General features: G+C 41.7%; 1 protein-coding gene and 2 long non-coding RNA genes across 7 annotated transcripts in view; 1 reads left to right on the top strand and 2 right to left on the bottom strand.

Annotated features, from left to right (window-relative positions):
• Window positions 1-31,157: 31,157 nt before the first annotated feature.
• Window positions 31,158-35,943, top strand: pax1a (paired box 1a). Of its 4 annotated transcripts, none has more exons than XM_062523311.1 (6): window positions 31,158-31,532; window positions 31,729-31,752; window positions 31,920-32,531; window positions 33,570-33,700; window positions 34,084-34,294; window positions 35,275-35,943. In XM_062523311.1, exons 1-6 carry the CDS (start codon window positions 31,421-31,423, stop codon window positions 35,358-35,360), a joined length of 1,176 nt encoding a protein of 391 aa, XP_062379295.1. In that variant the 5' UTR covers window positions 31,158-31,420; the 3' UTR covers window positions 35,361-35,943. The 4 variants fall into 4 exon arrangements, with proteins under 4 accessions (XP_062379295.1, XP_062379296.1, XP_062379297.1 ...); XM_062523313.1 differs by having other exon boundaries at window positions 31,161-31,424; XM_062523312.1 differs by lacking the exon at window positions 31,729-31,752.
• An 8,237-nt stretch (window positions 35,944-44,180) lies between these two features.
• On the bottom strand, window positions 44,181-50,054 carry LOC134068167 (uncharacterized). The gene is made up of 3 exons (XR_009936605.1): window positions 49,558-50,054; window positions 49,370-49,430; window positions 44,181-44,366 (listed from the first exon to the last, which is right to left on the bottom strand). It is a non-coding gene; the product is annotated as an uncharacterized LOC134068167 (long non-coding RNA).
• A 19,396-nt stretch (window positions 50,055-69,450) lies between these two features.
• LOC134068073 (uncharacterized) overlaps window positions 69,451-72,089 on the bottom strand; it is a 59,197-nt gene continuing 56,558 nt past the window's right edge. For both annotated transcript variants that reach the window (XR_009936588.1, XR_009936589.1), the window contains exon 5: window positions 69,451-70,211. This is a non-coding gene — a long non-coding RNA (uncharacterized LOC134068073). The remainder of the gene's footprint in view (window positions 70,212-72,089) is intronic.

Here is a 72,089-nt window from a genome sequence, read left to right as displayed (position 1 = left end):
TCAAGCAGTTTTTAACAGAGATCTTTGTTTCTCAAGGTCACAGAGTAACTATAGGTACAAAAAAATACATGAATAAATGAATACATAAAATGGTGCTATATAGCTCGAGTTGCTGTAGCCAACTACTAGAAGGCAGGCAGCTTTTCTCAGTCCTATCAGAATATGCAGTAGCTCAGCCACTTTCAAGCAACGCCACTAAGTCTTCCATTCAACCACTATTTGTTAGCCCTTCTGTGTTGAGATGTGTTGTATCATCCCCTCAACCAAGGAGGTAATGTTTCCAGGACCGCTTGTTTGTGTGTCTGTCCTTCTGTCTGTCAATAAACTAACACAAACGCAACAAGGTCTAATTCTGAATGAAACGTGCAGGAAGGGTGTGTAGCAGGGGGCTTCGAATGAACGTGTTGGCACTGATCTGAATCGAGTGGTGGCTCCAGGCTTTTTTTTCCCTTTAACACTTACACTACAACACTTAATGTTGCGAGAACGTGCATTTGGCCTTGGTGAAGGCCTGAGATCTCTGAGTGCCCTTCTAGCTGTGTTTGGACGCATGTGCATTGTGTGTGTGTTTGTGTGTGTTTGTGTGCATGTGTATGTGTGTCGGCTGTGCAGCAGGCGCTGTGTTTGTTTTTTTTATTATTTCTGGAGTGGGGAGAAAGCCCTGATATGCTTCAGGTAGAATGGGCGCCCACAATGGGAGTTGACAAGGTTGAAAGAAGTCTTACCTTGAACTCAACTGCACCCTGTGGAGACAAGTATAACCCATCTGTGCATCTATGGGGCCTTTTAATTAAAATTACATTGAAAATAAAAGCAGAAGAGATGGCGAACACAATTTAAAAAAAAAATTCAATGTGGGTTCTGCAGATGAGGATAATTAAACTCTTTAAGCCAGGCCCATAAGGCCAATTAGCATGTTCCGTGGGAAGGTGAAAACTTTTCTCAAAGGCTGTCAAGATGACAATCTGAAATAAAAGATTGAAATCCAATTTTAGGAGATAATCAAATTTGCGTCCTATTCTTTGGAAACTGAAAGACATGCTTTTTGCTCAAGGAACTCAAGGAACTTCACGAAAGCTTTATCGAGCATCTGTTTGGCTTCATATAATCCCATACAAAACAGTGACATCAGAACACACCCCCCTCATATTCCTCATTCACTCACTGTATTGCAAGGGTGTCTTTGGCTTGCATTAGGGAGAGAAAGCGACAATGATGAGTACCTTACATAAAGAGCACCTTTATCCTCTTCACATGTACAATATCAGAGTGCAACAACACTCGTGTTGGGCAGCGCTTGCTTATGCACGATCTTTGTGGGTGTCAGATAATCAAATTTACGTGACATTGTGACTACATCGTTTTATTTTTGTATCCTTAATAGACCTTATGAGCTGGTGATGGCCTAAATCAAAGATCAATTTTCAACTTAGTTATACATAGTTATGTAGGCTATACCAGTACTTTTGTACTGCGTTTCATTGTCATTTCATCAAATATATGATGTATTTCAGCGTGTATCAATATTAGTGAAGATGTTGAAGGTGTACTCATAGAATGATATCCTGTCAGACAGGTGATCAGGTGAACACAATCCCTTTTCAGCATTGCATCCTCCTAGACTAAAAAAAAAACAACAAAAAACTTGTTGATGAACATGAAGTGAGAACAAAAGAATCGCCTGTGCACATTTGAGACATAGCATCAGTTTGGATTTCCTTTCCATGCCATATATGGCTCTTCCTCTTGTCTCAATATCAGTATGTGCGATCCAAATGTCCACCAGCACAGGCTGGTGAAAGTTGTTGACCTGGAGATTAACTTACTAATTGCTTCAGCCACAACAATAGTAAACTTTCTCCTTTTTTATGAATGATTTCTTATCTTTTTGGCGACCATCCTGCCAGGATGAGAGCTGTGCCTGTGCTGTGCCAGGAGAGGACTGAGCTTGCAGCTGCCATCCCCTCTGTCGCCCCCTAGTGGCCCCAGGCCGCTGCTCCAGCTGACTTTGGAGTTGAGCAAAAACTCCAGTATGCACCACCATCTCTCTCTTCTCAGGTAATTATTTCTTTTATCCCGTGACCAAAAACAGCGAGCGGCATTTCCCACTGGGTATCCCCTCCACAGTGCTAATGGGGGGCTATTATTTAAATAAATGGAGGCTAACAGCGGTGGGTTGGTGACCCCCTCAGAGCGATGGGCCTCTCCATTTTGGCACACCTGCCGAGACAAGGTAACGTTTATAACTGACACCTTCCTGGGCAGGAAGAGGGGGGGACAAAAAAAAAAAAATCCCAAATCACCGGCAGGGTCAGAGTTGGAGGAGCAGATCGGGTTTATTACATCCCAAATATATCCATTTACTAAAGCGTTGCTCTTGTGGTTGCCAGGCTACCGACTAATAAAGGTAGCAAAGCGCAGCAGCAGGGAAACAGGAGTAAGATGTTGACTTTGAGATAAGTACCTCTTGAAATTAAACAGAGCCATCACAACACGTTCAAAATAACATTTCCAAAGGTGAACTCTAAATACCCCTCCGCTCGGCGTCGGGTGAGAGGATCTTTGTGTTCTTTAACGCTCCAAAAACACAGAATTTGCATAGCAGTTAGCTTAGCTGGGACCAATTAATTACTAATGTTTTAATTGCATCATATGAAGAGGGTAATATCGTACTTTGGAAGGCCCCCCCCCCCCCCCCCCCCCCTCCCTGTTTTGCCGTGTGTGTATGTGTCTAGCTGGATGCGTAACGTCGGCCGAGTACTCGGATGTGTCCTTATTAAAGTAAACAAAAAGATAATTACACTGTTCTGCAGTCCAAACATTGTTGTTGGAACAGCCTGGAGAATCATTGTACTGTAGAACTGGGCACAGCAGTGGGTGGTGTAGTGGAGGCCCTTCAATGTGATTGGCCCTCATCATCACAACTGCACGCAGCCTGACCGCTCAGCCCTCGCTCCTCGCACTCCCGCAGGCGAGCGGAGGGCCAGGTCAGAGTGGACAAAACAGTTTGGATCGAGCCGATTGCTCCGCCCGAACATGTGAGAGACTTACATCAGTCGACCTTGAAGTGCACACCACACTACACACACACACACTCTCTCTCTCTCTCTCTCTTAACAAAAACACGAGGGCTGCTGAGCACATGTTCAAACTATGGTCCTATTCTATGCGGGTATACTAGCAGTAGTACGTGTTGCTGCCCTAAAATGCCCTTGCCGCAGTGTACCTTGATTGTTGAAGTTGCTTTGAATAAAACTGTCAGCTAAATAACTAAATGTATATGCAAGATGTTCCGGTCACGGTCATGTCAACAATTATAGCTCTAACAGCACATGCTAAAATCACAAGACATACGAGGATGCTTTACTCTACTTTCTCTGCCTGTCTATTCATCCATCTCTCCATCTCTGTCCTTCACAGGCAACACTGGTTAGCCGCAATATAAACAGAAGGGGTCTTGAAGAAATACTCCCTTTTCTGCTACATTAGAATGCCTCATATTTTCAAACATCACATTCATGCACAAAATACTATTATACAATGAAGCATAGCAGGCTCTACGTATGCCACCTGTCTAATTAATAACACAAAAGACACTTTCCACAGCTGAGTTTTTGGGTTTAATGGTATGGACTATTTTAAGTTGTCTGCAAAGTAATAACTTATTATCCAACTTTAAGTAAGGATCAAGTTTGGGGTTTGTGTTTAGTGTACCGTGGGTACTCTACAGGTCTTCCAAGATTCCCATACCAGCATCTCTGCACTGAATGGTAGCACTGCTTTTTAATTCCTTATTCTGTGCCTCAGTTTGGCATATAGTTTGTATGCATGCTTCTCTGTCACTCTCTGCTTTTGTGTTTGTGTGTGTGTGTGTGTGTGTCTTTGTGCATTTGTGTGCATGTTTGTCCATGTGAGCATAAGCACGTCCACTCAAGAGGTGTGTGATAATAGGAGGGTGTGTGTGTGTGTGTGGGGGGGGGGGGGGGTGTTGCAAAGTGTTCTCTTGGGGATCATCAGTCGTTATGTTGCACACTAAAGTCTTTCCCACCATCACGTCCTCTCTCCTCTTGGTGACCCCTCCCATCACCTGGGCCTCGACCCTTCAGAACAGGACCCAGGAGTGATGTCATCGCCGGGATCTATATGGATTGACTGGAAGGCCTTTGAGGGCTGATGCAATTAAGGGCAAGAAAACACACAGAGTAAAAGCTGTGTACATAAAGAGCCGCTGCCATGGGGCTCGAACAAAAGCCGGGGCAGGGCCTCATTTAGCGTGGCGGTGGCTCTTAAAGACTGGCCTCCCAGCTCCTTATCAGAGGGCCAAAGACCCGACGCCAGCGGTGGGGGTGGATGACCACCAAGACAGGCAGGCCACTGAGTGTTGCTAGGATGTTTCTAAGAGGCTTCGAGAGAGCTGAACTGTCATTGTGAGGCACAATCAATGTGTCAGGTAATTACGGGCGATGACATCTTGAGGACTGCTTGAGTGGTGGTGATCGGAGGCAGATTCACACATTTGAAGGCGTTCAACACACATGCTCTGCTTTACTCCTTGGTCTGGTTTGAGGCAGATTCAAACATTTGAAGGCGTACACACATGCTCTGTTTTGATCCTTGGTCCGGTTTGAAGCAGATTCATGTGTACATGTGAACAGGCACAGGATCTGTATAGGATCTTTTTAGTTCAGTGGTCACCAATTCCACTTACACTCACATTCACAACACTTTATGCGCATTTGTACATTTAAGTTTAAAATCAATGCTTTTTGAACACAGTTCCAAGGTCCAAAATATTACCTTGTGGCAATTATGTTTTCATCCGAGTTTGTTTTCTTACATTCTACATGATTGTTCTATGTATAATTATACCATTTATACATAAATATATATATGTCCTAGCCAAAGGTGTAGTCATAAAATAAGAGGTGGGTAAACTATGAATTCTGTGATCACCATAAGGTTAACTGCGCTGTACAGTATCGGATTTTTAGAAAAGGCTTTAATGATGGGGTAAGTTATTGTCCAATATTTATAACAAGTGGTATTAAATGGTTCCTAGAGTGTTGATGACTGTACATGCTGTGAATGTGTATAATACAGTGTGGGTTTTAAATGTTGAAAGTGGCAGAGAATAAACTCTTTTGAGAGGTGGATGAACTCTATTTCTGAAATCTCAGAGGTGGATAAACTGAGTTTACTCGTGTTTTCGCCTCCACTACAGCTCTGGTCATAGCATGTTCAGGAATGTATAGGTGATGTCAGCTTTTCACACACATACGCACACATGCGTGTTCCTTTTTTAACAACCCTGTTTCAACGGTCATGAAGAGTGTACCGGACAGCGTTTCCTGTTTCACCCAAAGCCTGTTCTCTGTCCCTTTTCTGTATTTGGATATCAAAAGTCAGCTCTTGTTCGGCGTGTTTTTTCCCCCTTTTTTTGTAGCACAGCCCAGTCTTCCCCCCTTACATATTCAAGCCTCTGTCCCCAGCACTGATTGAACGCAGCCCTGATGTCAGGGTAATCACAGCCAGGTACGCAGAGAGAAGAGCACAGCCAGTCCAGGCTGTTTAGCCGCGCTTTTTGCCCACGGCATTTGGCTGCAGAGGTGAACCCAAACAGTTCCTTGTGATTGCAGAGAAACTGTAGCTAGTCAACCTCTGGCCAAATGATTTGATCCTGGTCTTGTGCACGGGCCACCAAATGTTTATGTTGATCGGGGGAGATGGTGGTTGGGTTGAGGAGGCGGAGGTCACGGTCACTTGCCCTCACGGAGTCTCCTCCAATCACCCCTCAGGATGTGCGGCACGGGATCTGCACACAATGGCCACCCCTGCTCATCTGAGGGCCCAGGTGTCACGCTCAAACATGGGCCCCCTTAGCCTGCACCCTCACCCCACCTCAACCCACCTCACCCCAGCACCCACCCCGTCCGCCCTGGCTTCTTCTTCATGAAAGAGAATCTTATTAGCATTTTCTCATTAGCAGGGCACTTTTATCATTCAAATCGGGGGGAAGGGAAGAGAGGGAGTGGTGCTATCACTCGTCCTCTTGTGCGCTCGCTCGGGTTGCCCCCGACAACAAAGTGGAGAGAGCGGGCATGGTGAAGATGGGCCGCGCCGCGCACCCATCTCTCCGAGATCGTGGGCTGATGAGTTTGGATCGCCGCAACTCACCGCACCCACTACAAAACCCTTGTGCGTCCTTCCCTTGTAGCCATGCCTTTCGACGACTTTCGCCAGATCAGGAATGCAGAACGGTCTGTAGTGCCTAATCAATGAAGATTGCTGGGGAGAAACGGACCATTGTGATTGTGATTGTGACTGTGATGTCACCTAAGATGAGAGGTGGTATGAGTCGGCTCGCCATCCAGCGGAGAAAAAGCAAAAAAAGGAGGATGGAGAATGGCTTGGTCCGCTTCATTTTTCCCATGTTGGAGAACTCCCAGGTGAAGAATTTTGCGTCTTGAGAGCATTTGATTCATTCAGAAGCACTCCTCTGAGGGACACCACCGCACATTGACTCTCTTACACGACACAGCACCTTTCAGAGAGGGAGAACAACATGGCATGCCTCATGGCCAAAAGAATTCCCTTCCCTCAGTTCAGGTGACGATGATATTCAATTACATTGATCCTTAGCTACAAAATAGCAAACACACACACACACACACACACACCGCACATTCAATGCTTAAAACATGAACAGTACGACACATGCCAGCAGTAAAACATGAGGAGACATCAAAAGACTCTTGAGAAAACACACACATGTGCTCAAATGTGTTCCAAACACAGACAAGAACACCCATCCAGAGGATGCATCAACAACACCCAACACCCCACCCACAACGCATCTCTCACCGTTCTGATCCTTAATATCCCCAATGTCAATCTCCCAGAATTTATATATATATATTTTAATTTGTGCTCTTATATTAACCAGAAATAATCACTTCAGAATGAATAGCACATTATTAAGCCTTCTAGTGGCTCTCAGTGTGTTTTATCTGTGGTTTGTATCGGTGTGAAATTCATCTCCAGCCATTCTTCAGGCTGAATACGTTTTATATGAGGTCCCATTTATCATCGGCTGTCAGCTCTTAAATGTAGCATTATTCATTGTAGAGTTATAAATTGGAATCATTAAACAGTTTTTCATTTAATCTGATGCAATAACGGCTCTCCCTTTATTGGCTTGTGAAAAGAAAATAGTAAATACAATTGTCTGTCAAGATGGGCAGAGATAGAGGTCTCTCTTTCCCTCTCTCTATCTATCTATCTATCTCTATCTCTCTCCCTCTCTCTCACTCTCTCTTTCTCTCGCTCCACCTCCATCTCCCGCTTTCTTTCTCTCCCCCGCTTGCGTGCGGTTGAAATGAAACGAGTCGTGCGGAGGCGGCGGGATCAATGTCAGGAGATTTGTTCCGACTTTCAAAGTGAAGGGGAGCGGGTTGAGCGGAGATGGCGTCGCCGTGAAAAGTACTGTGAAGCCTCTCATGAATGAGCTCACCTCTGGGCGCCTGTTTGCTTTTTTTTTCAAGTCTCCCTCTCCATCCTCTGAGTCACATCAATCAGAGGATTCCTTTTCAACTCCCAGACACAGATTTCCAAGCGCACGTTTACAACTGAGACACACAACCTGACACTGGCGAACTCAATTCGATTTTCAACTAAATGTTTTTTTTTTGTAGCATTTCCTGATTCGGGGACCTCCATTCACTTGACAGCTGACATATGGCAGATAGCCAGTGTTTAGATTGCTAGCGCCTTCCAGAAAGGGAAAATATGAGTTCAGATGTGGAAGGCCTCTGTATTTTTCTATGGACCTTATATACCTTATATGAGACTCACACTAAAGTACTGACACTGAATTTTAACTTTCGGTTTATGCATCTGTTAGGAAATGCATCAGTCTGTTAAAGTGGTTTAGATTTATATTCACAGTAAAGTTGCTATATAACATATGTTCATATCAGTTTTCAACATTTTGTTTTTACTTTGAGTCTTTGACATTATTGTATTATAGGCCAAACCAGTTGATTTGATGGGTACACCAGTGGCAGTGTGAGCTTGTTAGATTGGGCATTTATTATTAAAGTAAATAAGGTCTTAAATGCAGGTACTCAGTGTTGTTTAACAAATTACACACTGCAGTCTAAATGTGCAATTAATTACACATGCAGTGATGTTTTAAGGGCAATCCAATGTTGTGTCATCCAAATAGTAATTTGGAAAAAGAGACATTTACATTTGAAGAGTTCAGATGCAAAAGCATCTAAACTCCACCTCTGTCAAAAATTAGATAACGTTGGTGAGTGAATGCTCTCCACATAGTAATCAAATAATTCCTGAAATATTCTGTTCTGAAATATCGGTTCGTAGGCAAAAACCTAAAGGAGCCTGAGAAAAGCAAAGTGGTCAGACGGATTTAGAGGGATTGGCACCTGAACTTCATCTATCTGTTTAGCAGATGCTTTTATCCAAAGCGACTTACAGAAGAATAGAACACTCAGCTCAAGCTACAGCGCAAAGGAGACCTTAGCTAGGAATTACTACTGCCTCTGTCAATTCTACTAAAAACGGCCTGACAGAAAACATAGAAAGAGGACCAGTTGTAGGTGGTCATATAGAGTGACCATAGCCTACTGTAGTGAGGAGGGGAGCAACATTTCACATCAGTGAGAGCTCCTCTGAGGACTCTGGACAAAGACTGCCCCCCTGTGGCTCATCCTTTAACCCAGAGTTCTCCTCAGCACAGTCGGATCTGCATTACATTTACATGTACATGTATTCATATAGCAGACAGACGCTTTCATCCCAATAAACTTGCAGATGTCAATTATATTACAAGGGCCAATGTAGTCAATGTAACTTGGTTTAAGTGCCTTGCTCAAGGGCACGACAGTGGAAGGTGAGAATTGAACCCACGACTTTCCAGCTCCTTAACCACTATGCTACCACAGCCCCATTAGTTTCCTATAGAGCACACTCTGAAATAGGGAAAGCCCTTTCAGTAGCAAGTACCTTTAGAATATACAGAACGCCAGGAGCTGTATTCACACCGTAATTCTTAACATGCTTCTCTATATTGAGTTGACATTGTGCTGGTGCTTATGGCATCCACCACCATATACTGTAGCATTCGATAAAAGGGCCCTATGACCTTGAAGTGCGACCTTGCTAACCTGAATACTTCCTCTCATCTATGCTGTATTGTTCCCTCACTCTGCCTCGGGTACAGAGTACTGTACATGCGTTTAGGTTTAAGTACTATATACCTACAGAGAGAGCAAGGCTACCGTCTCACTGTTTGAGACAGCACATTGAACAGCTCGCCCTGTGTATTACAGGTTCCAGAACAGCGGCTGAATAGAGTTCTGTGTTTTCCCATGAGAAATGAAGTAAAATGGCTATTTATCGGATTGAGGAAACATTAAAGTGAAATAAGTATTGTTTTAGCATTGCACTACAATGTAGAGTAATTCGCAATCATATATGTTTTCATGCATACTTCAAAAGATGCCACATTGTTTACGGCATTACACATAAATACACCAATTATATTCTTACGCAGTTGAAAATGAATGTCCTGTATTAACTAAAGCTAATCTGATTTTGTCAAGAAATTATGTGTGTGTGTGTGTGTGTGTGTGTCGTGCACAGTGTTTGCCCCGAAAGGAGGAGGGGGTGTTGGGCTGGATGCACCACCTCTAGAATGGCATGAGTCTCTTTAACCAATGCTGCCATCTACTGGCTCATTCACCTACATTGCCATCGTGAGAAAGACCTCAGAGAGGGTGTGGAGTCACTGTTGTTCCTCGGGATCTGCTCGACATCAATCAAGAACAGATGGTAATTAGAACTAGAAAGCGTTGACAAATCAGAAAAGTGTTCAAAAGTAGGGGTTTTTTTGCCATGACCAAACCATAACTCGGTGAAAGTGTTGAAAAGTAACGATTTGCATAGCCATAAGTCACTAAAGACACTGTTTTACACAGAATGAGTCCCTTCTAAATGGAATCAGAGAATATCTGTTTCAGTTTGTTACTGAGAGCTGCTCATCTGTTACTAATAACATCCGGGATATATGGAGCCCAAGAGACTGGTGTGGTGCTGTTGTGATGAACACTGGTCTATTGTGCTTGCACTGTCACAGGGAACACCAACAAAGGGCAAATGAAAGCACCCCACAAACACACACCGCCACCCCAACCAAACACACAGTATAACCCCCCCCCCCCACACACACACACACACACACACACACACACACCAAAACACCCCCCTACGTTTCATCCCCCCCCCCCCCCTTAACCCATGAAAATAAAAACCCATGAAAATAAAACACTCTTAAAACGAATGTGTTAGAAACAACACAAACTATTTTGTCCCTATTTGGACATAGAGATGTGTAACAAAACAACACAAGTCACGCTATTTTCAACACGTTCATTTTAGGAGTGTATGCATTAGTATCGGTATAAGAAGCAATGAGTGGAGAAAAGCATGAGTGAACAGGTAGCTTTGTTTGCGTCTGAGCCAGTAATTGCATTGTATTAACCTTTATTGATCTTTTGGAGACACCGTTATACTCTTTTCTAGCACTATCAAACAGCAACTCATGCAGGTAATATAGCCATTAAGCGGCGAGCCTTGATTTATTTATTTTTTTTCAACAAAAGAAGTTCCACTTTTGTCCAGAGGGTGGCACACTGGGTACAGATTATGTGGCAATACCATTGCTGTAGGGCAGTGGCACTCAAACTTTTTCTGTCATTCCCCACTTTGAAAAGGGAGGAATTTGAGACCCTACCTGACCTCATCAAAAAGATGAAATGGTAACGTTAAAATATTTTTTCTGCGTTTTGGTTCCAGATTACATTTTCCATCTAGATCAGATTTTATTTTAATTCATATGTCAGTCTATTTATGATTCCTCTATCTGCGTGTGGCTCTTTTGTTTTGAATCAGTGATATTCCTAATCGAAAAAGGAAGGGCCCCACCTGTTTGCCCCACCTGTCATTCCTCTATTGCCCACTAGTGGGGCCCGCCCCACACTTTGAGAGCCACTGCTGTAGAGTGAACATCTGCATTTCAATCTGAACAGTTTGAGTTTGGAACATTCGCGCATCAATTAATTACACAGGTCACTGACGGAGAAAGAAAGGCTCTGATATGAAGCCCATTAGGAAGTAGGAGAAGATGGAGATCATTATGTTGACTCAGAACAAAGAAAATAAAGTTTATTCCAACAGATGAGTCTGTCCACTCATCTTGCGCCTTTCAGTAGGCTTTATGTTTATTTGCACCAGTAACTTTTTGCACCTTGAAAAAAAAAACTCTCTAAATGGTTTCAAATCATCCGTGCCTGCTAATGATGTTTACAAATACGGGACCTGTTACACACAGTGATGAGTTAGGACTGAATCATGAAACATTTCGACAGATGTCTCCACACACTGATCGGGGCCGCATGTGTGTGTGTGTGTGATGCAGACAGCGAGAGACAGGCCTGGAGGCTCTGGTCAAGTCCAAATGTGTCCTGAAAATTCCACTGTTATTGAATTGACAAACGTTTATTTATTTTCCTCTACGGGCCTGTATTTCCACCTGCATGTTTAAAGTGTTTACAGGTAAACATCAAGGTGTGTATCTGTCTCCCTCTGTGTGTATATATTCTGTGTTTGTGTGTGTGTGTATGTTCTTGTGTGTGTGTGTGTGTGAGTGGTAAGGAGAGAAGGTGAGTGTTGGTAGATTGATCAGAGAACATGGTGCCGTCACGCTCTCTCTCCCATCTCCTGGTGTGAAGCAATAGATGGAATGCTCCGGCAAATAACTACAGAACTTCAGAGCACAATTCTCAGTGGAGTGGAGCTTCAATTTAGCCATTTGGTTCCGTGTTTAAGTCTGATCTGGTGGAACGCTTCCAACACATGCCAATTCAACCAGCCGATTGCAAACAGTCCTCATTGTTGATTAAAAGATACTTGATCACAAAGCACAGCTTTATCTCTATGTGAATGTGTGGGGTCCAGGAAAACACATTCTGTCAAACTGATAACACAATTGCTGGTAAGTCAACAATGATCATTCACAGCAAAAGGTTTTGATGATGGCACCAAGGTGATGCTGAATAAAAAGATCACGGCGTTCTTTGCATGGGAAGTTGAAGTCAATGAATAGGTCTGTAGATTTCAATCTACAGTAAAAAGTATTTTGTAATAAATCACACAAACCGTAGTTTTAAAATTGGAAAGTCAAATTTATTTAGCTACTTAGTTTTAACTTCACGCCCTTCAACTTGCATTTGAACTTGAATTTCCCCTTGGGGATCAATAAAGTATTTATCTATCGATCTAACAAAAAACATTGTACTGTACACTGTAGCTTGTTTTAAACTGTCAGTAAATGCCAGTGCAGCAGAAACGAGTTCACCATTGGCTGGTAGCTAACAGCAAACTACTGGGTTTAAGCACTCGCAGAAACAAAGAAAGCGTCTTGTGCAGCAATTAGTCAATGCCTCGCTGGCAGAATGAAGAGAACAATCTGCTTTATCATGATTTGGTGGGTGTTGCCTCATCAACTTGGACAGTCACTGTAGGTTGCTTAAATGAATAGCGTGCTTGTACCTGACATCATTTATCTTGCTGGGCTGGTCTTTATCAATTATGAGGGCAGTGCCAAAAAAAACAACAACCGAAAAAAAAAAAACAAGAGAAAAGAAAACATGGCAGGACGCCACAGGCCTTGCACTGACTAAGATGTCATTGGCAGGTCAAGAGGGACGAGCGCTGAAATATTTAAAAAATCATCAACACAACTCTGCCTCCATCAGGTATGAACAAGCCGGCCCACAGCTCAGGTGGAGGCTGTGCCTGGCGCGCGGAGCGGGGGGTGGGGGGGACGCCAGGTGACCTTTGGTGAAAGACGTGTGCTCACTCACCCGTGCCCCCGCGGAACGCTGCTGGGAGCTGATTCTGCAATCGTGTCATCACTTCGCACGCCCTTATCAACGGCATCTCGGCAATCTAGATTCCCCTCCCGAGAACTCGATATGACCTAGAGAGCGAGGGAGGGAGGGAGGGAGGGAGGAAGGGAGGCGCTGAGAGGAGAGAGTGAGAGGGAGGAGGAGGAGAAGGAGAAAGAGGAGGAGGAGGAGGAGGTGCGCAAAAGGGAGAGGGGAGTCCGAGGGAGGCCGTGCGTTCTTTGCTCTGCGCCACCTGAGAGCGGGAGGCCCAGTTCAAAGGGCCCGGCAGGTCCACGCAGCGCACCTAACCTTAGCTGTGCCCAGCCCCATAAAGAGAGAGGAACTGCTGGGATTTTAATGGTGTCTCCACTCCTTAAACCTGTAGCACATACTGCTTGTTAAAAGCCCGTCCTTGAAGTATTAAAAAAAAAAAAAAAAAAAAAAAAGGCAAATGAAGCCTCACTACTTGGAATTCCAAGCTTTAGCATTGTGTTTCCACAAAATACTTGGGATATGATGCTCACTTATTACCTCCACCAAGGAGGTTGCTTTTAGAGGGTAGTTTGTTTCGCTGTTTGTTTGTTTGTTTGTCTGTGTGTCTGTCTGCCAACCGGATTATGCAAAAATTACCAGGATTTATTTATTTAATTTACACTGGGGCATATTAAAAAATTTAACTTTTTTTGCATTCATCCGGAGTGAAAACTCTAAAAAATAGGAGGGGGGGGGGGGGGTAAAACGATTAAATTGAACCAATCTGATGCTCACCTCCAGGGCCTGTCAGTGCTTGCACTGGCTTGGTTTCAACACAAAAGATGAGGGGCAAAAAAATACCCACTGATTGAATGAATCATCCCCCAGCCAGGGAGACAGTGACAAATCCGTTTCTAGCTTCACCTCGAACATCTTAGCGTTAGAATGCTAATAATGTCACGGTTGATTTAGTCATAGGGGCCTCCAGAGACAGTGTGTATCACTTACAACCGGCTCTGCCTGTTTGCATAAGCATCCAGACGTTTGCTCTGATTCTCAAAGACAAACTAGACAAACACTGGTGAACCAACGTACACAGTAAATGATGCCATAATACTTCACTAAGCTCAATACAATACTTGAGGAGGCTTAATACTGAAAGATGTGAGCCATTGTTGTCTGCGCAAGTTTAATGAAGTTAAAATAAAATAAATTGAGGGGAATAACACAGGTAATTATTCATAAAGGAATATAATTCATAAAGGAATATAATGAATTTGTAACATGGACAAAAGGAAAAATATACTGTATATTTGGAAACGCAGCCTCTATCTATGTGCAGAAAGCTGCCACTGACTACTGGTTAGACCAGCTTCTGTTCTCTAATGTCTCAAAGTTAAAACACGACGGGCGTAAGCCAAAAATCACAGTCGTTACAAGTTGTCAAATAAGAGCGTCGAACTAAAGCAAGCAGAAAGACAAATTTCCATGCTATTATGATGGCAAGCATCGGTCCAACACCACATGACATTCCCCTAATGGAAGATTACAAACTCTCTTTCAAAAGGTAAACATGCCTGAGAGAGGGGAGATGACCTCCACACACTGACACTGTTCACGATTTCAGAGCGTCTGTTTGAGAACCACTGACAGAAGCACTTTTGCATCAACTTTGCTTTTGCTCTTTGGCAGCGCCTGTGTTTTTATAGCAGTAACATGCCAAAGAGAGATATAAATAGTTGAATAGAAAGTCCCTGCTGAAGTGGAAGAAACCTGGCCTCATTTGATTGCACGTCTTCGTCTTCACTTGTGATGTGTCCTCCTAGAAAAGGTACAATTATCGCTGCGGCCCTCTACAATGTGATGGTAATGCTCCAGTGTATGGAAAAATAGAATGTGCTAAAGCTGTTATGAATGTTCCCTGCATGGGTATTACTGATTCGTTGTATCATTTTAGCACTGAGGGTTCAAAACATCAGCTCTCTGCTGTGTTCCATTCACCCACACCCACGTGTGTTGAGTTCACACAATAGTTGTAATTCTGATTTGTTGATTATGCTCTGTGGCGTCACTGTGAAGTTTTTCCAATCGATTTGCTTGATTTTGTTAAGCTACAAAGTTTAAAGTGAGGGGAAAGTCGTTTTCATGTACCATTTTCAGAACCACAAACCCAACACGAGGCCAAAACAAGAAAAGACTCTTGCAGTCATAAAAATCATGAAAAATCACAATAAATGAAACATATGATACATCGATTAAATTGTGTTAAAAAGTAACTACATGGTTATTAGCCAGTTTAAATTAGAATAAGAAGATGCTTGGACTTGCCAGGCTACATACATTAGATGATCAGCTCAATTGCATGAATTGACCATCTTCATCTCTGTCGTCAAATGACTCAATGAATCATAACCTAGAGACTACAGACTAGGACTGCAGCTGTCAAGCCATAATTTGTTTTATTTTTCAGTTGCATTTCAGGAAGACAGTATTTCTCACGATACTGTGATAACAGAACTGGCCTCTCTTGCTTTTTGTAGTTTAGCGAGATAGGTCAGCTTTGACTTACTGGCTCATTTCTGGGTCATGTGATGGTATACATAGCACGAAGCCTTGGCACTAGTTGCACTGTGATTCTCATGTGCCATCTCCTATCCATCATCGAAACATGATGACCGTCAAATGGCAATCGAGCATTAAAATGGAGCATTAATGGCAATCGAGCATTAAAATGGAGATTTCAGAGCCAGTGCCAGCTCAGAGAGAGAAGTGCTAAATTATATAAGCATGAACAAAAGTAAAAATAGAACACAGTGATGAACATTCCAGAGTAGAACACGACCAGCTACTGCAAAGAATAATAATGATGTCAATCACAGCCATCTTTTAACCAAATCAGCCATACGTTGGCTCAACACATCATATCAATATATCAGAAATGTAAAAAGTCTAAGATTTGGGATCTAGACCAACACAGGAACCTTACAGAATGAGTTGAACTTGGATTATAAAACAAATATATCTGATTTGCTACTCTCCTTTCTCCCACCCTCTGTGTGTGTGTGCGCGCATGTGTGAGTGTGTGTGTGTGTGTGTGTGCATCAGATGTGTGCGTGAGTGAAGAAAGAGAAACAGAAAAGAAAGAAGAAAGAGAGAGAGAGAGAGAGGAGAGAAAAAGAGAGAGCGAGAAGAGAGGAGAGAAAAAGAAAGAGAGAAAACAGAGAGGAAAGAAAAAGAAAGAGAGAGAAGAGAGAGAGAAGAGAAAGAGAGAGAGTGAGGATAAAGGCCTGGCAGGCTGTGTTCTGAGGTCAGAAGCTTGCCTCCGTTGGGAGTCTGTGGTGACTCAGGTCTGGCACAGCAATTCTACTTCACCTTTTAGAAAGACATGGCATATCCTTGTACCCTTTCCAAAGTCAGCTTCAAACTATAGTGTCTTCTTTTTCACTATGTCCTGATAAATCTTTGAAAAGACATTTTAGTGTCTTGTGAAGAAGACATGTTACGTTTCAGACATTTTGCTTCCCAAGCATTTCAATGCAGAATAGACTTCCTAAAGGCTGTCTCCGTGATTTATCTTACACTCTGTGTCTGTCTGATGAGCCAACACTTGCTAGCTAAATCAAAAATGTCCAAAGCAATTGCTGGTTGCATGGCCTAACATCTTCAGAACAGGGCACACAACTTTTCCAAGTGGACTTTATAAACAGCTGCATATGTCTGACTAACATAACTTTCATTATCCTTCTACAAAAAATTTAATCCATTGCCATTCATATTTTTCACTGAATTCCCTCAACCACACAATTTCTTCCACTGTGTCATGATTAAAACTATTTTACCCCCCTCCCCCTTCTCCACACACACACACACACACTGAGATTTGTAGACATGAGGTTTTATCTTATTATTAAAAAAATATCTATAATAATTATTAATAATAACAACGATAATAATACGCTTTATTTGTATAGCCTATTTCATACACAGAATGCAGATCAAAGTGCCTTACATTTGGAGCATTTAACACAATAATAATAACAACAACAACAACAACAACAATAATACATTTTGAAGCTAATGCAGCAAATTGCTGCGGTAGTATACAGACGTTTAAGCACCACAACGACTGGAAAACTGACAGCCTTGAATGGCTTGTATGCCTAGTCTTCTCAGTGAAACAGTGACCAAAATGTCCAATTGATCTGTTATAACTAAACATAACATAAAAGAGATATGCTGCATGTCTCATACGTTAATACTTCACAGAGGTGTGAACCTGCCCTCATTATTTTGGATTAAGATAATTTCTCTCAGGTAATCCTTTCAGAACAACAGTGCTTGAGTAACTCTTCTCTGTGGGGAGCCTTCCCATCAACCCTCTCATTATGACGCTGATTTCATGAAAAAAAAAACAGATTATCTCTGGATGCCTTCTTGGTGTTTTGGCAAGCTAAGCTATCTTGTGTTTTCTTTTCTTTTTTTCCACAGAAGTGATTGGAATGCTGGAATTCTGGCTGACTGAAGCACTGCTAGGCCAAGTTTGTGATGTTATAAAACGTCCCAAACACAATAAAGTGAAATGACACCACAACTGACAAGAAACGTGCACATTTCATTAAAACAATTGTCACTTTCAAAGATTATGACTCCACTACTACAACTTGCCAGAGAGCAAACGCACTTGCTGTCGACCCCCGAGAATTTTTGTTTTTGAAAGGTCTCTTGGCAGTGCTGTCAGCAGCACTACAACAAGTCAAATCCCATGACAGAGATATTCCAATAGACCAGTTTACTCATTTCGCAGTGTAGTACCACGATGCCTCACACACAACTCTCTAGCTAATAGCAAAATCCATTCGCAAAAGGCACTATCAAAACACCTGAAGAACAGTGGTGCTGTCCAGTTATCTGTAGTTGGTACTGTATACTGTGATGTACTACTTAGCTGTAGTGGGTATACTGTGATCAACCCTGAATATTAATACGTCTCTTGCCTATTTTAAGTGGATATACTGAGACAGTGGTGCTTTTGAAGTGGGCACACTGCGTAGTCCTACGTGTCACTTAAGGCTACACCACTGTTGAAGAATACCATCCTCTCTTACTCAAGGATAATGCTATGTAAAGTATCACATATTCTGGTCAAAAAACTTAACTAACCCATATGAAGCAGTTACACCTCAAGTTGGATAACTGGAAAAAAAAAAACGGAGCACATTTGGATGCAAACAACACAGAAATCTGCGGTCATATTTTGAATGTCTGCGGCGTTACACCACTAGCTAACGGCCTCGGACAGAAATCAGAGGAGACTCACAAATTCAGGCGGCGCGGCTTGTCTGGACTGACCGTGAGCGCTGAGGAGCAGCGGAGCAAAGGTGTGCAGGGGGGTGCGTGTGTGTGTGGGTGGGGGGGGGGGTCCGAGAGGAACACGCTGGAGCCGCAGCCCGGGGGGAAAACAGGTGTGTGATCCCCGAGACCCCCACACAGGCTGCCACGTACAACCAGGCCTGACCTCACCTCACCTCACCCCACTCCACGCCCCCACCCCCCCACCCCCACCTCTCCACCCGTCACTGCATGTTGTTCCATTCCCGCGGCCACTGAGAGGGGGGGGGGGCTACACAGTGGTGCATAGCTGCCTTTCATTCCTAGCGGAGGACCCAGCAGCACTGTCAACACCGCCCTGACATCAGCCACCTCATTGTTTGCAGCAGGGGGAAATATGATGGGGGTCTCTCGTTCAGGGAAAGTGAGGGTGAGAGTCTGTGTGTCAGATGTGTGTGTGTGTGAGTCAGATGTGTGTGTGAGTGTGTGTGTCAGATGTGTGTGTGAGTGTGTGTGTCCGATGTGTGAGTGTGTGTGTGTGTGTGTGTCAGATGTGTGTGTGTGTGTGTGTGTGTGTGTGTGTGTGTGTGTGTGGTGGGACAATGAAAGACATTATTGTTTTACCTAATATCAAGTGTTGAGGGAGTACGATTTCTTGCCAAAATGGTAGCAGCTTGATTCATTTCTAAAGTACTCAACCATGCATTTGCAAAGTTATTGCTATAACCTATAGTCGAAGCAAAGTTCTAATTTTTACTTCCCACCACTTACAGGTCATTTTCAGATTTCTCACAACGTGCTTGATGTCTCTACAGGAAAAAAAAATAAATCAAAAAATCTGCCAGGCTATGTAATGGAGCATAATGATCATGGTTTATGCACCGACACATCCATAGAGTAGTGGAGGCTTCACTCGCCCGCTCAGCCTCCCTCCCTCCCTCCCTCGCTCCCTCCCTCCCTCGCTCCCTCGCTCCCTCACTCAGTCAGTCGTCCCATTGCGCTGCTTCTACAGTGTGCTTTGCGTTCCGTCTCTTCCTGACCACCCACACTGTGTATTCAGCACATGTTAAATTTAAACCCAAGCCAGCGAGTCCGGCCTGGCGCGCTGCCATGTCAGACTGGACTCGGGTCGGACGTTCTCAAGTTCTGCTGCCACCAGGCAGCAGCTCTTTCACTTATAATTGTAAAAGGTAAAGACACGGTCATTTGTTTAAAATGAAACGGTAGCCGAAAGAAGAAAAAAAAATAGCTAGAATACATAGAATATGAGTTATATCTCATAAAAAGAGGTGAATGTATCCTGCAAATGAAATAATCTGAATTATAATGCAAATTAAATTATCTATTTCATTCATGCGTAAAGAAGAACTAACTATATTTTGGAATTCAGCACTTCTGTGGCCAAACTTTACCCTCCTAGAGGAACACATTTAAGTTAATCTTTTTACTCATATGATAAAGCTCCATAAACCAAGGTGATATGCTCTCCCCCAGACATGAATAATTCCAGCAGGGCTAACTTCTCAGTAAATGAAAATGTAGTTGGACAGTAAGTTTTTTGTACTTGTAAGATGTTTTAAATATTTGTGAACTACACACAGTAGTTCAAAACACACAGTTTTCACCAAAAAAACATATATCCATCTAGTGGTAGCCTTACTGTAAATTGTACATTAAATTAAATAAGAGCTTGTGCAAAAGGAAAACAGAAATATTGTGCTATAAAACGGGTACTTTCTTTGGCCAATTTAATATTTTCCCAAAATATGATTTTGCATTTCGTCGATATGGCCGTTGATGGGGGCGAAGTTTGATGAATCCATGTGTGACTCCACAAACAAGCTCCCATTATGCGAACACGCGGCTTAACTTATGCAGCTTTCAACAAATCGTTGAAATGACAGACGACTAACAGCAAGAGCTCGTGTGTGTTTCAGGAAGTCAGTGGCCCTCTTATGTACCAGGTGAACCTGAAGCTCTTGCTGAAATGCGCAGAGAACACCCAACACAAACCCACTTCTTAGCCCTACTGGCATCCACACAAGGGCAGAAATAAGGGATCGTATTTATGGATGCCTGGCAGAAGGTTGAAAGCTGGAGAAGAAGGTTGTACCTACATTACAGTACATCCTGATCAGGCCACAGTTCGCCCTCAAACACTCCGGAGTTCTTCCAGATTTTTATATGCCGTTTGGTGTTCATTTTTTATACAGAAATTTGCGCTTCAAACTTTGCATATTGTTTTAGCTATGTGCTTTTTTTTGCCACTTTGGGCAATTGAAAGTTAAACAGCAACATGTTCCATCAGGTAGAAATCATATGCTCTGCAGAATCCCTTTGCAAAATATTCAGCATACTGTGATTGAACTCTGGCCATGTCATTTTGTCACATTATTTGCTATGTTTCAACAATAAATCGTCCTGAAACTCAGAGTAATTTTTATTGTTATTTTTAAGTTATTGTGGCAACAACAACAGTACTTAACCGAGCCAGTGATGCTCCCCAGCCTCATCCATGTCATCTCTCAGCAGTGTGCACTAGGAGATGAAACCCCTTTCAGAGAACTAGCATTTTTCTTCTAATCATCAATATTGTAAGTTCAGGCTTTGTCAGGGAAGGGTCAAATTTTGGAAAAAACTGTGGCCACATTTTCCACAACCACTAATGTCTAAACGATTCCAAGATGGCTGCCACACACACACACACACACACACACACACACACACACACACACACACACACACACACACACACACACACACAGCGAGGACAAAAGGGGGAGCGGGAGGGAAAGAAGGACACAAACTGTCTGTTGTGACATCAATACTCACTCTGTCTTTTGGATTCCAATGTCTGCATTGTGCTTCTATGCTGGTAACACTGACGGATATAGGGTCTGGCTCTTGGCGGAAGACACAAGGTTTTCATAAACCCATTAATCTTGAAAGGAGCAACTGTCAAAAACATACACTGCCCCTATTCCTGACATAGAAAAGGCATGTCCAAGGCCTTGATTTTTGGTTTAGCGGAAAACAAGATCACACTGCCTCTCGATAGCAGGCCTTGGGATTTCCCAGAGCAGTGTTCTCACTGCTAGCCTCGCCACTCTGTGAGGGCCAAGGACAACATCTCTATGCACTTTGGAAGATACAAATGAAAATGAGCAAGGTCTGTCACCTGTCATATTGGCCATAATAACAAGCAGAGCTTGTAGATATGAAATATATGGCCAATACCTTGTCCTGTTTCAATACACTATTTGAAGCAATGGCAGTTTGAAGGCAGCTGTACTGTGGAGAGACTCTAGACAACCTTACTATGGTCACAAATTCCCATGATTAACTCCACATACACCATCTCATGTACTCAAGAATGATCTTATGAACCGTTTATAACTGTGTTATACAGAGCTTATGAAGATGTTATATGACTTGACTGTTTATAGAACGTATGCATCACTCATTTTAACAAAGTATCAGTTTGGACACGTCTACGTTTTCCTTTTTAAGTCCTTAGCCACAACTTTGTTTTTAGCATTTGCCTGTTTGTAAACTCCATTCAAGATGTAGTGTGAATAATAAAGGCATTTGATTGTTTGTCCAGTCCACTGAGAATGAGGTGAAAAATGACCAGAAGCCAGCAGCCATGGTTGCAATTCAAAGACTGGGTAAATTCCCGGCATAATTAAGGCTCCTTGAATTAATCCATAGCAGCTGGGGAGTGTAACTTTACAAAACAGTAGTCCCTTGCTGCTAGGAGGAATTTAAAGGCCTATTTCAGTTCAGCTGACCTAAAATAGCATGCAACTCATGTTGAAGTATAGGATCATCATTTAAGAAATGTATACTGTACTCTGCTCTGAAGATGATCTGATGGAGAAATGTATTGATTCTTTGACGTTTCATTCATAGAGTGTGGCAACATATGTGTACATTCCAATGTTGATGCAAAATTAAAGATGGCATATCTTGCTCTAACAAGAATCTTAGTTTAAATAACTCAAAAATGAAGAATTAAGAAACAACGCTTTTGACATAAATACCCACTGACATAAACAACACGTTTGACATAAACACTTACTGTAGCCTATGTATTGCCTGTTTTGCCCAGATAGCACTAAAGTTAGCCTGCTAGCCAGCTAGCCTCAGCTCGTCCTCAATCATTTTGTACCTCAAGAGGCACTGTGGCCACAACAGCAAGGCCAAGAGGACCACCACGGGCATAAGGGTGCATTCGCTATATTCGCTTGGATCACAGAAATATGGCCTAATTACAGCTTATGGGGGCGGGGGGAGTAGCATTACGATCAAAAGGGGTTTTCCCTTAGCCTTTGCTACACCTTTCTGCCAAGTTTTGTGAAAAACATACTGGTGGATATGGTTGACACAGACATAGACTACCACACAACAGCAACCTATATGGTGCGATAAATAGAAGGTCTTGATAGTGCACGCCACTATCGTCTCTGAAAACAACATGTTAATGGGATAAAACTGGACAGGTCCTCATAGCATCTGAATAGCATTGCTGCTTATCGTTAAACTGCAATGATGTGAACGCCAGTCAGCGGAGGGAGGACACTTACCACGCAACCAGGACAATATTGTGCGCCTGCCTTAACTCTGAAGCAGTGACGGCAATCATTTTGGGGAAACACTGTACAGACTCACACACAGACACACACACAAAAACACACACAATTTTTCAGGCCTACTTCCAGCTCCACATAAGCAATCGGAACTAGCCAGGTTAGCACCAGACCTTATCTCAAGTTCAATTAAGACTGGGTCTGGACAAGGTTCATTCACCTTCCACTGCCAAGGGGCGTCACCAACAGACGCAGATCAAAATGCCTCTGGACGCAATTGGATAGACCTAAAGCCAATCAGAGCAATGAAGGAGATGCAGAGCAACAAACAAGTGTTTTTTTTTTTGTTTTTTTTCAAACACTGCTTCGATGTCATCATGGTATGCCTGCTTCAACTGTTGTGATTGGTGACCGGGTTTTAGGAGCATTAGAAATGGGATTGAATGGCCACTTTGCAAGACACACCTGCATAGCAAATTCGAATTAGCCCAAGGTTCTTCTGGGTTCTCCCAGAGTAAATCTGAACACGTCTCAGGTGAAAAATCTTAATATTATAATGTTCTTGTTGTTGTTGTTGTTGTTGACAGCTTCTCTTAAGTCTAATGCCTTTTGCTCAGAATTAGGCATGTTTCTCTCTCCTCCCTATATGGGCTGTCAAAACCCAATTCTGTGATATGATGCTTCCTCAACAGATTGTGTTGTGCTTTCCATTGATTGGATGATACAACTTCCATGCGTTACAGAAAGTATGAGAATGCTGCCTGTGTTGTATAATCACATATACATTCACAGTGTTGCATTCTTCCTTAATAATCATGACCTGATCCAACTGAAGAGGAACTAGATCTATTGTATGCAGAGGCACTCTGTTACCCAGCAGGTGGTACAAGGTGTGAGAACTGTCCAGTGGACAGAAATATGGCCTTGATTGCTGGTTATTGCAGTGTTTGTTTATATTTGATAACCACTGTCATCCAACACCCAACTTGAATTCCTTACCATGCAGGGCAACCGGTCCCAGTCTTTAAAGATGGGACGTGGAGGATAACAGTATATCAAGTACATATGGTCTCAGTGGGGATACATACGGAGTCTTAATAGACAAAGACCAAGCTGAAAAGACTAATAGTGAACGATGTCAGTATCTTACGATGACATATTCTTGGATCATGGCACTCAAAGGAGAAATGACTGCTCTTTGTAGAGAGCTGAAAATGTTCCTAAATATCCTTCCCCAGATAATGAAAGCCAGATCAGTCGCCAGTATTTGGCAAAACATTTATAAATTTCAAGGACAGCCAACACTGCAATGGTTGCAATGTGTGCAGGTATACGTCATACACTGAACACAGCCAGGTCAGGAAACTCAGCAGATCAGTGAAAAAGACCATTTATTTTCTTGGTTGCGTTTCATCTACATAACACACTACCAAATCTTACACTTGGGAGTGCGGCTACTCAGAATGATCTCTTCATTCAGTGATTTGATTAATGTGTTTTTAGCTTTTTCGCTCTGTGTGAATCTGTATGCTGCCCGCATATAGTCACAGACACTGTATCTGGAATTATGTTCACAGTATTTTAATATTTATTCATAATTTTATCATCAATTGATCATTTACGGCTTTATTATGATTTTCAATCTAATCAGGCTAGTTCTCTTTGCAAACTCAGGGGCTTGTATGTGCATACAGTTGTTGCTATTGTGACAATCTGCTATTGTTATTATTCTGTTCAAATTAATTAGTCTATTACTGTTATATTCTTCAGGTGGGCTACATGGCTATTTTAAACGGTTGACTTTTGATGATAATGTTTATTGCTATTGTTGTACTTGCTTGAGTCTGCCAATACCCATAACCATAACACTATTGTTCAAAAATATGAATGTGTGTGTGTGTGTGTGTGTGTGTGTGTGTGTGTGTGTGTGTGTGTGTGTGTGTCATTCACAGCTATTATTACAAATACTAGCCATAGCAACTAATACCCATGCCAATACAATTTTGATACTGACAGCAATAAGAAAATGGGATTTGGGATTTTATGGGAGGGTGCAATGTGATATGCTTCTCAGTCATCTTAGGTAATGCCTGGCTACTTCCAAGGAAATGTCACATGTGACAATCCATTCGCTTCTGAAGAGTTTAGAGGCATTTTCACCAGGCTAGCTTGGCCTTATTCTGTTGGAACCTGCATGTTATGACAGACACATCTACCTTGCCCTGATGTTGTTTTTCCTGTGCAATCAGACTTGATAGAGGTGATGTAATGTGACATATCATGCAAAATCAATCACTGACGTTGCAGCAAAATTTGTGTTTGTGTAGTCGTGTGTCAGTGTGTGTGTGTGTGTGTGTGTGTGTGGGGACATATGTCAGTGCCTCAGACTAGTTAATGACAAATTCCATTCTCACACACAAATAAACATTATGCTACACCATAACTAATGATTGATTAAGTATTTATAAAATAAATAGATAAAATAAAAGCCAATTAATATCTAACGAAATCACAACATCGTTTAGCCATTGACAGGAAAACGTTCACAATGAGTGATTTGTCCTGTCTGGAGCAGTGGAGCGGCGTTTAAACGGCATGCTGGGGCTGCTAACTGCTGTCTGTGGGGGATTCCACCGCCGTGCCCTTCATCTGGAAATCAGACACTTCCTCTCCCCACTCAGGCCGTGTTTAGCTACGGGTCACGCCGCCCAACACTGGCACAGCGCAGATTGGGTTTTGCAGTCTCATTAGTCCCTCTCTAATGCACACTTAGAGGCTTCACACCATAAAACCTTGCCATTCCCAGGCCTCGGATTTCTCTATTTCCCGACCAGTGCCAGCTAAATGGATACCAAAGTGCTACCTGCCATTACTAACAAAGGTTATAAAAACCTGTTTATAAGGTCAAGGTGCTGATTCATTGTTATCACAGAAATCCACACACTGCCGAATATGTAGCCCAACCGGTAGCATGAATCAAAGCAGCAAAAGGCCTACATCTTGTCCCATTAGCTTAAATATGAGGCCTCAACTTAGACACTGCTTTGGGGATGAAGCAATTAACATGTGGTTTCTGAGGGCAATGGAGCGACGGGTCCAATCATTCATGTCCCACATACTTTCATGCATAACCAGTATGGATGTGCCATCTGGGCCCGTCCTCACAGCGGTTTTAGAAACCATTCCGTTCATTGCCATTTCACACTGAGATTCTCTATAAACCGAACATCTCTGGTTAAACAAAACTGCTTTCCTTCTTACTGTATGGCTGTCCTTATAAACCACTCTGTACATGCATCGAAACATTTTACAAAAGAGAGTAATTTAAGCAACAGGCTACGTTCCTAAACTCCAACTTCATACTTCCCAATGGTGTCACCAAGTGCTGAGTAGCAAAGGGTTTACATCTGACGCAAATGAAGTTGCAACTGTCTGCTCCTGCCAAGCCAAGTGTCATGGCAATGGGCGGGTCTCAACATCACGATACGGACAGATGCTAAGTCGAATGAAGTTTAAGGATCTCTATGCGCTGTCGATGGTAAAACGTAAAACCTATTTCAGCACACTCCGTTTTATTCCCTCTACCCCATGTTGATCCTAGTCTGCTTAATGCACGCAACTCTGGCTCTGTCTAATAATTTCCATACAGGGCAATGAGATCACAAAACTCACAAACACTAAATCAAAACCGGAGGCACAACGGGTCTTCAATAAAACACCATGGCCTATCCAGTCGAAGAAGGAAAAAGAAAAGAAAATTGAAACCATATCAGATGCAATATGTATCGAGTCGAACTACATCGGTTATTTAAACGTAAAGTACAGACATGGTGAACATATCATAAGTAGTCTATAATGCATATGCTATAATGAGGTGAAAATTATCCCTCTTAATTATGCAATGACCGCATCAGCATAAACTAGAGCTGTGATGCTTCGTAAGAAATATCGTCATCATAAGGATGAGTGGCCTATGGCATCATTCGATCTATAGATGAGTAAGCTTGGGAAAGAATGTGTCGCCATAAACCTAGGCCCGTTCCAAGGAGCTGGAATAGTCTCTCGTTTGCATTAACTCGCCTTACGCAGTAGGCAACTTCGATTTTATTTTAATAGAGACAGTTTACGTGGCGATAAATGCACACAAGTATGAGACCCAAAGTCAGTGTGTACGTGCGAGCGAGCGAGTGCGTGTGAGGGCTGGCCTGAATGTCAAGGTCATTCTTAAGAAATCTTCACAGCTCGATGTTTCACAAATAAACAAACATAAAATACATATTTAAGTGGGCGCCATGTGTAGTCTATCTATGCCGCCTCTGGAGCCGAATTGTTTCATGAAGTGGCGTCAGGAAACGAAATCTGAAAGTGATTGCACAAGCCACACACTGAACTGTGACTTTATTAAAAGGCCGGGACATGAAAGGCAGACGAATCAAACGCAGCAACAAAGATGGAGAAACAACATTATCGAGGGCATCTGAACCATGATGCTCTAACCCAAACCATCCTGCCCCCTTATTCTTAGACCATTCTTTAAATTCAGTTTAAATCAACACTGCTACATTAACACACACAACCTTTAGTCTATGACATTCTCACCAAATATGAAACGATTAGCCAAGAGCCAGCCTAACATTCTGTAAGTCACTTTGGATAAAAGCCGATGCTAAATTCCATAATCATGCATTTGCATGACAGGAACACATATCCTATGTTGCCCTTTACAGTGTATTTGCTGTTGAACTGTTTAGATTAGCTTAACTGATTAAAATGGTAGGGCCCGTTTGATGGAATGGTGCAAATATCAAGGTTAATCGAAAACCTAGTTTATTGGTCATAAGGTGTCAAGATTTACACTGTAGGCGTACCTGTTGCTTACCTATCAAATAGGCTAACTCTATATTTACATGCAAATGCAGAGTTTACAGCTATTTTGTTTACAGCTATTTTGACATTGATTAAAATTAATGCAATTTGTTTTCGTGTTTTTTTGGAAACGATATATTTGTAGAAACAATATAACGACTTAGAGGCCTCAGAGAGACACTGATGTGCGCCAAGGGATTGCTCCCGCTAATGGAGTCCACTTTTGAAAATTAAGATGGACAGACCCTTCGGTAAAAATGATAAAAAAAAAAAAACGGGTGTGGGTAGGCTATAAGCAACGTGAGCCCTATGACAGTTGAGAATTATAGGCTAATGAATTTGAAATAATGTAGGGTTAATTTGACAAAATCAGATGCGTCTCCGACATCTTTCCAAATAATATAGTAGGCTAACAGACAGGGATCGCCCTTTTCGCTGCAATTTCGATCAGCCCAATTTCAGACCTACATTTTTACATTCGTTTGAAGGCCAACCGAATACACTGAAACTCTGAAAATAATTTTAGGCCACGATATTATGTTATTCAGGAATAAATTGGCCTAATGAAAAGACACATAGTTTGAAAAAACATTAGGCTAAATAAGGCATTTGTTGTATTGGTTTTCAACACGATATAGCATATTCACAGCAGGTCAAAATTCGGTGATTCCATCCTCTTAGGAAATAATTTTTTTTCTGCATTTTCAGTTTCGTGTAGCATTAGGCCTAATTAATGAGAGGGCTGGGGAACAGAACTGTACTATGAAGATGACTGAATTACAATGACTGAATAAGAGAGTGGCGATTAGCTTGTGATGTTATGGCATAGCCTTGGTACTATGACATGTTTATTTTGTGTAATTTTGTATTAAGCCCTAAGCAAGCATTAACCTATACATAAATACACGAGATGGAGGACAAAATAAACGATTTTCACATGTCTAAGTGGAACTGCAGTCTGCCTGATATTCGGGTGCACAACTACTGCAACGTTTCTGTTTGTCAGGAAAAAAAAGAGAAAAAAAACATTTGAACTGAATTTCGCAAGTGATGGCATACGTTTGCATTCATGACTGCATCGAGTAAAACGTCAATTGGTTTTAAGGAGTGACCATGACTAGTGTCACCTGAAGGACTGTTGAAAAACATTAAAATGTAGGCCTACTAGTATTTCAAGAACACACTATTTCAACTTTTGTCCGAGGCCGTGAAGTACCGTTGTTAGAGGTTAAGGCACATTTAAAAAAAAAAACTGTGTGGAAAACATCTGTAGTCACAGGAACCGTTCATGATGAACGGGGAGTTAAAAGACTTATTCAGACGCATTCAATATTTCATTCAAAACTCGCTTTTTATTCATAATGGTCTACAACTTCAACTTCTGAATGTTTTCCCTTTTATATTCCACCGAAGAAACACAAACACACTGTAAATGACCATCCCTATCTAGACTATAAATATATGTGCTTTCATCAGCCCTGTTTACACTAATGTAACTGCATTTCATCCAAAACACCAACTGCGTGCATTTCATTTGACTCAACAGCGACTGTCACACACTAGACTGACACCACATGCCTAATGTTTCAACGTGTTGTAATGTCATGCATCTCTTCCTGTGGGTTGCGCATTCTCACTGCTAAATTTCACCATTAAAATATCCATGCAAGATCCCATACCTTATCTGCTTGAATTTGTTCCGATTGCCACGTTCATTACAAACGTTTACATTCAAGAAAAATAGATTTTTCTCCGGTGATACTGTGTCATATGTTTCTACTTCGGTAGAAGACAAAGTAGTGAAACTCTTCACTACCTCCTTTCTCCAGAAGAGGGCAACACTTTACTCACGACCACAACTGAGTGTGTGTTCCTTGAATCAAATGAGGGGCGTGTGTGTGTGTGAGAGAGAGAGTGTGTGAGTGTGTGTGTGTGTGTGTGTGTGTGTGTGTGTGTGTGTGTGTGTGTGTGTGTGTGTGTGTGTGAGTGTGTGTTGGAGTGGGGGTGGGGGTCACTCTGTCGGCAAATGCACATCATAGTATAAAAATTGATAACTTTTCATTGACAAAATATCATGATCACGCGTGACTTATGCATAGAACTGCATTGACTGAAAGGGGATTCGTAGCCCACCATAGTAAGGTAGCCTAGATAATGGTACCACATGTCATCCTATATCCTCTCCGATATCAGCATCAGAACCTACATGTCTGATGACCGCGTTCCTGAAGAAAGACAGCATAACTTCCGTTTACTTTGGTAATCATGTTCGATTTTTTTAATTACTGTATGTTGCTATACGTGCGACCTGAGGTGATGTTTTCCATGTGTCTCGTCTGCAGACCTGTGAACTGGTCTCGTCAGAGAAGACAGTGACACTGCTCCTTGTTACTGTCGGGTCGACTGTTAAGTTTTACAAGCGACATTTTGCGAGCCAGTAAACGATACCTTCTTTACTTACACAGGAAACACAGAAAACATGCTGTGATAAAGCCAGCCTTTGGAATTTAGTCAATACCCCATATAGTAACCGGTGTACTTCAAGCAACACAGGTATTGATTACAACAGGCCTGTGTTTAGTATAGCACAAGTGAAACCCTTCTTCAAACTGGACCGGCCATTCAGACTGCGCCCTAGCACTGCATAACCTTGCATCACTGACCTTACGACCTCATCCACGCGCGCACTCCATCCCATTATGCGCTTGGTCGTCATGTGCAACCTGTGGCGAGCTCAGGTCTGATCCTGCCACTCCCTGATCAATCAAGCCAGAAATACGATCACACTTCAGTGAAGTTCGCCATTAAGTGACAGTTCAGTGGCTGTTCCGAGCAGTGCGTAAATTAGCCGCCCTTCAGTCTGACTTTCCACTACATCACTTTAATTCTGCAACGGCAATTAGTGGCATGTCTAGCCAGGAAAGCACATGACACATTGTGTTTATATGTTCGTGTATACCGTGAATGTGTTTCCATACCTTTGCAGACAAAATACTGCTCAGGCTCTGCATGCGCACGCACGGCATAATGTACCAAGGCTAGGCTGCTATTTGACCAACTTGTAACCCACTTTTTATAATAAAAAAAAATATTTGTTTAAGAAGTCTGCAGATGCTCAGGTAATTTTGTAGACTATATGTGTGTTTAACTTAAAGTGATTGGTGGTGTCGCCAAACTCTCCAGAATATTAACCATTAGGTTACTACTCTATTCACAATTCGTTTTGCATAATAACACCTTTCGTTGTATGCGCCGGTATGTAGGTTGTAGCAAAATATCGCACCCATCTCACTTACCAATTCGGATTACTCAAAGGTTAAATTGTGCAGACCGGATGGTGCATGTGCGAGGAAAGGCAGCCTATCCGGAGTCTGACGGACCAATGAGATCAAACCAATGCGCGTAGCGTAGCCAGCTCGATTGACGTGGAGGACGCGTCAAATTAATCTGAGCAAACTCCAGGCTCCGGGATAAGAGAAATTTGTCTTTAACGGATGAAGATCACTCCAGTCCCAGTGTTCACAATTGTTTCTCGTTGTCGTGGGGCGTGGGACCGCAGCTTCGAGAGAAAAACTTGGGGACTCCGTCATTTTCTTGTTAACTTCCTCGCTTTCCCCCACCCGGTGCAATCGACACAGTGCGTTCAGCCATTGAAGAGTAGCTATTTCAAGGAAAGCATCACAAAACCACGGGCAAATGGGTGAGCCACTCTTCACGTCTGCATGCTTCAGTGGCAGGAAGATGATAGCGGCAGAGCATGTTTTACACGCCTGCATAGCGCCAGAAATAACCGTAAAGTGGACCACGGGTTAGTCAAAACTGGATGGTCTCTTTTGCATGGGTACAATAGGCTGCTATATACAAATGTATTAGAGAACAGAACTTATGACTTGTGCCTTGTAGTCTTGTAGTCTATGTGCATGGCTTGCGTCTCTAGCAACGCATGAGCTGTAAATTGTCTACATGTAAGTTTATAACATGATATCCTCATTCTGTCATATTAGACTCAATGCCATACTGTAGGCGAGGTAAGTGCTGTCTATTTTTTGTAGCCTACTGGGTCTAAATAATAGAGCTTACATTGGATCGCCATTTTACTCATAACTTTCAATAGTGACGGCATGGAAAGACTTCATGTTCTCCAGCTGTTTTGGAGCAAATACATTGCAAGTAATGGCTTTTTTCTTTCTTACAGAGCAAACGTATGGGGAGGTGAACCAGCTAGGCGGGGTGTTTGTCAATGGACGTCCGCTGCCCAATGCAATACGGCTACGGATAGTGGAGCTGGCCCAGCTCGGGATACGACCTTGTGACATTAGTAGACAACTCCGCGTCTCCCATGGCTGTGTGAGCAAGATCCTAGCAAGATACAACGAAACTGGGTCGATTTTACCAGGTGCAATCGGCGGGAGCAAGCCACGGGTTACCACACCCAACGTGGTGAAAAACATAAGGGACTACAAGCAGAATGACCCCGGAATCTTTGCTTGGGAAATTCGAGACAGACTTCTAGCGGACGGCGTTTGTGACAAATACAACGTACCATCAGTCAGCTCTATTAGTAGGATTTTACGGAACAAGATTGGAACTCTGTCCCAGCCGAACCAGTACGAGACCAGCAAACAGCCGCCGCAGCCAGGAATTCCATACAACCATATTTATCCCTATTCATACCCCAACGCTATGTCACCTACTGGGACCAAAATGGGCAACCATGGCGTGCCCGTCACGGGCATATCACGGGGCTGGCCCTCCGCGCACACGGTCAGCAATATCCTTGGCATGAGAGCCTTCATGGACCCTGCAGGTCAGTAGTCAAACACGAATATTTCATCCTATTTTTCTCGACTATGGCTTTTACATATTGTTGAATTACAATGCACCACAATTTTGTTTTAATTTAACCACTATAGCCTAGATTTTGTTGTGCGTAATTCTTCGACGTTTAATGTTTATTCACTACTTATGGCGTGGAATGCAACCTATAAATCAAGTTGTTTTTCCATGTAGGCCCTGATCCTAACAAGGAGGCATTTGAAAAACACATTAGTCTGTTGTCTTTAAATGAGCCTAACTAAATGCACAAAACACTCCTTAGTGAGTGTAAAATGAAATAACACCAATCTATTTGGCTGCATTCTCGACAGAAATATGCTTCTTCGGACGTGAAAATATGTAGTTAGGGCCAAGAACATGATACAGGCCTAGATGTTCATAATTTTATATATTTATATCCTGGCAACATTAGATCAATTGAGCACATTTCAGAACATATTGCTTACAGACATTTTTTTTTTTTTTTTTTATCATTTTTCTTTTTTTTACTACTGTAGGCCTCTCTCTTGATTAAAATATATTTTGCACGCTTTATTGAACTTTTCAGTTGGTGGTCCAATGTAGTGTAGCATAAATAGCAACACATATGTATAATAACAAAATAGTTATAATGTTGTTATATTATTATTATTATTATTATTATTATCATATTATTATTATAATGATGCATATTATTATGGCGTATGTTATTGGTGTATTATTTAACGTTAGGGTATTCAACGTAGTAGATCAATTATAGTTTTATATATATAAAAAATAACTCTTCGTTTTTTCACAATTATTTGTGTTTGTTGAAATGTGTATTGAACTTTTAAAATTAAACTTATATGGGGGATTGTCAGGTCTCTGATCTCATAGCACACGGTATTTTTACGATGAGTCTTTCTAAAAATATATTTTACAAATTGTCTAATACATAGCCTAGTGATTCTTATTTTAGAGGGTCTGATGTCCAACTATTTAGCACATTTTTACTAGAAAGCCTGACATATTTTTGTTTGTCACCCAGCCATTGCTGCTGAGGGATACCCACCAAAAATGGAAGACTGGGGAGCTGTCAACAGAGGCACGTTTTCCTCCGCTCATGGGGTGAACGGAATTGACAAATCGGCTGTCGACGCGGACATTAAGTATCCTCAGGTAAATGTTCTCAGCAAAACACAATAGCCGATACTGTCCAAATGACACAGTTAGTTGAAAGTGTAGGCTAGTGTAAAACGTCCATGTTGCACTCACAAGAAAATGTGAATCCCCTTCGAGGCCTACTAGGCTGTGTTTTTCCAGAGTGAGCGTACGGTGGTATAGTAAGCATTTGTAGCTAGCTATGGGCGCTCTGATTAACATGGATGAACACCACTTATATAACTATGTGTAGGTGTTATTTACCCCTTTTTCTGCATTTGTGTGTCTGTGTCTGTGTCTGTGTGTGTCTGTGTGTGTGTGTGTGTGTGTGTGTGTGTGTGTGTGTGTGTGTGTGTGTGTGTGTGTGTGTGTGTGTGTGCGCACCGTATATGCTTTCACAGGCCTCATCCACATTGTCCAGTTATGTACCTGCGTGTGCATACTCTCCCTCAAATCAGTACGGTGTGTATAGTGGTCCAACGGGAAGCTATGTGACTCCAGCTCACCACTGGCAGACGCAGGGCACGACCCTATCGCACCCGAGCAGCGGTATGACGATACACGCGGGTGACATCCATTCGCCAATGTCATTCAAACATGCAGCGCGAGACGGTAGGTCACACCTGGTTGCTGCTGATGACTTCATACTGTAACTTGAAAACGTGTAGAGACGACTCTTTTGAAAATACTTAGATTTTCTTTTTTATGCAATTTTGTCAAACCATTTATCATGAATACAGAAGGCGGTAGCCAACAAATTATTTCGCATAGAGGTTCCAGATTAAGTCCGAAACATGTAACCAACCAACCACATGTCTTAAAAGGCAAAGTTTGGGCAAATCCACGGTTCAGTTTTTAAAAAAAATCGTTGTCTCAATGATACCATGAATGGTGCCAGAGCATTTTGTATCATGCAGAGCATGTGTTGTGTTTGAAAACATAGCCTCTCTGATGTAGCCCCATATTGCATTGTTCTAGCATGACATGGGGAAAAGACTTGAGTATAGGGTCTGGAGTTGGTTAATACCGATATAAAACCACATAGACAACCCTAATAGTGCATAGAGAGAAAGCTTATGAACTTTATGTGCATAGTTCGATTCATTACCATAATCTGGCTTTACAGTGGAGTTTTCAAGGTTCACATAAACAGGCTTTGATTTCAAGAAGTCTAATTATTCCATATTTCTCCAAAAATATTGTATGGAAACCCTGAAATAGCCTACCAATAGCTTATGCATTATTTTAGATAGTTTCTGGAGATCTCGGATTATTTTTGTTGTCGTCAAGATAACGAAACTTTGTATATAGTTATTGTTTATCATTTTATTATAATAATTATTAGTATTAATATTATAATAATTATTACCATTAATACAATCCTCACAAGTCGAATATTTCTGGTAGCCACAGTCCACAGAAAATGCTAGCATAGAGCTATTATGCCCATTAATGATTTCACATATCGACCACTACTTTTGAAAATAGACGTGGTGTTGCATGAACAGAGTTTTTTTTTTTTTTTTGGACAGAATTACGACTTGTTTGCTCTCTAAACACATACTCCTTGTCTATCTGCCCCCTCTTCGCAGGAGACCGTAAACCTCCCAGTCCCTTGAGCAAGCATGAGGCTTTGAACAGCATACACGGACTCAATCTTCCTACCTCATCATCATAACCCCCCCAGAAGCTAGAGGGGAATCGCCACACATAACGAGCCGCAAATACCCTACACCCATTTAATTGCGTGCATTTCAAGATCTCGAACAGTAAGTCGAAGCATTATCTAAAGTGTCTTGGAGGAATGTATCGATACAGCCATCCGTTGTCAGGCTTACCATAACGTGTCCCTACAATATGTCTAAAACTGAATGTAAACCTCTGGGCATGGATGCCATAGCCTCCCTCATGCCGCGGTGTTGGTGAACGATAGGTTTTGAATCGTATTGGATGCTCGATGTATAGTCTACTTCTATCGAAGATTGCAGTCATAACAGTTATGTCATTGATACAAATGTGCAGATTTGTTGTTCTGTTTGGGGCTATTTTGATGACAAAAGGCAAAGATGCCTACATGCATGTACAGAAATAAAGACGCATAGGCTGGTACAGATTCTGAGAGACTGCATTCAACTCAACGATGTGAACAAGTTATTAATATTAAATGTAAAATATTTGCAAAAGCTTTAATTATATTTTTATAAATACTTATGTAAATATGCTAAATAAAGGCATTGTAAATATAAACTTGGCGACAGTGTGTTTAAATGTATCTGAAGTTGAATAATCTCCCGAGACCCGCGTCTGTGCTTTGCGACCTGATGGCAGGTTAACGATGAGCACCTGTCCTGCTCATTGTGATATTGCATTAGGGCCTTATTGGCATTAGCGATAAGTACATTAGCCTATCTAGCGGAGACTATCAAAAAGTGTATGTGTGAGAATGTATGAATCGGCTACTTGCTCGGTTAATGACGCATTTCTCTCTTGGCGCCTCTTGTGATGCTATCAGGTCGGCTGGATGGATGCCCTCTTGATGTAGGCTACTATCAATATTAACCATCTTTCACACTGGAGTCTGTTTTGCTCAAAGACCAGTTTAGATCTAATTGTGATTGAAATATTTGAACCGTAGCCTAGCCTACCTTGGTCAGATATTTTTAAAGCACGTATCCGGGACCAGCCTGTTTTTTTGAAGTGTAAGAGCAATGTTTTTTAGTAAGGACTCTATTTCATTTCAGTCAAACTTGTGTGGTGCCATGTCGTTGTAGAATTAAATGGAAGGCTACGTTTTAGACTGGAGGGTCTGTGCTGTGCCAGACAACTGTTGGTATGGGAAATGTGGTTATATAACCTGAACAAGAAAAGTGCAATTTGTTTTCATATAGACCTAAGATAGTTGACGTAAGACAATGCATTTGCAAGTAAACTTAGACCAATAGAGTTAATGGTCCATGTGTGTGTTTATATACAGTTGCTGTCTAAATGTTGTCTAAACGCTGACAGTATCAAAACACTGACCGTGGTTCTCATGCACTTTTAGCGGGCCTAGATATTTCCCATAAAAACTTGTGTGATCAAAAGAAATCATATCACATGTTCGGCTGCACTGCTGCTTCTCTCTCTCTCTCTCTCTCTCTCTCTCTCTCTCTCTCTCTCACACACACACTGACTCATTTAAACATGCGCACACATACACGTGCCAAATTTCAGCTATAAAACTGGAGACAAAATATAAATAGTGCCTATGCAGCCTGCATGGAAAACACGACATAATGTCCAAATTATACAAACCAATAGACATTTCTTCATCGTTGCACGATACATTTATGTTTTTAAATCAGCACGCCATAAAAAAAATCTAACTCTGCAGGGGACCTAATCTCCAAGCAAAGCCCACCACATTCATATTCAAAGAGGGCAAACAAAACAGACTAAATTGTATTGTCTGATAACGGCTAGGCCTAGAGACCCATTTACTGCGCGATAATTCTTAAATGTTCATTAAATGTATCATGGATATTGCAAGCGTATTATTATTATTATTAGTAGCCTAGTAGTTGTCGTAGTAGTAGTAGTAGTAGTAGTAGTATTAATATCATTATCAAATGGTGTTATTGAAATAGGTTATAACAAAAAAAAACACTCATGACAAAAGAATGACAAAACAAAGACATGGACACTTCTACAATTGTATAAAAAACAAAAACAATTATTGAGAATCTCTCTTCACAAATGTTCCTAACATATTTCACACATAGCCTACTGTATATAGGATTAGCAAATTCTTAACCATGCCAATCTTTCCAGAAATAATATTACAGATATATTTAAATATTTACATTAATATAAAATGCTTGCGTGCAGAAAAAGCATCATAGGCTGAGTGCAAGGCTCATGGCGAAACAGTAGTTATACCATAAATAAACTTGTGATTGTTTTATTCACAGCTCAGTATACGGTTTGTGGATAGAAATTGCCTAGAGGATATAACAATTAATTGATCTGATAATGCATTTGATATGGGTGCAGTGCAAACTAAAGACTCCCATTTGTTGCCATCTACAAGCCAAACACACACACACACACACACACACATCTTACAGGTCAATCACATATGACGTGCTGACACTTGGAGAGCTAGAGAGCTTTCTCAGTGGGCTGCTGATGGATTGTCCCTGTGAAGCAAGTGTCCTCCAAGTCAAAGAACTACACTTAAGGTCTCCAGTTTCCCCATTTTTGTCCTTGTTTTTGTTTGGTGAGAGATTATTTGGAAGACTGCTAGCTTGATAACTTCCCTGATATTTAGCACTCGATAGGAGAGCAGAGGGCAGTGTTGGGTGCTGGGTTTGTGCCTTTGAAACTGTTTCAAGCCTCGTTTTGAATGGTGGACACCTTGTTGGAAAATAGAGATAGGCGTTTTCCACCCAGCTCGTTGTCCTGATCATTCAAAGCAGCTTCTGGGGCGCAAGGTTTTGGTGAGGAGGAAGTTTCCACTGTCAGCCAACACCACTAATATCTGAGGCTAAGGTAACATCCTTAATTCCATGAGGTAATGACAATGTCAGTCAAATGAGTGATAATTGGAGGATGTAGCAGTATAACAATGGAAAACTGACATGCCTCAGATTTCTTGTTCACACCCTTTATCTCATGTCTGGCAACAGATAATCCTGACTGGATATATGGCTTGACTATATAGGTTTGTAATGAAGTTCCTACCTTAAAACAGATCCAACAGAATTGAATTGGTGGCCGTTGTATGCATCTAGTTTTTTTTTTATTATTATTTTTTTTTTATGAAATGAACATTCAGCATGTTTTCTTTTGTTGACAAATTAATGGTTACAGTTAGCTGTCAGTCAGTTATTAGAAGGAGAATTTGTGTTTTATGCATGTACCTGTTATTATGAAAGCATTCCTAGCCGGAGGCATGAGACAGAGCTAGACTGCCGTTAGTCTGCCTGGCCAAGTTACCAAAGGAACGGTTTATCTGTGATCAAAATTAATATCCATTTTAATGTAAGCATGTCTACATGGCAAGACTTTATAAGCTTAAGGATGGGAATCTTCAAGAGATCATTAATGTATGGGCTTGCAATTTGATGTGTACGTCACTGGTAAATTATTGTTCTACAAATACATACAATGTTATATAAAAAAATCTCATTACTTCAAATCATGATCAATAAAGTGCTTTTGAAGTTGTATACCGGCCAGTGAAGTCTAAAATTGGCTGTAGTATAGCTTTTGGACATATAAAAAACATATAATGTGTGTAACATTCATAATAAAAATGGGTCTGCTCATTTATGCTACCCAGGTCAAACTAGCATCTGTTGCTATGACCATGTCTATCTGTGATGCAAATCAGCATCTTGCTGAGAATACTACACAAAATTATAAATATAAATACATTTACTACACATACATGATAACATGGCAAGTAAACGTATATCACATACAGTGCCTATAGAAAGTTATCATACCCTTTTGAAATAGTTACTTTTTTTGTCTTACAGCCTGAAATCAAAACCCATTTTTAAAAAAAATCTTTTCCAGTTTTATTTACAAATGTAGCTGTACAACATCAAAATAATGAAAAAAAAGTCAACAGTTCTGAAAATTAATAAAAAATTAAAAACTAGAATAACAGGGTTGGAAAAGTCATCATACCCCTGACTTAATACTTTGTAAAACTTCCTTTTGCTTTCATTACAGCCATCAATCTGTTTGGATATGTCTCTATTATAGCTTTGCACACCTAGATAGGGGAATATTTGCCCAATTTTCCGTGCAGAAATGTTAAAATTTAGTCAAATTCTGTAGGGAATGGCGATGGACTGCTCTCTTCAAGTCAATCCACATATTTTCTATAGGATTTAAGTCAGGGCTCTGACTTTGCCACTCAAGGATATTCACCATCCTATCCTTAAGCCACTGCTTTGTTCTTTTGGCAGTATGTTTAGGATTTTTGTCGTGTTGGAAGGCGAATGACCTCCCCATCCTCAGCTGTTTAGGAGAGGGACGCAGGTTTTCCTCAAGAATTTTGGTGTACTTGGCAGCATCCATTTTCCCTTCTATCCTGACCAATTGCCCAGTCCCCGCTGAAGAGAAACATCCCCAAAACATAATGTTGCCCCCACCATGCTTCAAAGTAGGTATGGTGTGTTTTGGGTGTGTTTGGGTGTGTATACTGTGTTTGGTTAGCGCCTGGAGCTCAGTCCAAAAACTTCAATCTTAGTCTCCAAAAAGTTCGATCTTAGTCTCATCTGACCATATAAGCTTTTTCCACATGGTAGCAGAATATTCCAGATGTGTTTTTGCACTGAACTCCAAGCGCAATGTTTGGCGAAAACCAACACAGTACACCACCCAAAACACACCATACCTAGTGTGAAGCATGGTTGGGGCAACATTATGTTGTGGGGATGTTTCTTTTCAGCGGGAACTGGGCAATTGGTCAGGATAGAAGGGAAAATGGATGCTGCTAAATACACCCACATTCTTAAGGAAAACCTGCGTCCCTCTCCTAGACAGCTGAGGATGGGGAGGTCATTCGCCTTCCAACACGACAATAATCCTAAACATACTGCCAAAAGAACAAAGCAGTGGCTTAAGGATAGGATGGTGAATATCCTTGAGTGGCAAAGTCAGAGCCCTGACTTAAATACTATAGAAAATATGTGGATTGACTTGAAGAGAGCAGTCCATCGCCATTCCCTACAGAATTTGACTAAATTTTAACATTTCTGTACGGAAAATTGGGCAAATATTCCCCTATCTAGGTGTGCAAAGCTATAATAGAGACATATCCAAACAGATTGATGGCTGTAATGAAAGCAAAAGGAAGCTTTACAAAGTATTAAGTCAGGGGTATGATGACTTTTCCAACCCTGTTATTCTAGTTTTTCATTTTTTATTAATTTTCAGAACTGTTTACTTTTTTTTCATTATTTTGATGTTGTACAGCTAAATTTGTTAATAAAACTGGAAAAGATTTTTTTAAAAATGGGTTTTGATTTCAGGCTGTAAGACAAAAAAAGTAACTATTTCAAAAGGGTATGATGACTTTCTATAGGCACTGTATATCTCTCACATATCTTCTCAAACTCTTATTTTAAAATACGTAGCTGGCAGAAAGAGCTGTTCTCGTCTAGCCTGTACAACTCCATGCACTTTAGACTATAGACATGTGTTTACCATGGCGGTCCCTCTTCCCTTCCTAAGCCATTTAATTGAAGAGGAGACCCTGGGCATTTCAAGTGGCATCCAACAGCTGAGAAGGCTTGATGGCGCTGCCACAGGAGCCCACTCACACAGGCTTCTGGCACTTCACACTGCGTCCTCTGTTTAGGCTGTGCCCCTCAGGCCAGCTCAGCAGGGCTGAGTGGACCTTGGGAAGCGCTGGTCACTTCAGTGTGTGTGTGTGTGTGTGTGTGTGTGTGTGTGTGTGTGTGTGTTTGTGTAGGCGCTTGTGAGAAGTGACTACACACAGACACTTTGTTTGTCGCTCCATGCGTGTACATTATGTTCTGTTTAAGGCATTCTTGCTTTATCTGAGCTGTGTCTGCTCATTTTTGGAGAAGTTATTACAAGCTGTTATGGCACAAATTAAATATTTTGGGGCTTTGTGTGTGTGTGTGTGTGTGTGTGTGTGTGTGTGTGTGTGTGTGTGTGTGTGTGTGTGTGTGTGTGTGTGTGCGTGTGCGTGTGCGTGTGCGTGTGCGTGTGCGTGTGCGTGCGCGTGTGTGTGTGTAGTCACTTGTGTGAGGTTGTACACTGTCCACACACAGGCACTTTGTTGTCGCTGCTTGCATGTATACATTATGTTCTGTTTAAGGCATTCTTAGGGGATTCGCTTAATCTGAGCTGTGTCTGCTCATTTTTGGAGAACTTATTACAAGCTCTTATGGCACGAATGAAATACTTCGGGGCTTTGTATGTGTGTGTGTGTGTGTGTGTGTGTGTACTCTTAAAACAAATGTATTGTCCCTATCTGGACACAGAGGTGTGTTCAAAAACAATGCAAGTTGTGTTGTTTTCAATGCAAGTTGTGTTTTATTCAACACATATATTGTAACAAATATAAAAAAAAGGAAACAACGCAAACTGTGTTGTCCTTGTGTGGGCACAGAGATGTCTTAAAAACAATGCAAGTTGTGTTGTTTTCAACACATTCATTTTAAGTGTGTGTGTGTGTGCGCGTGCACGCATGTGTGTGCACTTGCAAGTACATGTATGGTCTAGCATGTGTGCATGAATTTACGTCAGCAAAACCAAAAAAATATACCAATTTTAGCTTAGCTTGCAGTTCACATATTCATGTACTTTTTGGGGTATTTTACGATACCTAATGCATGACATTACAGCTTGATTACGTTTACCCTCACCTCCATATGCTGTGCAAGTGTTTTCAGTTTGTTGCTTTTATTACATACGTCAGGAAGATGGGGAGGGTCTGGAGACCCCACTGAAATGTCTTACTTTATTGCAGCAGATGATGTTGTCCTGTCTTGCCATTTTCTTTTCCACTGAGATTCTCTGTGGTGTCCCAAAATTGCACTCTCTGTCTGAAAAAAGCAGAGAGCAATATACTTGTTTATTGGCCAATTTACTGATAAATCAGAAACCCATAGCAAAACCTCTGTGAATGTGTGGTCCAATTTTTTTTTTTTTTTGATAATTCACAGCAAAAAAAAATTGCAGATGTCTACAAAGTTTCAACAGTTGAATTCCTCCATATCTGTGCTGAAATTTGTCAACGTCTTCTATCTGTTCAAACCTTGAATTTTCATGAAGTGAAATTAAGTTGTGGTTGGTGTCACCAGTCACTAGGGGGAGATGATATGTGGGCATGGAAAAATGGTGGTAGTAATATCCCTGGTGATGATGGCGAGAACCAGTAAAAGCTAATATGAGAAAGGGCTACAGAGAGGGACACTGGAGCCTCAATCATTTCACTAGGGATGGAATTCTTCAGCATGGTTGTGCAGTAGAAGCAGGTGGACGGAACGGAACAGATGCATTTCACGAGCTCTATAGAATGTTATAACAGATCTGTAAGCAGAACAAGGACGGGTTGGATAGAACGATATGATTTGATATAATGTGAAGGTCAGAGCTTAATTTACTGAACTACCTGATCTGTAATTGACCTGTGGGTGGTATAGAATGTTAATTACATTTTTGTATTGTATTGTATTGTATTCGTACATTATATTGTATTCACAAATATGGTCATTCAGCTCATTTGTGCCTATACGCATGTGAAATGGCAAACCGAGTCGCTTTGTCTTTCTGAGGGAGTGTAATGGTTCATATCTAATACTAATTAAACAACTGGTCCAGGTACAAATGTAATCCAACTGCTACGGCCTACAGTACATTGGACCGGCCATTGTGTTCAGTCAACACAGGTGAAGGGATGTGCGATATGACCAAAATCTCACATGTTAGAGGTCATTCTATGTCCTGACACATATCGATATACCACATACCACAGTCCAGCACATTTTCTGTAAATTAAATTAATAAACATAGTGAGCTTCGTGGAGGGGCTATTGCAACCACATTTTGAACTAAATACTTCACAATGGTGGCTGATCTCATTTATTTCATTCACCAGTGTACATTTTTTTTACGTGTTTGATTGTTGAAGGCTCATTTTGGACACTGCATATATATGAAAACAGCATGCATCTCATGACTACCGAGATATGACATGACAAATCCATCTATATCATGACTATCGCACAATATGACATGACAATGGAGAGGACTTGTCATTACATATGATAAAGAATGCATATGGCACAGTTTGTAGAGGGTCATAGTATGAACCAACGGCTACAGAGCTCCACTCAGCATTTTTAGCAACGCTTAAAATAGCAAAATGATGATACACTGTCAACACTGTTAGTCACTGGAACTAAAGATGTCATGTTTAGTCATCCATTTGCATGTGTATAACATGTGTGGGTTCCATCATAGACATGACTAATCCAACATTTGACATCCAAATCCGTCTGATGGTGGGGAAGGCATCACTGGCCACTATGTTACTATTAATACTGATAATGGACGATTCTGTCTATGCTGGTTTGTTCTGACTCCTGTATGAAACAGAAACGCCTAATTCAGGATATGTGATGTGACCAACGCTCCAAAGAATGACATTTTTTTTTTTTTTTTAATGGAAGGGGACACAAAGCAGAGAAGAGATATTATTTATCTTCCTGTCTTAAATGAGTTAACACTAAAGTGAACAGGAATGCCTTTTTTTCCCCTCACAGCATTGGCCAGACTCCGCTGCAGCTGCAAGCTTAAACAAATGTGGACTCTTATGAAATGAAGCACCCTAGGTAATGGTGAAGGCGATACCTTTACAAATGCTGAAAGCAATGCTGGACTTCATTTTTTTTCTTCTGCTGACTGAATCATTTGTCACTGTCCAAATTGTGTATGTAGGGATCAGACTTGCTTTGCACAGACAAGAGCCCAGCTGAAGTCTCTGACACACTGCTGGTCGTAGTGGAGGGCTTTTGTGCTATCAGGACATTTTTTAGGAACATTACTCCAAAGTAAAAGAAAGACAGAAAGCAGTTTTATTCATTTTTAGAAAAGCAGGCCGCTGCTGGGCAGAGCCAAGTGAGGTCAAGTCTCATGGCGTATCAGGTAGTGCCTGAAAAGTGAGACATCAAGTAGTTTAGCATTTTGACATGTTTTAGCTTGGAATTGTTGAACAAAATGGATGTCAGTTCTTGTTTCTTTTTAATTCCTTTTCTTTTTTATCATTATTTTTGTGAGGTATCCCATGTAGTCTTCCACAGACTTGACAGTAAATGACTAATGGTGTTGAAAGGAAAGTTTGGTCTAGGAAACTAATTCTATTGTACACAAAGGCTTGTCAGCTGGAATGTTGACATACCTGTCTACATATGTCGTGGGCGCGTTTGTATACAGTAATACTTTCTATAACAGAGTGTGTGGCAACAGAGTTTTACGATGCCAGTGACATCCATAGAATTGTCTTAATATGTTGCCATTAGCATTTGAGTGCTGGCCTCTATTTGCGTTGCGCAACACAGGAGCACTGCCACAGAGAAACTCGTCCTGCTAGCCGGCCGTTTACATCAGACCCTCTGAGAACCAAGCCAGAGGAAGAATGACGATTCATCTGGGGGGGGGGGGAGGATTTAATTTGTTGCACTTCCAGACTTCTTAAACCAGACAGAAGGAAGTGTCTTTCTTTGTAAGGTGTAGTCACTGCAGTCAGTCATGGTGCGGAGAGCCACCAGTTGACTTTGATTACTGCGCCTGGAGTCTGATTATTGCATGCCGATGACTAAAGCACCATGAAATTATGGTTGCATACACAATTGCAATGGCTCCTTTCAGGACACAGTTGTCAGTGGAGAGCTGTTTTGTAAACTACAATTATGTCCGCCATTTCTGCATTATATTAGAAGTGGGTATGTAAATAGTTACAAATTGCCTTGGTCCTTGTGTTCGAGAGAGACACAGATCCTCGCTCCAAAACATGTGCTCTGCTGAGGGAGAGAGAGACTGCGTCAGCAGCTTTTAATGCAATAATGTTCTATCTTCTGCCGAGGACAGATATCTGGGCAGAGGAATAGACAGCGGGACTGGCTGGATTTCCCTCTAATTTGCCATGACTACAGAATTAATGTTCTGCCTGAGTGCCCAGCTGCTATTTATTTCAGGGCACTGAAATGCATACTGTGCGTGACGTTGCCACATACGGAGGCCGACATTACAAGAGAGAGCTGTGTGGCATTGGGATTCCTCTGGGGCTGTCATCTTAATTTCTGGCCGAAATTCTTATGAGGTGATAATGGGGGGATGAGCTTCCTCTGAGGAATGTTTCTGTGGTTCGCCACTGTGCTGTCTGTTGGTTTTGAGGAAAGAATTTATGGGAATTTAAAGGGATTTTTTTTTCTCTTTTTTTCTTCCCCCGCACACATAATCTAATACTATAGGTTACATAAGATGGACTGGATACATTGTATAACGTTATATAAAATGCTTTTCCTCCCTATAGGTACTGTATGTGGATCACTGACCGATGTGAAAGGAAATTAAATGTAAATGGGAGAAATGTATATAATACTGAATTGAGTGAACCGAAGGACTGAACTAGGGGCTAATGCAGGTTAGATGTTGAGACAGACAGACCAAATGTTACTGTGTGATATTCTGTTTTCCTCCACGACCGGTCTTTGATCCGAGCAATCATCTGTCCAGAACCAACCATTTACAGTACATCAATGTCATCAGCTAAGTGAGAATGAAACTGGCCCTTCTATTAACTGACTATAGACCCTGAAAGGACTATACGAGTAATGTGATTAAAGTTTGGATCTGTCAAATAAAGAAATGGTATGACTACGAAATTGAGCTGAATGATATTGAACGCACACAAAAACATGATCATGATAATCAAGTCATATTGTCCTTACTGTACATGCACATGAATTTCATTCTTTTCTGTTCAAGATTTCATAAGTACCAATGAGCCAAGAGTCTCCCCACATGTCGCGAATGACCCACTGACTGCGACTGTTATAATAGGGTGCAATAATAGACCAAAAAATCCAAGCAATGTTTTTTCAGTTTGTATCCAACAAGTGATTGTATTGAGATGGCTTTGGCCAAACAATTTACAGCGTAGATCTCATTGGAGAGGAGTACGCCACATACAACTGTGGTCACATGATCCCAATGATCACTTTACCCTTGACATGTCCTAATACATCATATCGTTCATTTCTATACAAGAAGGTCCCCTCATGCTGCTGAGAAATGCACTGTTGGAATCTATGAGATAGATTCACTGAACTAAGAGTCCATGAATAGAGGCATTCTGACTGTATTTACAGAGTTTGGGGACAGTTCATGATTCACTCAGTCCGTGCTTTGCACAACTATAAAATATCATGCCAAAAGGATATTGCATATAATTAAAGAAAACCTCAGAGCATTTCTGAGCCCTCATATATGGCCTGACAACATTAATGACATTGTTTGAAATCAAAATGGATGAGTGTGTGCGCTCAAATTTGTATCTGTAGAGCAGAGCAATAATTTGAGACAATTTTCACATTTAAACGCCAGATGAGACATTCCCTTGTCCAATGGGTGAGTCTGGTGTGTCGACGTAACCCGAAAAAAGATTTAGTATTCTACCAAAGAGCAAACATTTTCTCAGTCTGCCGCCGTGTTTATTTCACTTAATTAACGTGTGATGAAGGCACCCTGGGGAGGAGGCCTGTGCCTTTTAACAGTTTGTGTGAGCTGACGATACACTGTAGGACTTTAGGGTTGAAAGGAAACATCACCACAAGTGTGTCTAAGTGGTCCCTCTCACTCGGACTTCAAACACAAATCCTCTGTCTCTGTTTTGTTTGAGGAGGTCTGTTTGACCACCAGACCAGAGATACTGTTTGTCATTCCATTCAAACGACAACAAAAAGAACAACATTTTTCTAACTAGAGCCCAGCGAATGACTACACTGTGGCGCTATGTTGCCTTAGACATACTTGCTGCCACAATAATAGAAGTGGTGCAATGTACCGTGAACACAACTAATTTTTAATAGAACCACACAAAAAAAACAAAAAACACTTGTAGGGGAGGGGCTTAGCGTTAACATCCTGATGCCTCTCTGGGTGCCTCTCAACCTCTCTCCTCGATGCTCGGTCCTCCAGGCTCGTTCCCACTGATCTATAACTAACACTGGATAGACTATCCCATTGTCACCGCCCCATCATTCTTTATCTAGACCAGTGAGGACGAGGACCGAGGAAGGAAGGGAGGATATATAAAAGACAAATGAGAGGCACCCTCTGTGTCTATCCAGATATTTGTGGATGTTGTATCTTTCAGCATTGCTAGTGTAGTAGCACCAGCTCACTCACCTGATCATGTATGAAGAAATACATGCCCTTCATTGAAAGCATAACTTGCTAAAGTATTTAACTAGCTCAACCTATTGCAGCAGAGCTGCAGAGAATGTCAAAGCAGGTTTGGCCACAGATTACTTGTGGAGATTAATTGTACAGAGAAGCACAATTAAACTCATGGGCTGTGACTTTCATGTATGTCTCAATGTCCTTTTCTTTGTGACTGAACATTTCTAGCACCTAAATGTACTAACTCGGATTTTTAGGCCTAGCCTGTAATTATTTTTCATGACAATCTTCTGTCTCTGAACTATATACAATCTGAATGTTGACAGAAAAAGGGTATTCGCTGAGGGGAAATATGTTAATGGTAACCTGCTCACAAAGAAGTTATCTTCACGGTCTGCCAGCTTGCAGCATCCCTAAAAAGGGAATCAGTTAATGCGATCATGCTGCATCCTGCTTCCTGTCACCTGACCGTTAGAATTGGTCAGTAAGATATCAGACATTTTCCAGAGTGCTCAGCAATGGCTAGCCATTGAATATAATCTAACGAACCAGATACTTTGTGAATAACAATTAAATAGTTCATTAATTGCATAGCCTAATTACACTATGAGAAACAAACGTCAGATCTGCCATTGACCTGAAGCGACGAAATCTTGTAAGCTGGCGAGTAGCCTATTTCACCAGAACAGTAGACCCACGCACTTGAGGGAAGCCATAGAGTTTTGGAGTGGTTGAACATGGAGCAACCTCATCATCAACTGGTTGATAACGGGTGAGCAGCCTGTTGGGCTAGTCTATAAACTCTAAAGCTGAAAACTCAACTGAACTCTGTGTCAGATCTTCATTGTAATGCCCCCTACGATTTAACCACTGACATACATGACCAGACCACACCATTCTTTTCAAATGAAATGTTTTTATACTAATGGTAGTTTGGCCCATGGTTAGAATTGTTTTTTTTACCTTGGGGTACCCACCTACTTCCACACAGTTTTTTCCCTTGGCATTTACAGTAAGAGCATCTCCACGACCACAGACTACAAATAATAAGACTGTAGATCAGACAACCATCTACCAAACCATCTACACTGACTGACGTTCGCTCCGACACATCAAATGTGTCCAATGGGAGACACACGAAATAGCCTACTTATTTGACAACCGAATTCAAAACTATTCAATATGGCCGACGCTCAGGGTTGTAGGGTCAAGGGTTAGGCTATGCTTGATGTGTAGGCCTAATGTGTGATAGGTTATTTTGAATGTATTGTTTGTTCCTTATAATTAATGAATAAATACATTAATTAGTTAATTAATTAATGTATCGAAATTAACAAATTAGCCTACCTTGATGCTAAAAAAGACCATGAACTTGATTTGAGAAAGCCAATTAAGTAAAATGTGATAAGTTCCATAAGCTACATGCTGAAGAAGCCTGTGCATGTCATTGTGAGCATAACCATCTCATACAGTGATCTAACTAATCTCAATCCTCTGAGTAGCCTACGATGAAGATAATGCATTAAATCCCAGTGACTAAGGGAATTCCTGTGTTGACGGATATGCAGTCAAGTTCATAAAAGGCCTATTATAGCCTACAGAGTCAGTCAGGCTGACTAATTTCTGTGTTAGCCTATCATTGGCTAAATGACTGGATACTGGATGTGGCAGGCAGCGAAGGTTTGAGGACATGTTCTGTGTGTCAGGTAGCACTGTTGTATGTGGTATGTCGAGGAGCTCGCAGTAGCCTACCTGTCAGGTAACCAGGATGACGCACACTGAACAATGGCGCTTGGAAGACCATGCCATCAGTCTGAAAGACAAAGCAACAAAAGGCAAGTGTAAACAAAAACAGAGCACCATAAATCATTTTGTGACAGCGCCCCAATCCTGGCGTGCTCATCACAGAGACAGGCAAAAAAAAACCTCGCGTAGCATACCGTCGTTTGTCTTCACGCCCAGGCATAACACCCTGATGATGACTTTGGTCTGATAAACCCCCGAAGCAGTTTCACAATCATCCCGCCAGCCCACACAACAACAACGCCTCTCGATTCTGAAGTATTTTGGAAGAACCCTGTTCCCTTTCTCCACGTAGGCTATGTCACACTCTGACAATCAGGTGAGAGGACAGCCTCATCGACCTCGGTGACAACGCGTCAAACTTTGCAGAAAAAAGTGTCAGAGTTGTTTTCAGAAGCTGTCGCCAATGAGGCCTGTAGCCTGCGGGGATTTATCACTGAGTGGCACTGTGTAAGTGTGTCTCCATGGGCCGTGAGGAGAGAGCGGTGGTCCTAATCTGAAGTCGACTCGACGTAGGGCCGTGCAGAGAGTCGTGGCGTGGCGTGCCTCAGATCTCCCGCACTGGGGTCGGCCTTTGATGCTCACCGAACTCGCTGAGCCGTGGCGTTCTGCAGTGTTGCCCTCAGCTCGTGCTCTCGTCTCGTCCCTGTCTGCCTAACCCAATCATGTGTCCTCATCTCGGCACTTGCTCCGAGCTTTGACCCAGAGTGCTTGCTGTCAATTTAGCATGGCGTAAACAATGGAGGAAGGGTTAAGCAAGTCCAGTGAGGAGTATGGGAGTAATTAGAGACGGAAGGTTTTCTGTCTTCAAACGGCCTCTTGCGCGACAGACACCGGGCTGCCTGTCTCCTCTGTAATATTGTAACTTTCCAAAAGTAGGCTACAAGTGGCAAATTAGCGAACATGGCAAAAGTAAATATTCCAATATGAAATATCTGTTGTGCTGTAGAGGCATTGTCGGTCCCATAATTTGTCCTAAAAGCCATTCTTTTCTGCCTGAATTGGAGCAGAGATCCACGGTAGTCCTACCACTAAAGCCTTAATTGCAAGAGAGCAAGATCTATTTGTATTTTTGAAAGGAACGAGAAAACAGTCCTGAATGGCAGACGAGACTGCTATGCGGTATGTGGTTGCACTGTATAAAAACATTCATTTTAGCGGAGGGATTCGCTTTGACATTGGTTTTGTTTTAACCCACATTCCAAATGTTCACGCTAAAACTTCTGACAATCCTGTATCCACATCATTCATTTCCTATCTCCTCGTCTTTGGTAAACAGCTTTAGTTGGTGAGGGATGAAGTGTGTAACGTAATACTAAGTCAAACACCCATTTCAACAGACACTCATCATTATCTGGAAAACGGCAGGCTTCCTGAAACTGATCTACTAATCACATTGCACAGGTTCTCCTGATCCAGTCTTCAGCCGTTTCATTGTGCTCAGTCAACTGAGAATGTACAAGTCTTTCAAGTGTGAAAAATGAAACAAACTTGTCTTGTCAAGATCCTGTTTCCAATCTAAGAAGCTGTTTGATTTGTAAGAGTTGATTGCCTAATAACCTATTCCCTAACCCATCTCTTTTTATGAAGAATTATGTTAAGCATAACCACAAATACTTACTTTCACTGTGATTGAACCTGGTGCAATAACAGTACTGAGAGTATATAAACACATCAATACTGCATACTGACAATATTAAGCAATAAAAAGAACCAAAATTAATTTTCAGTTTATCTGAAAATTGTTTTCCTTCATGGAGTTATATTCACAGGCCATACATGTCACCATATAACTTTAGCTCTTCTGTTTATTCACGTGCTGTCTGCAGTTTCCTGCAGCAGCTGAGCGGGTTGCAGTGCTGACTTGCCAAAGACATGTTAATCATCACAAGACTGGTGCTGAGTTATTTTTCCCGTCAACATAAAAAAAGAGAGAAATTCATTTCTAAAGCGAAGTGTGCAGTACCTGTCCTGGCCCCATAAGCACCGTGAGCCAGAGTGTCATGTCACATCATGTCTCATATAATACTATGTCTTTGAAATATTTTGGTATAAATTATTTATTCCATCATTTTATTATATTTATTTATATAGCAGACACTGTTGTCCAAAGTGACTTACATATTTCAGCAACAGTACAAGGGATTACATTAATTCCAGAGTAATTTGGGGTTAAGTGTTTTGCTCAAGGGGACAATGATGGAAGCCGGGAATTGAACCCACAACTCTCAGGCTATACTGCACGCTATCCCAGCTCCTTAACCACTACACTACCACCACCCCTTTTCTTGGAAACACTTAATGTGTTTGACATTTTTGACGTTTGACACTCATGCATTTGGATGCTTGTAAATTGTAGTATTATACGATGTTAGACGACACTCATTAATAGTGATGGTCATATACATGGTTGTGTATGCTAAGGAACTAAATCAAAGATGGAGATCAGTGTCCAAACAAATATCTCAAAACTCGTGTCTGGACAAAGCAGTGAAACAATTTCATCGCAAACCGTTGGCTTCATGGGAAATGCAAACAAGAGGAATCAGCACCTGCCAGCCCTGCCACTCACACCCCTCTCCCTCTCTCCCTCTCTGCCTCTCTCTCTCTCTCTCAAGCCCTGACTCTCATTCTTTCTCAGGTGAGGACAAAGGAGGGGCTGTCAGGTATGCTGAGGAAGAGCCATCCACCTCTTCCTGTTTAACGTGACACAGATACCTGCCGAGGGTCCATTTCCTGAGAGCAGGGTTTCCGATTCTCAGAGTCCATTCAAAGGCTGTCTAGAGACTGGGCCTTCTAGTGAGGAAAGCAAATAAACAGAGGAATGGGCCTCGTTTGTTGTTCTGTAATGTCAACAGGTGATTTTTGTGTCTCACGGCAGGCTGTGCTAAGCCCACTTAAAGGTCATTTACCTGGACCTTTATGATGCTATGTGTACTCCCCCAAAAAGTATATATATAACCACCTCTGAATAAATTACTGACTGTCTTATTATATCATATAAGGAGAACTAAGTGATCAGAATAGTTTGTCTCCTACACTTTCAGATGCTGAGTATTCATGTCATGAATATTTTAACGTTACACTGTATTGAGTGTACAATTTGGCAGCCTCAAAGAGGAAGTGAGAAACCTTGCAATGCCAGTGACGTTCTAATCTCACATCATGCACAGTTTGAAGCCGAAAACACGAGATGCTTCTCTGCGGTCTGTCATGTCCAACCACACCATTTGTGAGCTCAGTCATTCTCTTATTCTCGTATTCTTTAATTCTTCTCTCTCCCTCTCCCTCTCCCTCTCACAAACACACACACACACACACACACACACACACACTCACACTCACTCTCTGACAGTGCTCCCTCCACTTTCATCACATGAAAGTAACAGAGAGGTCGAGTAAATACTCCCTCTGGTGGGTGATGACGGTGGGGATAAAGGAAGATGGATGTCCCTGGTGTCAACATTGCAGGTGTTTGCTTTTATGACCGAGCTTAGTGCTGCAAGCAGTTTCTCATTACCGGCCAGGGAGGACGAGAGCCTCCAAGTCTCCCACATTCATACAATGCTCTGAAGACTGTGTAATTTAGGAAACTAATTTTAGGGGGAGGCAAATCAGATTTTATTCGAAGCAGACCTGACTGAGAGGAGATTCACCACACTGTGGTCAAACTTCAAACCCAGCTTGTTACTTGCTGCTTTTCATGTCCAGAGTTCTTCAGATCTCTCCCTCTCTCTCGCTCTCTCCACCTCCGAGAAGGGCAAAAAACATAGCTTTACTTGTCCAGCAGTATCCATGAATATTGGACCCTGAAGAAACCTGTCATGCATTAAATGACTTGTATGCATCATTTCACATAGAGCAGTAGCTGATATCTGCCAAAGGAGACACCTCATGTTGCTTTTAAAAAAAGTTATAGGAAATGCAAAAAATCAGCGCTGAAATATTTGGATGTTGTGCCAAAGCTGTCATATGAAGTCCTAAGCCTCTGGGGCTGTCAGGGACCAAACCAAAGGCTTTAGCCACAAACTTATCTAAATGCATGCTTGCTGTATATCTGAGATAGAAAACCACAGGGGAAGACCAGAGCCCTGCTCTTCCAGACGGGGCTATTTCAGTCGGTTCAGAATGCCTGTACCAGCCAGCTCTGGACAAGATTTCTATGGAGATAAGAGCAAGGCCTGCTTTCATCAGCAAAGAAATGTAGGTACAATCAATGATGTTGTGTGATACAAATGTCTTTACAACAACAACAACATTACCTTTCACATTCATATTATAAATGATTAGGCTACATACTTCACAATATCAACAAATCTTTAAAGAGGACATAATGTCACAAGCCTTCTCGCTTGGCAAGTTTATTCACACGCCATTTGTATGGCTCAGTGCAATACTGTCAGACCTGTATGCAAAGCCTGTGGACAAGCAGTCATGTACCAAAATAAGCACTACCATCAGGAACTTACTTAAAAAGCTGCTTTCTCAGTACGAGCAAGTGTGACACAAATGATCCATCACTAACTAGTTTGAACACATCCACCACAGGTGTTCGTATTGACAGACTGTTATGCGGACAGTCTATCATAATGTCTCTACTGTTAGTCATTAAAACTTTTAGTTATGTTTCTTGTTAGAAGTGAATGTGTTTGCCAGGGGTATAATTAAATCTAATTTTATTTATGTATTTAGCACTACTATGTCATCACCAGACACAAATATATATATCCACTTTACTAGATTTCAGGTCCTGAATGTGAGCTATGATAAGCTATGATTTTGTGTGATCCAGCCAATGTTATTATGTAGTTCTTTTAGACACTCATAACAGCAAACTTGCTAATATATGCATAGACACAATTAAACACAGAACAAAGATATATAACTGATATTAAACTGATTTTAAAAGGCATTATTAGGGGCTCATTAACTTGTCTAATCAACATTTGGAGAAAATAGCAGTTGATAGGAGTTGACAGTTGATAACACAATGCTTCTTCATACAGTATATTTACATCAATACTGACCACTATATGGGCCATTATGCCAGGAACCTATTAGGCTCCATGGGACTTTTATTTATTGTCTTTTTTCCCAACAGAAGGAAGAGCAAATAAAGGGATGAGGGTATAGTGAACATGATACCTCAAGCCAAGATCAAAATGGTTGGTAGGAGTGTTGAATTTCACTCTTGTTGTTAATCCATCAGCATTGTCACACAGGATTAAAGACGAGAGTCTTAACCGTTTCATCTCCATCCTGGCAAATATTGGCTTGTGTAAATAGTTATAGTATCTTGAGGATTTAGGTGCCGGCTTAAAGCCGACCAGTGCCAGTGTTGTCCTTGGACGATCACTGAGGTCCTTATCGTCTTTCTCAACTGAAGATCAGTGACTGGATGAAGTGCCTGGACAGTCCAGTTCATCTCTGTGTCAATCACGCAAAGGTCAGCTTTCATGCCTGAGGATGTAGGTGTTGGGCTGATCTACTGTGGCCGAGATCAGCTTTAACAATATGGTCCCAGTGATAATACAATAGTTCTTATTCAATGGTTTCCGCTGAAGTTAACATTACTTATCATATAGTGAAATTAACTATCAATGTTAGGGGATTTTAAAGCCAAAAGATAAAAGCCAAGATAAATAAATAAGAAACATTAATAAAATTGCAGCAATGTAATCAATGTAACTTAGCTAAAAGAAGTGTGATATAATTTCTTGTCCAATGCAACCCGCCTAAAAACAGACAGAACAGAAAAATAAGGAGTGTGTTCTTGCTCACACAAAACAAGTCTACTGTTGGCCAGACCTCTGGCTTACAATGTCAGGTTGCCTGTTCACATTGTAAATACAGCAGCTTGACTTACTCTCAATGTCCCTGTGTACCCTCAAAAAAATACATCTACTTGCGTCCTGCCATCAGCTGCCAAGGGCTGCTCCTATCAAATTTAAAACACTTCTCAAGGGCTAAACACCGGAGGTAAAACATATAATATAAAGGCGAATGTACAAGTAAGTACACAGGATTGTGCATGTCAGAGAGGGGAGAATACACGTAAAACCCCTGCAACCGCTGGGATTTACTTCCCTGCTTTTGACTCAAAATTGGTACTCCCCTGAAAACATCTGTAAAAAATTAAATCTCACCACTCAAATTAGAATGGAAAACCTTGGCTTTGGGGTCAAAAGGAAAAAAACTGCCAAATTGAGCCACTAGCATCTTCCTACCCCGCTTGCTTTGATGTTCACGGCTGTCCCCTCACCGCTGTTGGTGTGCTGGAGCAGTGCAATGCAGTGTGTGTGTGTGTGTGTGTGTGTGTGTGTGTGTGTGTGTGTGTGTGTCATAGAGTGGTGTGTTAAAACGTTTAGATTCATCCAGAAAATGAACCTATTTCTGTGAAGTAAGGCACCAAATCATTCAAAAATATAGCCTACAATGAAAACATTGTATTTGTCATTATTATTATTATTATTATTATTAGTAGTAGTAGTAGTAGTAGTAGTAGTAGTAGTAGTAGTAGTAGTAGTATTGTTATTTAATCAATTACAGCTATTAGAAAGTGTGTGGCATTGCAAGTTGACTTGCTCTTCTCTAAATAGGTCTTGCATAATTTGGAGCAATTTGTATCTGCAATTTGTTGTGGGTTGAAATTGGCCCCAGTCAAGTGCCATCCACAGGGCATAGTATGTTGACCTCAACTTCTTCTGGAGTGCTGTGAAGGCTTTAAAGAACCTTTAGGGAACCCTTCAAAGTGCTTTAAAGAACCTTAAAGGGGCATTCACACCAAGAACGATAACAATAACTATATCCATAACGATAATACCACACTGACCAACAATAAGCAAAGTCTCTCCTTGTGTAATTAATGTGATGGCTAAATATGATGATGACTGGCTATCAGCTTTTTATTGTTCTCAAAATCGCTCTGAAAGTGATCTCCAATAATATCGTTCTTCATGTTGTTTACGTGTGAGCATCGCCAGTCATATTAACGAGAACGATATTTGTTCATAGTTATCATTATAGTTATCGTTCTTGGTGTGAATGGCCCTTGAGAGGAGGTCTGAGAGGCTTTGAGGGTAACTTTTAAGAGAAAACTTCTGCTAAAATGTTTTAGTGCGATTTAGGAGTATTCCTAGTGGTGAGATCAAATGCTTTGTGAATACGGCCCCAGGTGGAGGCTACATTGTGAGTGGTTCTTGGTAGCCATACTGTATATGAGCCAACTATTACGAAATTGCCTCTATTCAACCTCAAGAACCCTCACTGTGCTATGCCAGGCGCCAAAGGCCCACCCCTCCCTGACATTTCCCAGGTATGATGGTGCTTTCTGTGATTTTTTCTGTGATTGGCCTGCCCTTCTCCCTTCTTTTATGAGTACGACTGACAGTGTGAAAATAAACAGTTTTTTTTTTTATGGAACCATGTCTCCCTGGAACTCTTTTGGGTGTTATCTGCTCTCATTGTGAATGGGTGGGTGTTTGATGGGTGCTTAACGAACTGACACGACGTGATTTGATTGTTCTTTCCTGTCTTGCTTCACATACGTTGTTGTCTTTGTTGTTTGTATGTTTCTAAGTCTGTCTGTTTCTTTGTTTCTTACATGCTTGACTGGAGGCCTGTTTTCCTAGTGCTGCTGATCACCAAGGAGTTGACATCTTTGTTTTTGTCATTGTTTTTCTGTTTGCGTTCAATTTTTATTCATTTGTTTTGTCCTCACTAAGGGGAGACTGTGAAGCTGCAGATTCTGTATTAGTGTGGCAGTTAATTTGTTACTTTTATTGTTTGTTTGTGATTTACTTCGTTAAACGTTGTGTATGTGAGCGTGTGCTGTCTGTAATCCTGGACTTCCCCCCTCCGTTTAGGTGCTGAGAGGCGACAGTGGGAGCAGTGTCCTTGTGGTGATGGGCTCCCATCTCTGTGTGCTGTGACGTTGGTCTCTCACTGACTGTAATCATTGCCTTGGAAGTGTGTGGGTGTCACCAAGTTCGTGTGATTGGGGTGCCTTCTTTGGAAACTCATGCATGAGTCTCTGTCCTCCCACCAGTAAGCCTCAGGCCTGCCCTTCTCCCTTCTTTTATGAGCACAACTGACAGTGTGAAAATAAACATCTTTTTTATGGAACCATGTCTCCCGCAGTTCAGTCCACAAACCTGAGTGAATTACTGGGTTTAAGGTTGCTGATGATGTGTGAATTATATCTTTGGGTGCAAGTTCCATCGTGGAGTAGTCAGCTAATCTATCCGGGCCTAAAGCCCCTAACAACTATACCACTTGCCATACCAGCTTGTGAGTTTTTGTTTTATTTGGGTTTTTTTTAAACTAGATATTCTGATGTTTTCCACCTGCATCCGTTTTCCCCCAAATCTCTTAGAATGAAGCCAGAAAGTGTTGCTCAGTGAAGGCTGTTGCAAACACCTTTGTCAGGTCTTCAGTTTCTTGCCGAATTCTTGCATTTAATAGCCTTCACAGTTCAGCAGGATGATAGACTGACGTGTTTCACAACAAGACAGCTTTTTCTGTCAGGCCATCTGTAAACCCATAATCATTTCCATGCGTGCTGTTATGTTGCAGCAGATACTCCCAGTAGCCCCCCAAAAATGCTAATTTTATGGCTTCCTTAAACAGTACAACAGTTTCTAAAACGTCATTGCTAAAGTGTTTTCTAAAGATAAATTAGCTGTTTAAACATGATCATTTAGATTATTGTGTGATTGAAACACAGGAGTGATGTCAGGAAATGAGCCTGCATAGATATTTGTTTCAAAATCCACAATTTCCAACTGTAAAGCTTATTTACAACGTTAACAGTGTCTACTCCACATAATATGTCAGATGAATATCAAATAACATGAATAGAGCAAGTGTGAATTTCTATCTATCTGTCTATCTGCACACATTACATAAATAAATAAATAAATAAATAAAATAATCACAATCAATAATCTGAAATCTTTGTAATCTGTTATTCCAGTGTGTGTAGAGTGGCATGGTTGAGACTGTGAGAAAGAATGTTTTGACAGAGGGATTGATTCTGTAGCACGATACAAAGTCCAGGTTTTCAGTGTCATAGTCAAAGAGCTGTGATGGAAAGAAGTATGACATGCAAAGAGATAACAGGATCTTTCTGCTTGACGGCAGACAAAGTAGGTCAGTCACATTTTATCCTTTGTTGGTACATTTGGATCCTTTCTTGCACATGCCTGGTATGTGGTGTTGATTTTAAGCTGGCTTGAGCACCAGTGTCCTTGTGTGTGTGTGTGTGTGTGTGTGTGTGTGTGTGTGTGTGTGTGTGTGTGTGTGTGTGTGTGTGTGTGTGTGTGTGTGTGTGTTCCAAGAAGGGATACACTCCCTTCAGGGTTGCACGGCTCCAATGAGCTCGACTGTACCCAAATGCTATCTCAATGGTCTCTGCGTTCGTTTGAAGTAGCCGCGGCCGGGCCCGTGTTGGGACAATGCGGTGAGCTGGAGAGAGCGGGAAGATCGGCGATTGCGTCCCGCTGATCTCGCCGTGCTCACTGCCCCTGAAAACCCTCCTCTCACCTCCCACCCAGCCTCCATAATCGTCCCTAATGAATGGTTGTGTGCAGCGGGAGCATTGGCCGATAGCGATCATGTCAAGGAGGGTAGGGTTCAGGTCTCAAAAACAAATCAGGGCATTCCATCTTAACCATCTGGACGTCTTCCATAATGCCACACACTCTGCAATTGCTCTTGTAATGGACCTACACAAAAATAAAACTTGGCACCACAAAGGCATTTGACTCTCCCCCCACCCCTTTTGCAACTCTCTCCCTCTCTCTCTCTGCAGTACTCTCTCTCTCTCCCCTCTCTCTCTTTGCAGTTCTCTCTCTCTCTTTTCTCTCTCTCTCTCTCTCTCTCTCTCTCACTCTCTCACACACCGCGGTGGTTCTGTGTGACTGAAGCCTGTTGGGCTGCCCAAACAGCTCAGTGTTTGCTGGGTCCTGATTTCAGGTACTGATAGCGAAGTGCTGTTGCCTCACAAAGGTAGGAATACGTCCGTAAGCACTAGCAAGCACTAGTGCTGCTGCATTTCCCCCCCGAAATGTGTCCAAAGGACCCGAATTGGCTAATTTCCACTGCTCTTTCCACTCCCCCTTCACGATTCCCTCGGGAGGGCCTTATCGTCTACGAGGGCCAGAGACTGGCTGCAATTAGCCAAATACTACTCTGATACTCCAAATGAGCTTTAATAACAGGCCAGCCTTTGGACCGTTTCAGTGCGGCTGTTGATGCATAAGTCACAGACTGTGAAGGTTGTTTCAACGGAGACATCATCAATTACGTCGTGACAGCTGTCACATTCACCTGATCTTCTGAACGTCATGTCTGAGTAACTTTACATGCGCAACACGGGTACGTTTTAATTGCTATGCCCCATAGCACTCGCTGCAACCACATGTCAACTTTGACAGAATCCCTGTCACGAATTGAGACAAATGTTAGTCAGGCAATAAAACACAGGAGAGTTCCGTTTCCCTTTGCTTTTATGAACACTTCTATGAGGTTAAAAAGGTAAAGGATGAAGTCACTATCATTGCAAATATGACACTGATGATAGACGCTGTCACAGTTTTTCTAGTTTTACCCTGTAGTGGTTAGCAGTTATTTTTTTGTGTGCTACATTTGTGTGACAAGATTGCCTCTCCAAAAGAACTATTCAGCCAGGTAGCTGGGAGAGCACTATATTGAAACCAAACAGAGAGCATGAACTCAAATAAAGGATTCTAGGTGTGCTAAATGTTCGAACTGAAAAGATTTATTCAAATACCCTTTGAATAGATAAGGAACACATCAATAAAAACATCAAATAACAGCCAATACAATATAAATTAGGTATTGAGTGGAATAGCATCAATATAGAATTAAATTACAAAAACCTAATGGTAGATGAATGAATAAAAGTGTTGCACTGCTGTAACTTGTGTGATATTTGCTAAAAATATAGCATTTGTGAGAAACTTCACATAGTAAAAGTCTGTGAGTATCAGGAAGAAAGCCAAGCTGTTCCTGAAATGCCCCCCTTTAACCTGAAATTCCTTTACTCTGTTGCCAGTTACATCTCTCAAGCAGTCATTAAGATGAGAAGATCTCTGGAGTGCTGGAGTGGCCGACTGGTTGGAACTTGCCCTTGTTGTCTGGGCAGAACATTAAGAGCATTAGATCTAACTGGGCACAAGATTTCGCAGAGTTGTTGAGATTTGAGGCAATAGTCCAGGAAGATGATCCTCAAACGCATACAAGCGGATAAAACCCAAACGCTGTCAGTGTAAGTTTCTGCGAACACACTGTGAACAAAAAACGTTAATTCCAGGATGAAGAAGAATAAGAAGAGAGTAAAAAGGAGGAACATCTGCGCTCGCGGCGTGTCAAGTGAGAACAGAAATGTGATCTGTCTGCAAAGACACTTGTTAGATGTTGCCCTGGCCTGAGCTTTTGTTAAAAGCTTCCTATCTGAATCCACAGACTAAATATTCTAAGAGCCTCTCTTGTAATTTTATATCCAATCTGTTTGCCTGTAGGTTTAGGGCATAACATTTCTTCTGTACCTTGTTATCAATTTATTATTTGAAGACAGACCAATTTTGAAATAACAACACCCCCTCTGTATTTGCCTATAACATATTCAAACTAATGACAAAGAAGATGTAATTTCATGGAATGATGAATGACGGATGTCATTCCATGAAATTGTCGGTCACATCAGAAGGAACGCCCACTCCGTAATCCGTATTCAGAGCCAGTGTAAGGTCCTGAGTGGCCGTGCTTTATCCAGCCTGAGCAGCGCTGAATGGGCTGTTGGCTCACTCGCTGATAAAGAGCAGAGTTTGAATGAGGGTGCATTGATGGTGTGCAGTGAAGGGAGCTATCTTCATCTGTGAGGCATCCACATGGGTGGCAAAGGGAGAAATCTCATCCTGTGCTGCCTTTGCCTACTGGAGAACTGACTGCTAAGTTTTTTTCTGTGTGAAATTAACCCTCCGGATAAAGTTGAGGAGACGGTAACGGTATACAACTTTTGGGGCACCACGGTGCCACAGATCTTTATTGAAGTCACAATGCCATTTGCGCATCGAAACATGAATTCATTCATGAAGCCATTTACCATTGTAAATCACGTTTGCATCCACATCATATTGAGGAAATCACCTACTTTTGTGCACAGACTGATTTGTGTGATGGCAGAGAAAGGAAATCACGCTTAACACAGGTGATTTCTGTTTTTCCTGGCTTAAGGGTTGTGCTAATTAGAATTAACAAAATGGTTGGAACAAAAATGTGGCAGGACGTTTACTTTCTGAAGCCGGACTTTTACACCTCTGCACACAAGTGCGGCTTATGTATTATATCTTCTGTACTACTTTCAGTGTTCATCAGGACCATTACAAGGAGCAGCAGAACTAGTTTAATATGCTCCTCCCTGTATATGGTGGTGGCAGGGCTGTTTTGTAAACTCTAAATTTTGTTTTCTAGCTTTTCTGTGGTGAAGCTCTTTTATTGATTAGGTGGCACAGTAGTGTTCATTCACAGTCAAATTCGCGCACAGCAAAGCTTCCTCCTGATATGAGGACAGATTGAATTATCAATGCCAGGGCCGCTGTTAAGCTTTTGGGGGCCCTAAGCATAAATGGACGGGGAGTTTTTCAGTGCCAGATTGAAATTGCCTCTTACTTCCTATTAAGAATCAACATTCAAATTCAGCTTGATAAAGACGGGTATTATTATGGAAAACTTATCATGGAAAAAAATGGGCTGTAATATATTTTTATATTGGGTAAAAACATCTAATTAGCCCGAATTGAGTGATAGAGCACACAATTGAGAAAAAGCAATGGTGGGCCGGTTCATAACTAATTTATATATATTTTTACAATGTAATAATCTATTTATTATCATAATTTGTTTTTAGCAACCTTAATTTAGGGGGCCCCCGCCAGGAACTTGGGGCCATACGCGCTCTGCGTACTCTGCATATGGGGACCAGTGGCCCTGATCAGTGCAGGACATCACTGGAACACTTACTGTGCGTTCAGACCAAGACCGACTTGAGCTTCCAAAATCGCTCTGGACGCCCTGTCAAGGACGCCGTGGGAAGCTTGGATGCTTTGGCCGCTCTGACGTAGTAGCATTCTATGTTCCTTGCTGGTCGTTTGGTCCCTGAACCGCGTCATAGCTCATTACCATAAAGTTGAGCCACTTTCAACTTTCTCTAGTCGCTCAAGACGCCCAAAACGCGACGCCGATGGATTCCATTGAAAAGCCGGCTTTTTATTGAAAATGAATAACTTCCGGAATCTTTGGAAGCTCAAGTCGCCCGCGGTGTGAACGCACAGTTAGGCCCGATCGCACTGTCCGCACTTACAGCCTTTGGGATGTTTTTCCACCAATTTCATGAGGACGTAGAGCTATGACGTGGTTTAATGTTCAAGTGCAGGAAAGCTCCCTTGCAGATATACTGTATTGAGCTCTATGCACACATTTTCTGTAAAATTACATTTTTGGTAAAGAGAATTACCCACAATTCATAGTCTTGTGATGTGAAACAAGGGATGAACTGTAGAGAAAGCCTGGAAGAATGCAGAAAAGCAAACTGTCATAAAACTGAAAATATTATGCAACATGTTTTTGCCATTGTCAAATTATGATATATTGCAACATGCTGTCTCATTCCTATACATTACATTTTAAGCCCTTGCTCAGATGGTATAAGTGAAAATTCAGGGATTGCCCTGTTGTAACCACAAGCATTTCGGAAACAATCTTATTGGTCTTACAGACCTGGAACAAATTAAATATTGCAAACACTATACGGAACAAATGTTTTGTGGGAGCTTTTCACGTAGGCTTTGTTTCTCTCAACTGCGTACATCCAGATACTTTATAAACAAGGAGACAGGGCCTATATGGAGGACATTCGTAACGGCAAGATGGCGGTAGTCTACACATATTTCCCCATTCCCCAGCCAAGGCAATTGCCTGCCCTGTAATGTACAGTAATCAATAGCGTTGTTGGAAACAGCATGATTTCCCTCTGCTCACTTCTCGTCACCATGACAATAGCCATGCCATGAATGCCAGTGAATGCGCATTAAGCAAGTTAATGTAATGGATAGCATATTTTTCGCCTTATTTTAGCAATTTGGGGGAGATATACCATTTAATTAAGATTTAAATGTCGATTTAGATTATGTACTTTTTGTGTCGACATGACTTGAACATGACATGAATTCATTTGAATAGGAGCCTTATCTTTTTAGTCCAAAATAATTGCAGAGGTGTTACCAAGATGGCCGCCCAGTTGCAAGACTTGCTTGAAAGGACTTTGACACCGTACATCTTATTTTGAATTAGTTGTGATTGGTTTCCATCAATCCACATCATAGCTAATTACGATAAATTGACCAGACCTCAACTTTCTTCTGACACTCTCACTGCACAAAACATGACAGTGAAGGGTTTGCTGCAGCTCCATGACAAGAGACAGCTATAAGACGTTTCAGACGAGCAATGCCTTCGCACGATTGTAGTGGCGAATTAGCCTGAAGAAGGGTCACAAAGGCATATTTGGCATCACTGGAACCATCATTTTTTGTTGATTAAGAATTTCACATACACTACAGCGGCAATCCTTCACAGAAAATGACAACTATCTCTTTTTTTTATAATTCAACTCTTTATTTGATTTTCATTTATAGAAAAACATATAATAACAAACAACAGCATATAACAGACAGCATGGTAGTGTACAGTGATATGTCCCTTTTTAACTCAAGTATCAAACCCAAAAAGCCAGGAAGAAGAATATACAGTACATACATCACATACAGTATACATGTGCACATATCTAAATGATAAGTAAACTTAGCCACCATAGTAACCTATCTATTCCTCACAACATCCCCAAAATACCATGGACAAAGAAGTAGCCCCATGACTCCTTAAGGTTCTCATTTTCATTATTGACTCTTGCCAGCAGAAAATGACAACTATCTCAAATAAATACAATGACATCAATATTAGTCCAAATAACGTGTTAGCACATCATGATAATGTAAAGTATCTCCAGAGCTGTTAAAAGGATCTTCATTTTTGGGCATACTTACTTACAATAAAGGCCTGATGAACTGATTAGGTACTCAAGGTTATGGGGTCAAAGGTCAACGTTGCATGGGGTCACACACAGAAATGTGGGATAATATACACATCTTAACCAAGTCTGAGATTTGTATATTATCAAATTCTTTTTTTTTTATTTGCATTCCCTTTACATCGTATGATACTGCATTGAAAATCGTATTGAATCACAATGTAATAGACATGAATAATGTCATCCCTTTACATTAGTTGCTTATGCATCTTTAATGCATCAGGTCATTGGCAATGCATTGAGATTTATTTTGCACTGTCTGGCCTGCACAGATTATAGAGATGCCCAGTCACCATGGTTACCTGATGTACAGTACATCTGACATTGAGTCTCACTCTCCCTATATCAACACAGAAATGTCATTCATTGATTGTTCATACTGTACAGTACACAGACATGCAAACATACACACACATATAGATGAACGTTCAGATACTCTTGACACCAGCATTTTGTTTTGCTTATTCCGTAGCAAATTGTTGGAGCAGTAATGTGTACAGGTTATTGTTAATTTACAGTAACTGAAATATTTTTTACATGCTTGTTTGTTTGTCTGATCATCAATATGATTGATCACTTACAGTACATACAGTAGTGTTGAGTTGAAGTTCATACAGCTAAAAAAAAAGTGTCTTCTAATGTAAACTACTTTTGCCGTGTTTGTATAGGGGCTTCCGACATTTTTCTGAGGATTAGCTTCAGTGGGACACTTAATGTAATGCATATTGACTGATGGCTTAGATCACATGACTTTTCAGGTAAACTGTAATTATATAATATGCAGTACATACAGTGTGCAGTATAGCCCATATTGTCTAATGGGGCAATGACTGGCTGTACAACCATACAAGTGGAGACAAGTCATCAATTCAGTGCAGATCCTATGCATAGATTTGGGAAATGTGAAGCAAACTAAAATGTAAACGTAGACGCAGACACCATACATGGACCATTTACTTATATTTGTACAGATTTTATTGCATATTGACATACGATTTCAAACACCACGCATCTGTTTCTTTTTTTTATACCAAAAAAACGAACTTTACTTACATCATAATAGCAAACATTTTGACATGACTATATTTTTTGCACTTTTAATTCGTCTGGAATCAAATTCAAGCATGTTGTTATAAATAGCACTTCTCTTTGATTTAAACATTATATCTCAACTATATTCCACGTCATCAGTTGAAATAAACATAACACACATGGGAAGAATGTTTAACGTGTGAAAAAAAATACAACACTGGAATATTCTTCACAACATTTCCAGTGTTGACCCATTGGGTAGTCTGAGTCGGAGTCTGTTTTGCTTTGAATGGTTGAGTCTGGCTCTGTGGGGCAGGCTGGCTACCTCTCTGCTGACCCTGACTTCTGCCTTCTGGAAGAAGCACAATAAGCAGCTTATTCCCTGGGCCGTGTCTTGCAGAGCAATAATGGAAAGTGTCCGCTTCCAACAGCTGCCTTCCAGGAGGGTAAACGCACTCGCGCAGGCAGGGTATGAGGCCCTTATCTCTCGCTCTGACTCCTTGCAGACAGTAAAAATCAGATTTCCAAGTCATGTCAAGCACAACAAGTGGTAATTCCCAGAGTGTATATGTAAAATGTAAAAAAAAAATAAAATAAATAAAAACAAAAGGGATTCAGAGAAAAGAGTGAAAACAAATATTTGGTCATATCTATTCTTATCTCACATGCCAAAGGAATGAGTCATCCTAATTGGAGATGGTTAGAAAAAGTACAATGAAAAAAGAGGGTAAGGAATACATTTCCTCCATCACACGGAAAGTGGCGGTATTTTCTTTTTTCTATGAATCTCTCTCTTTGGTCTTGTGGTGGGTCTTTCTTTCCAAGGCCATTTAGCCTTAATCCATCTCAGCTGCCTTTATTCACAGATTGTAACAGACACCAGGAACTGGGAATGGGCTGGCATAATCGCAGAGCTGTTTCTCATAAAACATAAATATCTGGTAAGAGTTGTGGTATGATCATTTTTTATGAAATGATGAGTAACATTTCCTCATCGCAGCTTAAGTCCTACAAGTCACAACTATGAGCATTAGCTAACTTCTAAGCTTTTGCCGTGGAAATTTTTGAAGTGAGGCTCAAAATGCGAACCATCCAAATGTAAATGTCAACTTGAGACATCACTGAGAGTGGGTGTCCTGTTACATGACTGATGTTGGAATAGACCAGATCAGAGTTAATATCTCATTCATAAATATATATATATCACTGTCAGTGTTAAAGCATGTCAGTATCCAATGTAAATTGTACAATATATATATAAATATATATATTATAATGACAATAAATTAGCACTGATGGTGGTTTGTTTTTGTTTTATTTGAAAGTCGTCCAGCCTTATATGCCTCGTGACTTGAGCTCCCATTACTCATCTTGAAAACCTTAAATATACACACCTTTTATAAACTAGCGCCTCCTTTTAAAAATATATGAATTATGTGACTCCCCACTTTTTTCTCTCTTTTTTTTTTGACTGCACAGCCTCTCCAATTATACACGACTGAGAAGGCATTTGTTTTTCAGGGATTGCTTCACAAGCCTCGTGCGCAGTTCTCTGGCTTTTTTAACGGCAGGACTTGTGTATGCTTCAGCTGGGTATTCTAGCAGATGGATACTCCTTATGAATCAGAGCTAAGTCTTAGCCCAGGCGTGAATGTGTGTGTTGGACTGCGGCACACATTTCTGGAGACCACACAAGTTCCAGAAGAACGTCCAACTCTCCCCACTGCCCTCCATCTTAGTCTCAACACGTCTCCATGGAGATGAGGTCACAAGTTCAATATCAGTGGGGGACCTGACAGACGCCAACAAAACTGAAGAGTATCTGCCCTTCATTTTCAGAGAGAGGGAAGCACTGCAGCTTCTGTGGCTTTGCCCATTGATACGTTTTTTTTGCCTCAACTGGAGGCAATATGAACCTCAAAACAGGTGGTGCACATGGTCTTAGAATCGAAGCAAATAGTTTTTCCAGCTTCCATGAATTATATCAGCTGATGATTGAGTGCGTGGATGACACATCCATCATGAAGGTCATGGTTCCTTAGTCTTCTGTCTTTACGACAGACAGCTCTTTCTCCAGCCCCTACACAGCAGAAGCGCTTTCAACCTGCTGCCTCCCCTGTATTGTCTCGTGCCCGTTTATCAGCTGCCAAGAGTGTGGCTGTGGCTGTGTATGAAGTGACCTCTGACCCCTCGAGCTCCCAGAGCAACAGCGTAGAGACTCCCAGCGCTGCCATAGCCCTCCACAAATATACAGATAAACAGATGATTTCATTACCTATGGACTTAATGCTGGAGCCAGAGAGAGAGAGAGAGAGAGAGAGAGAGAGAGAGAGAGAGAAAATAGAGAGGGAGAGAAAGAGAAGAGGGAAGGCACCAGTGATCTCATCCAACGTGCTGAAGCCTCGGCGTTATAAATGAGTTTGTCGTACCACCATGGTCGCCCATAAATGACCTCACCAGACATGCTGCAGCAGTAAACTAAACTAATAAGAGTGTGCAGGAAGGACAACACAGCCCAGGGCGTGCTGGACGGCCGAGGCGCGGGCATCTGCCCCGGCGAGGGGGCATAAATCCAGAGGGCTGATAAATCTCTGTCGCCCCGATGAACGCCGCAGAGACCGTCGCAGTCGTGAGAGGTGGGTGGGAATGTGTTTGCATGCGTACGTGTTGTTTTGGGGTGGGACCTCCTCCTCCTCCTCCTCCTCCTCCTAGCTGGCCTGGACATCGGTGTTGGTCAGGGCGGGCTCTCTGCGTGCGTGGCTGGGGGGGGGGGGGAGAGGCTGCCATATGTAGCGTACTCGTGCTCGCCGTGGCCTTCTAACCCAGAACAGATGTCCTCCGTAAACGGCGCTGACCCGTGGAAGGTTTCCAGCGTGCGACCCACGGCCGCCTCTCTCCCCCGAGCCGCCCTTGCAGGACACCGCGCCGCGCCGAGCCCCCCTCGGCTGGGCAGCACCTGACCAAACTGTGAGGTTGATAATACGGCCGTGCCGTCGTCTCCCTGCGTGTGTGCATGGACCAGGGGCGGCTCGGAGATAGGCTGCCCATTAAAGTCTAATTGGGGGAAGGTAACAGCTCCATTAGGATGGTCGGCCACTCTCCCCCGGGATCACTCGGCGAAGCTGTTACAGTTTCCCTCCTGTTACAGAGTCTGGCACTACGTTACGACCTATCAACTCGCCGTAATAATCTCTCCACAAACATCTGCGCGGGGAGATTTACACATTCTCCTTCCTTTTATTGGTCTATCTCTTCATATTCCTTTTCCCCGTCTGCTCCGTCCGAACGCCAGCTCTGGCCTGTGAAACACATCCTGATGGGAAACACAGCTTCAAAGAGGCATGGACAGGTTGTTTGGGGTTGTCTATCAAGTTGTGTTTTCCCTTTGAAAACATGGTGGATATGGTGGATTGCTTAGTGAATCCTTCTGTTTACTCAAGTATTATTGTGGTTCATATAGACAATGAGGGTAAATCCTGATGCAAACAGAGCAAGTAGTACTGTCTGTGTCTCATACACAAACCCTATTTGCCGATTTCTCTGAAAGTAGACGTGCCATTTCTGAGAAAGAAAAGAAATCCGGATAATTGGTTCTCAGGTCAAGTCTTTGATAAAGGTTGACATCACATCCGATAAACAATATAAAAAAGGCCTGATAGCCATCATATATGGCACATTTAAAAAAGACACAAACACTCAAAGCTGATGGGGAACAGACAGCCATGTTAGTTCTTAGGGTGGTCTCCAGATCGGCCACTCAAGCGAAGTAAAGACTTGTTCTCATGCTATTAAACAATATCCAGGTCAGATAAGAATGCTAATCTACTCAATATGTAAAATGTTTATTTTGTTGAGGAAGCTCAAACAACCTAAACCAATATTTACTGAAGCGACTGCAGCCAAACATCCAGACTCTTTCCCAGAAATTACCACAAATATCTTTTGAACTCTGGAGAGTAACATGCATTGCGCATGAACTAGCTATGACATGTCTTTGTGGCAGTTTGTTTAAGAAGATGATACGACTGGTGCTGCAGTATCCTATATGTTTTCTGCCTCCAGTGAACAAAGGGCATTGATGGACTAATGCAGTTGCATGACAAAGAGAAGTTTATCAACGTCAATGTCAATAACACCGAGAACTGATGTCCTCTGGAGTGTTCTGCTACAACGCTCCCAGCATTCCGGTATTTACCTTTCCATACGTCCACGCACCCTGCAGAGTGCGCTGCGGACGTCCGAAACCTTGGTGGTCCAAGTTGTTGGGTCACCATTAAAACGGCATTATTTTTCTTCCCTTTGACCCCTGGCAATGTCTACAACGCCAAGATGCCCTCTCCTGGAAATAGCAGCTGTGTGTAGTTAGGGAGCAGGAAACAGCTGTCAGAGGCAATCTCAGCGCTGCGGCTCCCCAGTCTCGACCAGTCCTGGGACGCACCGTGCAGGTCGGCCCGTGTGTGTGTTTGTGTAGAGAACGTGCACGATGCTCGGCCAGCCATTCCACAGTCAATGGGCTGGAGGAATGCTTTGGGCCATCCGCAGATGCTGTGTCAGGGGGCTGGGAGGAGGCTGAGATGGGTTGCAGATGATCTGTTGACATAATATTTACGGTTTCACACCATACATCATGTGAAAATGTTAAACAATTATGTAAGTATTTTTTATGTCATAGTGATATATATACAGTATATATTTTTTTTCTTAATTCAGAGTGACTTCAACAAAACTCAAGTCAATTAAATAGACAACTGGGGATATTATAGTTGCATGTCTGATTACTGCTTCAGGCTTAAAAACATGAATAACCACCCACCCCAAGATTTAGATATGGCAATGCTACTCTTTTATTAGTCAGTGGACTGTGATGCGGGTTTAGAGGGCTTTTTTAATGCACTAGAAGTCACAGCATCTAATGAAGACTCCACCCCGGGGAAAGTGGCTCCAATCTGAGCCATGTAGTAACTCACACCAACACACCTTTTTAGCTCTTGCAGAGCTGTCGACACATTAGCTCCCTCGGAGAATCCCTAATGAGTGGAGAAAACGTAACCTGTCGGTAACCGGACTCTCTACTGTACACAGTAAAGATGGCCTCGGCGCCCAGCCCCCAAAAGACCTTCATTACCTGATCAAAAGATGGCTGAGAGCCATAAAAATTCCTTCTGCAACAGTTAAATTTATGGCTGCACTCATTAGTAGAAATAAAACAGATTAATGCAAGTGCAATTAAATGTGACCCATAGGTTCGGACCGCGACTGGACTCTACTTAAACATGTCTGTCTTTGTCCATCCTGGCGGTCATGTGAAACGGTTTAATGAGCATTTACACTGCAGACAGTCCAGCTGAAACAAATCGGCTCTCTCACCGCGGGAGCAGAACCAGCGTCGGGTCGTTGTCTCGAGTCACTTCAGCGCCTTTACAATCACGAAACATTGGGCATTATGGGATTATTTTGGGAACAGAATAGTGTGGCTACAGACTTAATGGAATGAATGAGGTGATGAACAAGTGCAATAAATTATTCATAGTTGGTCATACCATAGGCTGTATATATTTAACTTTATACAGTCAGTGGGTCATATAATATAATACATAATACCTAGATAGTGCCTAGTATCCATAAAGACATTTTACTTGTCAATTTAGCAAATAGTTACTTGCTAAATCAATACTTTTACTTTTTATGTCTGAACAGTCTTTTGACACATTTACTTTTGATATCTGAACAGTCTTTTGAGCAGGTGCATATTGCCCGCCTTTAAAACCTATAAATGGGAATGGCTATGCTTCTTACTTAGATGATAAATGTCTTGAAAAGTACTATCATGACAAATCCAGAGACTGACATGTTGTGTTTTATTGCTGGTTTCCATCCACTCCTCCTAGTGTGTCTCAGTGTGTAAGTCTTTGACTGAGCCATGCCCTTGTATTTCACCCTCTGTTATTCCACATAATGCATCTCCACAGGGAGGGCATATTTGTTTGGAGAAAGGGAAGCGCCTTGGCCCTATTACGCGGCTAAATTTAGTTGCAGGAAAAGATGTTTAAGGAGAGCTTGGTAGCGGACCCAACTGCTGAAGTGCCATTTTGTATTCCCAGTTGTGAAACAGGAGTCATTTTGGTTCGTGACTGAACTCAAAAGAAACAGTTTACACTACATACAGTGCCACTTCAAAAGTGCCTTATCACCTCTGGCATCAAACATGAGTAATTCCACATGAAATAGCAGCTTAGCATTTACCATAATTAGAGAAATATTTTTTTCATTTGTGTAGTATAAATAAATCCAAATGGCTGTGGCTGAAACACATTCATCTAACCCAGCATTTTTTGTCCGCTACAAACACGGGTGGCGGTAATTGGAAACATTATTTTCTTCAGTGGAAATTTTAATCCATAAATATTTTGCACACCACCCTCATTGTAATCACATTAACAGCTATGAGTCATACAAGGAGCCAAAGAA

The sequence above is a fragment of the Sardina pilchardus genome, chromosome 20, assembly GCF_963854185.1.
Source record: "Sardina pilchardus chromosome 20, fSarPil1.1, whole genome shotgun sequence".
Taxonomy (NCBI): Eukaryota; Metazoa; Chordata; class Actinopteri; order Clupeiformes; family Clupeidae; genus Sardina; species Sardina pilchardus.
The sequence above is the reverse complement of the archived record's forward strand: the minus strand, read 5'-3'. Positions and strand labels throughout refer to the sequence as shown.

What these genes read in the sequence shown, in the direction of transcription:
- pax1a (XM_062523311.1), top strand. Translation starts at nt 31,421, where the DNA reads ATGGGTGAGCCACTCTTCACGTCTGCATGCTTCAGTGGCAGGAAGATG. An exon ending in CGGACATTAAGTATCCTCAG is followed by an intron (nt 33,701 to 34,083) that starts GTAAATGTTCTC and finishes ATGCTTTCACAG; the next exon opens with GCCTCATCCACATTGTCCAG. An exon ending in CAAACATGCAGCGCGAGACG is followed by an intron (nt 34,295 to 35,274) that starts GTAGGTCACACC and finishes CCCTCTTCGCAG; the next exon opens with GAGACCGTAAACCTCCCAGT.